Source organism: Muntiacus reevesi, chromosome 3 (assembly GCF_963930625.1).
Source record: "Muntiacus reevesi chromosome 3, mMunRee1.1, whole genome shotgun sequence".
NCBI classification, from domain to species: Eukaryota; Metazoa; Chordata; class Mammalia; order Artiodactyla; family Cervidae; genus Muntiacus; species Muntiacus reevesi.
This window is the reverse complement of record NC_089251.1, coordinates 265,661,281-265,733,369: the sequence shown is the minus strand read 5'-3', so window position 1 is coordinate 265,733,369 and position 72,089 is coordinate 265,661,281. Positions and strand designations below refer to the sequence as shown.

At 40.0% G+C, this 72,089-nt stretch overlaps 1 pseudogene; it reads left to right on the top strand.

The window, feature by feature from the left end:
• The first annotated feature begins 30,741 nt into the window (after positions 1–30,741).
• Positions 30,742–58,274, top strand: LOC136164250 (THAP domain-containing protein 5 pseudogene; annotated as a pseudogene).
• Positions 58,275–72,089: the final 13,815 nt, after the last annotated feature.

Below are 72,089 nucleotides of genomic sequence, written 5' to 3'. Positions count from 1 at the left end.
TCAGCTCTTCACATCAGGTGGCCAAAGTATTGGAGTTTCGGCTTCAGCAACAGTCCTTCCATTGAATATTCAGGACTGATTTCCTTTAGGATTGACTTGGTTTGATCTCCTTGCAGTCCAAGGAATTCTCAAGAATCTTCTCCAACTCCACAGTTCAAAAGTATCAATTCTTTAGCACTCAACTTTCTTTATGGTCCAACTCTCACATCCATACATGACCACTGGAAAAACCATACCTTTGACTAGATAGACCACTGTCAGCAAAGTAATGTCTCTGCTTTTTAATACACTCTCTAGGTTGGTCATGGGTTTCCCTGAAAGCTCAGCTGATAAAGAATCTGCCTGCAATGTGGGAGACCTTGGTTCAATTCCTGGGTCAGGAAGATCCATTGGAGAAGGATTAGGATACCCACTCCAGTATTCTTGGGCTTCCCTTGTGACTCAGCTGGTAGAGAATCCACCTGCAATGTCGGACACCCAGGTTCGATACCTGGGTTGAGAAGATCCCCTGGGGAATGGAAAGGCTACCCACTCCAGGATTCTGGCTTGGAGAATTCCATGGACTATACAGTCCATAAAGTTGCACCAGGACGCGGAGACTGCACAGAGACTGAGCCAGACCTATGTTTGAGTCTCCTGAGGAGATGCAGGTCAGTAGTGGCCTGCTGCAGGGGCAGAGACTCTGGGTGAACCTACCTGAGTTACACAGCCTGTGGCATAAGTGCTCTTGGAGAAGGTTGCTATGAATCCCACCATAGAGCCACCAAGCAGATGAGCCACAAACTGCAGAAAAATTATACCAAAGAAATTCTCACACTGTTAAGAAAGTTCTAGGACGAACAACAGATTTCCCAACCTGGGGAATCTGGAAAAGGCATTGAGAGCCACAAGAGACTTTGACTTTGGAGAGCAGTGGGATTTGATTATAGAGCCTACACTGTACTGGGAAACAGACTCCTGGAGGGCACAAGCAAAATCTTGTGTGCACCAGGACCCAGGAGAAAGGAGCAGTGGCCCCAGGAGAAGCTGACCCAGACATTCCTGTGAGTGTTCAAGAGTCTCTGACAGAGGCGTGGGTCAGCAGTGGCCTGCTGCAGAGTCGGGGGCTCTGACTGCAGCAGTGATGTACGGGACCTTTTGAGGAGGTCACCATTATCTTCATTACCTCCACCATAATTTGGTCTCATATCAAACAACAGGGAGGGAACACAGCCCCGTTCATCAACAAAAAATGAATTAAAGATTTACTGAGCATGGCCCCGCCCATCACAACAAGACCAAGCTTCCCCCACAGTCAGTCTCTCCCAACAGGAAACTTCCATAGAGAACCTCTTATATTTATCTATCAGAGGGCAGTTAGTCAGTCGGTTCAGTCACTCAGTCATGTCTAACTTTTTGCAAACCCATGGACTGCAGCACACCAGGCCTCGCTGTCCATCACCAACTCCTGGAGTATACACAAACTCATGTCCATTGAGTCGGTAATGCCATCCAACCATCTCATCCTCTGTCATCCCTTCCTCTTCTCACATTCAATGCTTCCCAGCATGGGGGTCTTTTCAAATGAGTCCATTCTTCTCATCAGGTGGCCAAAGTATTGGAGTTTCAGCTTCAGCATCAGTCCTTCCAATGAATATTCAGGACTGATTTCCTTTAGGATGAACTGGTTGGATTGCCATGCAGTTCAAGGGAATCTCAAGTCTCTTCTCCAATACCACAGTTCAAAAGCGTCAATTCTTCAAAACTCAGCTTTCTTTATAGTCCAACTCTCACATCCATACACGACCACTGGAAAAACCATAGCCTTGACTAGATGGAACTTTGTTGGAAAAGTAATGTCTCTGGTTTTTAATATGCTATCTAGGTGATCATAACTTTTCTTCCAAGGAGCAAATGTCTTTTAATTTCATGGCTGCAGTCACTATCTGCAGTGATTTTGGAACACAAAAAAATAAACTCTGACACTGTTTCCACTGTTTCCCCATTTACTTGCCAGAAATGATGGGACCAGATGCCATGATCTTTGTTTACTGAATGTTGAATTTTAAGTCAACTTTTTCACTCTCTTCTTTCACTTTCATCAAGTTCACTTTCATTTAGTTCTTCTTTGCTTTCTGCCATAAGGGTGGTGTCATCTGCATCTGAGGTTATTGATATTTCTCCTGGCAATCTTGATTCTAGCTTGTGCTTCATCCAGTCCAGCATTTCTCATGATGTGCTCTAAATAAAAGTTAAATAAGCAGTGTGACAATATACAGCCTTGACGTACTCCTTTCCCAATTTGGAACCAGTCTGTTTTTCCATGTCCAGTTCTAACTTTTGCTTCTTGACATGCATACAGATTTCTCAGGAGGCAGATCAGGTGGTTGGGTATTCCCATCTCTTTCAGAATTTTCCGCAGTTTATTGTGATTCAGTATACTCATAATGTGATACAGTATTACTAACTATAGTATAGATTTTTTCAAATTTCACAAAGTTTTATGCCAGTCTGTTAATTGTTTGCATACTTTATTCAATATTCCACATTGTATTTAGTTTCATTGAGCATCTTCAGCTGCATGCAGCAAATTGTTAAACTCTCTTGTCATTTTTATTATGCAAAAATATTAGTTTTTTGTTGTTATGGCTTTTTAGATATACTCATCATTTAAAACTGGGCATTTAATTTATAAATACATGGGATTTTTAAAGTATCTTTGATATTGATTTCTTATTTTGACATTAATTTCTCATTTAAATGCATTCTTCTCTGAAAACACCCTCTGTGCTTTTTTAGTGTTTTAACTATTAAAGCTTTCAGTGGCTATGTCAAAGATCTCTCTTGGTAAATGGCACATTGTACTTGAAAATATAAAGAGTATTTTCAAATATCTTTTGATATCGGTTTCTAACATTTTTCCACAGTGATAAGCAGACAGATTTTGTGTGATTTCAATACCTTTAGACCATAAAATTTTTGTACCTCATGTTAGGTCCCTGAATACGTTCCAGTGTCTCCTAGGTTATAGTCCATGGGAACTTGAATAGATTTTTAATCCAGATGTTGTGTGATAATTGTACATATCTTAATAATGTTGAATTGGTTCATAGTTCTTTCCAGGCCTACTATATATTCTTCTGTTTTCTGTCTATTCATTATGTTGCTTTTCTTGAGTTTGGTATTGAAACTCCAACTAAAAATCTTAATTTACCTACTTAAAAGGAATAATTGAAATATACAGTGGAATTATAGGTACATTTATTCTGTATTTTCCAAGTCTCCTGAAAATGTATTATCATACTTTTGTAATTTAAAAAAGGGGGAAAAAACCTCTAAAAACTGGACAAATTATTTGAATAGACTATTAGACTATGTTCTATTTGAATAGAAGATATATTGTAGACAGAAAATAAGCATATAAAAAAGACACTCAAAATTTTTTGGCATTAGATAATTTCATATTGAAATGAACTACCATTACACACTTATTTAATTCAGTTCAGTCGCTCAGTTGTGTCCGACTGTTTGCGACCCCATGAATCGCAGCACGCCAGGCCTCCCTGTCCATCACCAACTTCCAGAGTTTACTCAAACTCATGTCCATAGAGGCAGTGATACCATCCAGCCATATCATCCTCTGTCGTCCGCTTCTCCTCCTGCCCCCAATCCCTCCCAGCATAAGGGTCTCTTCCAATGAGTCAACTCTTCGCATGAGGTGGGCAGAGTATTGGAGTTTCAGCTTCATCATCAGTCCTTCCAGTGAACACCCAGGACTGATCTCCTTTAGGATGGACTGGTTGGATCTCCTTGCAGTCCAAGGGACTCTCAAGAGTCTTCTCCAACACCACAGTCAAAAGCATCAATTCTTCGGCACTCAGCTTTCTTCACAGTCCAACTTTCACATCCATACATGACCACTGGAAAAGCCATAGCCTTGACTAGATGGACCTTTGTTGGCAAAGTAATGTCTCTGCTTTTGAATATGCTATCTAGGTTGGTCATAACTTTCCTTCCAAGGAGTAAGCGTCTTTTAATTTCATGGCTGCAGTTACCATCCACAGTGATTTTGGAGCTCCCCAAAATAAAGTCTGACACTGTTTCCACTGTCTTCCCATCTATTTCCCATGAAGTGATGGGACCAGATGCCATGATCTATGTTTTCTGAATGTTGAGATTTAAGTCAACTTTTTCACTCTCCTCTTTCACTTTCATCAAGAGGCTTTTAATTAGGATGATTAAAATCCCCAAAATGGAAATTCTGAATAGCTCAGTTATTAATTGGGAAATTAAAGATGGTACAGGTACTTTGAAATATATTTTGGCATTTTCTTACAGTGCTATGCATAGTTTCAAACCAGTTAACTGTAAAGGAAATCAACCTTGAATATTCATTGAAAGGACTGATGCTGAAGCTGAAGCTCCAGTATTTTCACCACATGATGCAAAGTGCCAACTCATTGGAAAAGACCGTGATGCTGGGTAAAGTTGAAGGCAGGAGGAGAAGGGGATGACAGAGAGTGAGATGGTTCAGTGGCATCACTGACTCAATGAACATGAACTTGAGAAAATTCTGGGAGTTGTGAATGACAGGGAATCCTGGCGTGCTGCAGTCCATGGGGTCACAAAGTGTCGGACATGGCTTAGTGCCTGATCAACAATAAATTCATAGTTTTACCATATCTTACAAGAACCATGCCCCTAGGTAATAACCCAGTTGATTTGAGAACTTATGTCCACATAAATACCTGCATATGTTTGGCTTTATAGCAACTTTATTCTTAATTGCCAAAAACTGAAAACACGAAGATAATCTTCAGTGAGTAAATGAATAAGCAAACTGTGGTGTATTCATCAAATGGATAAGAAGAATTGGCACTTAAAATACATACGTCTTCAAACAATGGAAATACATAGATGAATCTTATATACATATCATTAACTGAAAGCAGTCAGTCTGTAAAGATTACATATAATGTGATTTCATGATATGACATTCCAGAAATGGCAAAACTACAGAGACAATAAAAATCAGTAGTTGCTAGGCAATTAGATTTAGGAGGCAGTGGAATGTATGAAGCATATGGGATTTTTTAAGATGATTTTGTATGATACTGTATTAGTACATACTATGAGCTGAATTGTATCTCCACAAAATTCATATATTGAAGTTCTATACCTCAGACAGTGAATATATTTGGAGAAAGAATTGTAGTCAATTAAATTAAAATGACAACTTTAGGGTGAGGTCTAATGCAATATGACTGGTCTCATATAAGAAGAAAAAATTAGGAACAGAGGTACATAGAAAGAAGATTCTGTAAAGACACAAGGATAAGAAGACCATTTCCAAGTCAAACAGAAGGATCTCAGAAGAAACCATTCCTGCTGATACCTTAATCTTGGACTTCTAGCCTCCATAACTGTGAGGAAATAAATTTCTGTTGGTTAAATCTCTCATTTTGTGGTCCTTTTGTTATGGCCACAAAGGCCATGACAAACCAATACAGTGAATTCATGATGCTATTCCTTTTTCAAAACCTGCAGAACTTTACCACACAAAGAGTAAACCTGAATATTAGCAAAATTTAAAAAAATTTAAGAGGTTGGATGACTGGTATGAAATGTGGAAAGTGACCAAGAATCTAACTCTATTGCAAATGTATGCAACAGCCTCACTGACAGAAGTGGACAGAAAGCTGTTGACCTAAGTAATTTGGGGAATGTATGCAAAAGAAAATGCATATAGCACGGAACTCTTAATGGTAATTTTTTCCCCACAGGGATGACCAAGACAACCATCAAGTTTCCCTCAGCTTGACCCAAGTTTAGACAAGCTTCCTTCTGCCTGTGGGTCCCTGATCTCCCTTTCTTACAACATTTATTTTAAAAAAACTTGTAACTGTAAACTTTTGCTCTGTCCCTTTTAAAATGTACATAAGTTTTCTCCCAGGATTTTGTTAGTTCTAAAACCAGGGAAATGTCTTTCTAAGAACCTGGGAGCCATCCCTTTAAAATGCAGTCATCGAGGAAGACAGTGCTCCTTTCTCTGTGGGAGAGAAGGAGCCTAACTTTGATGCCAGTTAACAAACACAAGTGGCCTAATCACAAAGAAAAACATTCGCAAACCCATACATAAATCAATGTTTTCCACACAACTCATTGATCAACCATCCCCCCCCAACCTCATCCAGTACTTTTCTATTGGTTCACCAGCAGTGGGACACCCCCCACCTTATGTTTCAGGGGAGTTGAGTTAAGCCCTTTGCCCCTATTACAATAATCTTGAATAAAGTCTTCTCTAGCTTGTCTGACTGTGCCCAGTGCATTTTTACTTGACAAGGGTTCAGTTCAGTCATTCAGTCATGTCCAACTCTTTGCAACCCCATGCACTGTAGCACGCCAGGCTTCCCTGTCCATCAACAGCTTCCGGAGCTGGCTTAAAGTCATGTCCATCGAGTCAGTGATGCCATCCAACCATCTCATCCTCTGTCACCCTCTTCTCCTCCTGCCTTCAGTCTTTCCCAGCGTCAGGGTCCTTTCCAATGAGTCAGTTCCTCACACCAGGTGGTCAAACTATTGGAGCTTGATCTTCAGCATCAGTCCTTTCAATGAATATTCAGGACCGATTTCCTTTAGGACTGACTGGTTTGAAACTATTCATAGCACTGTAAGAAAATGCCAAAATATATTTCAAAGTGCCTGTACCATTTTTAACTTCCACATCAATAAATGAGTATTTGCCCCATATTCTTATTAGTATTTGACATTTTCAGTTTGGGGTTTTTTACAATTCTGATGTTATTCATAAACTGACTAATTAAGTACATAAATAAATAAATGGTGGATGGTGGGAGCCAGGTACCTCACTGTCAGAGTGAAAGTTTACAGATAATCATAGAATGATCCATGAAGTAAATGGATTAGGGTAATAGAGATTGCTGTGAACTCATATTTAGCACAATATACACTTAGGTAGTTGTGTAGAAATATATATGTGTGTGCTGCTACTGCTAAGTCGCTTCAGTCATGTCTAACCCTGTGCGACCCCATAGACGGCAGCCCACCAGGCTCCCCCATCCCTGGGATTCTCCAGGCAAGAACACTGGAGTGAGTTGCCATTTCCTTCTGCAATATATGTGTGTATATACATGTAAATATTTCATTGCTCTATTACATGAGAGGGACTAAAAGCATTGAAATATTTATAGCAACGAGCATGCCTAGCTCTAGACCTTGGTTCCTAATACCATTCCTAACACCTGCTTATAAAAATAATCAGGACTCCTCAGAGAAATGACTGATTCTAGAACTAGGGCAAGAAATCTATGAAATGAACCTGGAGCATGTTGTAGTACCAGAAAGTGAGAAAGTGCTAAAAACAAACAAACAAACAAAAAGATCCACCATGGTGAGGAATATTTCAAAGGAACATAAAGCTTTGAGTGCCAAAACAAAACACAAAAAAATAGGCAAAAATAAGTAAGGGAGTATTGGATTATAGCCCAAAGTAGAGCATACATATCCATGGGTCCTTACTGATAGACATACATAAGTGATAGAATAAATAAATAAGTGGAAGAGAAGAGAAAAATCTACTGAGTTACAGAATTCCAAATAATTTATGTAACTACTGTGCCTCAGAGAACTAAAACACAACTCTTAACTGGCCACTATGTAGTGACATTGTTTTCAAAGAGCTCAATAAGAAAGCAGAGATAAAAACAATAATTTTATAGTAAAGAAGGCAGACAAACACTTGTCAGCCAGATGTTCAAGGTTAACATCAACAGTAAGTCATTTAATATGATGTGATGAAATTATTTTATCTTTGAAGTCTTTTTCCCAATAACATATGACCTCAATCTAATCATGAGAAAAACATCAGACAAATTCTAATTCATGGTACATGGGAATTATCTATACTATCTTTACAATATTTTTGTAAATGTAAAATGTCCTAAAATAAAATGTTTATATTTTTATCATCCCATTAATATTTTTGTCAAAATTTCTAATCTAATTTGAAAACTTTGCCTTGAAAGAAAATGTGCTAAAAGAGCACAATAATTTTGAAAATAAAAAAAAGTGGATGAGCTTACCCTCTCTGACAATGTGACATGTGCTCAGTCATGTTTGACTCTTTGTGATCACATGGACTGTAGCCTACCAGGCTCCTCTGTCAAAGGAATTTTCCAAGCAAGAACACTAGAGTGGGTTGCCATTTCCTCCTCCAGGGTACTTTCCCTACCCAGGTATCAAATCTGAATCTTCTGTGTCTCCTGCATTGCAGATGCATTCTTAACTCATTGAGCCATCGGGGAAGCCCTCTAAGCTATCTTAATCAAGATTGTAGTACTGGAGAACTGATACACTCATATATTAGTAGAATAGAATAGAGTTTAGAAATAGAGGCACGAAATACAGTCAATTAGGTTTTAATAAATATTCAAAGGCAATTGAGTAAAGAAAAGAATTTTTTTTCCAATGATGATCTTGGAATAATTATGTACCCTTAAAAAAAGCCTTGATCTATGTGTCACTTTGTGCAAAAATAACTTAAAATGGATTGTAGGTCTAAAGTTAAAAGGCAAAACTACAAAACTTCTGAGAAAAAAACACTCAAGAAAATTTTTGTTGTGTATTTGAATTACTGAAGATTTTTATATACATCACCAAAAACATTAACCTAAAAAAAAATCTTAATAGGTCTTCATCAAAATGTTAAAAAATTTTGTTCTATAGAAGACATTGTTCAAAGGATGGAAAACACCTTATATACTAAGAGCATATATTTGTAAATCACAAATCTGACAAAGGACTTGTATTCAAAGCATTCAAAGTACTCTCAAAACTGAACAATAAGGAAATAACCCATTAAATAATGGTTAAAAGATTTGAACAAACACTTTATCAAAGAAGAAACATAAATGGTTACTAAGTGCTGAAGGGTGCAGACTATTTTGAAATCTCATACTTCTTGGAATGCAAAGTGCTAATGCTTCTATGAAAATTAGCTTCACTGTTTCTTATAGTTCAAATATACACTTATCACTGTGGTCCAGCAATCTATTAGGGATTCATCCGAGAGAAATAATAACATGTTAACCAAACACCCTGAATTTTAATGTTAATAAGAGCATTAGTCATAATTGTCAAGAACTGAAACAATTCAAATATTTCATCAGTTGAATGAATAAACAGATTGTGGTATATCCTCACAATGCAACATTATGCAGCATTCAGTGTAATTAGCAATTGATATATCCATCAATGAAAAATCTCAAATGCTCTATTGCAAGAGAATGAAGTAAAATTCTAAAGCTCACATTGTATGTGATTCCATTTATATGGCATTCTAGAAAAGCCAAAATTATAAGGAGAATGGCTAGATCGCTGGGTGCCAGAGCTTATAGATAGCAGAATTTATTTACAAGAGGGTAGAAAAAAGGAATATTTGGGGATGAGGGAACTTTTCCTTATCCTGATTGTAGTTATGCCTTTAAGACTCAACACATTTGTCAAAATTCATAAGACTATTCTTTAAAAAACTATGAATTTTACTACATGTAAATTTTTTTCATTTATTTTTATTGGTTGGAGACTAATTACTTTACAATATTGTAGTGGTTTTTGCCACACATTGACATGAATCAGCCATGGATTTACATGTGTTCCCCATCCCATCCCTCTGGGTCTTCCCAGTGCACAAGCCCTGAGCATTTGTCTCATGCATCCAACCTGGGCTGGTGATTAAAAAGCTTAATAGTAAAAAGAAAATTTTAACAGTAGCTTACCCTGGTAGTAGTACAAATGGTTTTATTTTCTTCACTCTACTTTTTTTTTTTTTTCCATCTAAATACTTAACCAGTGTATGTATGATATTTACAGTTTTAAAAAATATATTAATTAAAGATATAGCCTAAACAGAAAACTAAACTAAAAACTAAACAAAAAAGTTATAGACTAGGGAAGGAAGAGATCAAATCATCCTTACATTGAGATTTTATGATAGCCTATATAAAACATCAAAAAGGAGCTACTGATAAAATCAAAACTAAAGAGTGACCCAAAGGCCCTATTCTAAATCACAGGCCTTAACTTGCCCACAGGTCAGCCCCATCCTAAGACACCAGGGTATGGCAGACCCCAGTGAAACAGACACTCATGTTGCATACGGCAGAAATGACCCCCCAGAATCCAGGGCAAATGCCAGTCATCTCTTTAGCCAAAGCTGTTTTGTGCAGTCAGCACAAAACAATATTTAAAGGTGACTGTAGCTCAGATCATCAACACCTCATTGTAAAAACCAAGCTTAAATTGAAGAAAGTTGGGGAAACCACCAGGTCATTTGACCTAAATAAAATCCCTTATGATTATACAGTGGAGATGATGAATGGATTCAAGGGATTAGATCTGGTAGACAGAATGCCTGAAGAATTATGGACAGTGGTTCATAACATTGTATAGGAGGTGGTGACCAAACCCATCCCAAGGGGGGGGGGTGGGAACATGCAAGAATGCAAAGTGGTTCTCTGAAGAGACTTTACCAATAGCTGAGGAAAGAACAGAAGTGAAAGGCAAAGAAGAAAGGAAAAGATATATCCAGCTGAATGCAGAGTTTCAGAGAATCACAAGGAGAGATAAGGTTTCTTCAGTGAACAAGGCAAAGAAATATAGGAAATAATAGAATGGTAAAAACTAGAGATCCCTCCAAGAAAACTGGAGATATCAAGAAAACATTTCATGCAAGGATGAGAACAATAAAGGACAGAAATGGTAAGGACCTAAGAGAAGCAGAAGAGATTAAGAAGAGGTGGCAAGGATACACAGAAGAACTGTACAAAAAAGGTCTTAATGACTCAGATAACCATGATGGTGTGGTCACTCATCTAGAGCCACACATCCTGGAGTGTGAAGTCAAGTGGGCCTTAGGAAGCATTACTATGAACAAAGTTAGTGGAGAAGATGGAATTCCAGCTGAGTTTTTCAAATCCTAAAAGATGATGCTGTTAAGGTGCTGAACTCTATATGACAGCAAATTTGGAAAACTCAGCAGTGACCACAGGACTGGAAAAGGTCAGTTTCCATTCCAATCCCAAAAAGAACCATTACAAAAGAATGTTCAAACTACCATACAATTGCACCCATTTCACATGTTAGCAAGGTAATGCTCATAACTCTTCCAAGTTAGGCTTCAGCAATACATGAACTGAGAATAAACTGGATTTAGAACTGAGAACAAGCTGAATTTAGCAATACATGAACTGAGATGTACAAGCTGAATTTTAAAAAGACAGAAGAACCAGAGATCAAATTGCCAGCATTCACTGGATCATAGAGAAACAAAAGGAATTTCAGAAAAATATCTACTTCTGTTTCATTGACTACACTAAAACCTTTGATTGTGTGGATCAAAAAAAAATAGTGGAAAATTCCTAAGGACATGGAAATACCAGACTACCTTATCTGTCTCCTGAGAAGCACATACATGTCAAGAGACAACAGAGCTGGACATGGAACAACGGACTGATTCCAAATTGGGAGAGGAATATGTCAAAACTGTGTATTGTCACCTTGTTTAATTAACTTACATGCAGAGTACATCATGCAAGATGCCAGGCTGGATGAATCACAAGCTGGAGTCAAAATTGCTGGGGAGAATATCAATAACCTCAGATATATGGATGATACCACTCTAATGGAAGAAAGTGAAGAACTAAAGAGACTCTTGATTAAGGTGAAAGAAGAGAATGAAAAAGCCAGCTTAAAATTCAACATTCAAGAAACTAAAATCATGGCTTCTGGTCCTATCATTTCATGGCAAATAGAAGGGGAAAAAATGGAAACAGTGACATACTTTATTTTCTTGGACTCCAAAATCAGTTCAGATGGTAACTGTAGCCATGAACTTAAAAGATACTTGCTCCTTGGAAGAAAAGCTATGAAAAATCTAGACAGTATATTAAGAAGCAAAGACATAATTATGCCAAAAAATGTGTGTATAGTCAAAGCTATTTTCCAGTGGTAATTTTCAGATACAAGAATTGGACCATAAATAAGGCTGAACACCAAAGAACTAATGCTTTCAAATTGTGGTGCTGGAGAATACTGTCGAAGAGACTCTTTGGACTGCAAGATCAAACCAGTTAATCCTAATGGAAATCAACCCTGCATATCCATTGGCAGGACTGATGCTAAAGTTTCATTACTTTGGCCACCTTATGAGAAGAGCTGACTCATTGGAAAAGACCCTGATGCTGGGAAAGATTGAAGAAAGAAGGAGAAATGAGTTATAGAGGATGAGATGGCTATGTGGCATCACTGACTCAATGGACATGAGTTTGAGCAGTCTAGGAGATAGTGAAGGACAGGGAATCCTTGCAGGCTGCAGTCCATGGGATCTCAAAGAGTCAAATAAAACTTAGTGACTGAACAACAGCAAAGTCATGCCTATAATGTCTAGACAGAATAAAAAATCAAAACATAAGATCCTTGTAAAATTCTTATATCATAAAGCAAATGTTCCAATAAAATATCACAGCTAGAGAGAGAGATCATCAAACTTGCTAGATATAAGAATATAAAACAAAAAATAGTATATGTATATATCAGTAATTACCAAATCTAATATATAATGAAAACAAATTGAGAATGGTTACAAAAACTACTAACAGTCATAGAAATAAGTACACGAAAGACTGTTGCTGGGAAATTCTAAAATCATGACTGAAAGTCATTGCCGATAGCCTATATATATATATGAAGAGATATGATATATCCATAGATTTAAAGGTTCAAAACCATTAAAATGTCAGTCATTCTAAAATTTATAAACTCAATGTCATTCTAATAAAAATTACATAAATATTTTCATGAATTTTTACACAATCCTTTATTTTCTAAAGGGGCCAAAGGGACAAAGAGAACCCAGACAGTTGTGAAGAAGAATGTGGTACCTGACTATAGCAGGACATACAATGAAATTAAGACAGTGGAATACTGATGTAAGGTCAGATGTAGACTCAATGTGAGAACAGAAAACCCATACCCAAAATCATGCACACATTCTATGTGACAAGTCAGTGCAGAATGCATAGGCCATTCAATACATGGAACGAAGTCGATTAGTTCTTTAAATATTCAAGAAGAAAACATAGGGAGATATTTTTCTGACATTGTAGGGAAGTGTTCCTTAAGAAGTTTCCAAAGCAACAATCCACTAAATTGAAGATATATCAGGAAGATTGATCATTATGGGGACAGAGCAAATTAGCCAAGATGGTGTGTTCAGGCTCTCTCACCCCACCTTTTGTAAATAATGACTAAGTAACAGCTGAGATCATTTATAACACTGCACAGTCGCGTCACAAGGAACTTGCTTCGTCATGGACTGTTTTGTGCTATACAGATATATGAGCTCTACCTAGAAAGCAGAGTCATTACTGCTGTGTCATGGCTGTGTCCATTGGGTCAGCCATGAGTGGAAAGAGGTTGTGCTGTGTTAAGTTATGTTATGGCTGCTGCATTAGCCAAGAAAGAGGCTGTGTTATGGCTGCCGTGCCAGCCAGGAGAGAATAAACGTGTCTGTAGTTCCTATGGCTCCTCAAGTTTCCTTCCAGTCTCTTAACTCGCACCTTGCCTACACTGGGTTCAATGATCCATGCAGACAGTATGATCAGTGAGACATTTGTCATCAGGAACAGGATGACTAGTGATACAACTGACATAGCTGGCAGGATACCCAGCAGGTAGGGGAGCCTGAGGCTCCACAGAAGAGTTGGCAGGATACTCAGTGGGTAGGGGAGCCTGAGGCTCCATTGTATGGAGGAAGTCAGCGGCCACCATATAACATGTGGTACTGTGTGACCGTAAGCCTGAAAGGTTGTTACTAAATCACGAAAGACACTGGGATTCTTGGCCTCCGGAGGAGAGGAATTCAATCTGGGGCCAGTGACGAGGCTTGATCATTCACAGTTTTTGTGTGATAAAGTTTTATTAAAGCATAAAAGAGATAGAGAAAGCTTCTGACATAGACATTGGAAGGGGGAAGAAAGTGTGTCCCCCTGCTAGTCTTTAGCCAGATGTTATATAGCTATAAGCAGTATGCTAATTAGAGAAAGGATATGACTCAAAACTCAGAGAATGACACCAGGCCCCTCACCCACAACATGCATTGAGATAACATTGGCACCAGGTGAGTCATCCTGGGCCATAAAACGATTGACATGAATCTTGAAGAAAGGCAGATTTCCAAGCAAATATATAGTTTCAGTAACATAGATTAGAACAATGTATGATTAAAACATATTGGTTTGTTAAGTTGGTCCTGAGTCTTTAGGCAGAACTGACTCGAAAACAGAGTCTAGGGTAAATACATAGCACATAAACATCAGTAAGTTCAGTTCAGTCGCTCAGTTGTATCTGACTCTTTGCGAACCCATGAATTGCAGCACGCCAAGCTTCCCTGTCCATCACCAACTCCCAGAGTCCACCTAAACCCATGTCCATTAAGTCAGTGATGCCATCCAACCATCTCATCCTCTGCCATCCCCTTCTCCTCCTGCCCTCAATCTTTCCCAGCATCAGGCTCTTTTCCAATGAGTCGGTTCTTCTCATCAGGTGGCCACAGTATTGGAGCTTAAGCTTCAACATCAGTTCTTCCAATGAACACCCAGGACTGATCTCCTTTCGGATGGACTGGTTGGATCTCCTTGCAGTCCAAGAGACTCTCAAGAGCCTTCTCCAACACCACAGTTCAAAAGCATCAATTCTTCGGAGCTCAGCTTTCTTTATAGTCCAACTCTTACATCCATACATGACCACGGGAAAAACCATAGCCTTGACTAGATGGGCCTTTGTTGGAAAAGTAATGTCTCTGCTTTTTAATATGCTGTCTAGGTTGGTCATAACTTTCCTTCCAAGGAGTAAGCGTCTTTCAAATTCATGGCTGCAATCACCATCTGCAGTGATTTTGGAGGTCCCCAAAATAAAGTCTGACACTGTTTCCACTGTTTCCCTATCTATTTGCCATGAAGTGATGGGATTGGATGTGACAATCTTAGTTTTCTGAATGTTGCGCTTTAAGTCAATTTTTTCACTCTCCTCTTTCTCAAATCTTGAGCTAACCAGTGCATTTTTCTTATGGAAATGTTTGTCTTAAACATAGCTTAGGACAAACATTTCCATAAGAAAAATGCATTGGTTAGCTCAAGGTTTGAGAAAAGTTAAGTTCAGGTGGAACCAAGTGTCATTATGGCAACACAAAATTTTAAGAGAAACCTCTTTTTATATTTGTATAGAGAAGGGGAAAAAAATCTAACACTAGTTTCTTTCCTCCTGCTGCTTAAGAGAGAGATAACAAATGTGATACTTGCAGTCTATTTCCTCGTTTGGAAACCCCTGGCCTTCCTGCCTGTTACCTTCTCAATCCTCTTGGCATGGACTCTGGTGGAAAATTGGAAGGCAGTGGAGGATTCACTGGATAGCACTGAAAAGGCATTATGGGTGATGGGTTTCCAAATAAGGCAGCATGAACAGCCACTGGCACTGTGGGGTGGATTTTCCTGACTGCCCTGAAGGCAAAGATCGATAGTTCTCTCTGTGATGCCACATCAGTGCACAATGTGCGGGAACTCTGGGAAGTTCTAGAGCAACGTACATGGAGTTAAAGAAGAATCCTGAGGCCCTGAGGAAACCAGCATCTGTGGCAGCGAGGCAGTAAGTGACTGCGATGATGAACACTATGAGACTGCAGGTCCCCGGTTGGCAGTGAGACCTGTTGTGCAGCAGAAAGTGAGGCATGAGCAGCCTGTGGCCCAAGGTGGACATCCTCAAGGGGCTCCCAGCGTGACTGAGTTCACAATGTATCAACCATATATACTCAGGCAGAGTTGGTCAACTTGGGTAAGCATTTTCAGCAAACGCAAGAGGAAACCTTGGCAGCTTGACTTTTGTGACTCTGGGACACAAGGGTGGGCCCTGTATCTATAGAGTGTTTGTGGGTCCTTACTGAGAGAAGTAGAGGAATAGCATGTGAGATGCCATTTTGAAAGTGTGAAGACACTGAAGAGGGTCCAAGCTGGCAGGAGTCCTATCCAGGTTACACAGGGGCAAACGTGGGCTGATTCATGTGGAGTAAAGTGTAAGGGCTTTGTCCTCTGATGAGGGTAGTGTAAGAATTAGAACACTGTAGGTATGTCAATTTATAACTGTATACTGTAGAGGCTGTGTCCTCAGATTTACAAGAGTGTGACCATGTGGGTGTGTGGTGAACACCACAAAAACCCCCTCCCTGAAGGGGTGGGCCCAGCGCCTGTGGAGGGGGTTTATGGGTCTTTCATAAAAGCCACACGAGGTGAAGTTGCCCCTGTGAAGGCTTTCCTGCAATTTCACAAGAACACACAGTGGACTGGACTTGGCCATGGAAGATAAATGCACCCCACATATGGTGATTGGCTCTTCTAGCCCCATGAGGGCAAGGACTGCAACATGGGTTCCAGGTGATACCTGACATTGGGTTTTATGTATTTAGGATGTAACTGTTTGTTGTTGTAGTTACTGCAGTTGCAAGATATAAGTCCAAGGGTCAGTGTTACTCACCAAGGGAACATCACAGAAGATGGACTACACATAGAGTGTGAGGCGAGAGACCCTGAAGTGGGGTGGAGTGTGGGGAGAGAACAAATTAGCCAAGATGGCATGTTCAGGCTCTCTAACCCCATGTGTTATAAATAATGACTGTGTGACAGCTGAGATCGTTTGTAGCATGGCACATGCATATTACAAGGTACTTGCTTGGTCATAGGATGTTTTGTGCTTTACAGATATACTACCTACACCTCGAAAGAGGGGGCATTGTTGCTGTATCACAGCTGAGTCCGTTGGGTCAGGCACAAGAGGAAAGAGATCGTGCTGCGTCTGCTAGCTGTGCCTAGCTGTGCCTGCTGCTAGGGCTGCTGCGTCGGAGCCAGGAGAGAATAAATATATCTGTAGTTCTACAGCTCCTCCAGTCTCCTTCCAGCCTTTCAGCCCACACCTTGCCTGCTCTGGGTTCAGTGAACCATGTGGACGGTGTAAACAACGAGACAGCTGGTGTCATGAACAGGATGAACGGTGACACAATCATTTCTGACATGTTAAAATAAAAACTTATACAAAAGACATAATAAACAATGTGAAATGACAAGATAGAAAAGGAGAAGATAAGTGATACATGTAACTGTAAAGGAATTCATGTCAAATGTAAATGCCCAATAAATCAAAAGGGAAAAAGCAAACAATTCACTCAGCAAATGAACAAAAGATATGAATAGAAAATTTGAATGGGCAATAAATATGGCAAAATGCTCAGCCTGTACCACTAATCAATGAAGGGCAAATTAAACCACAATGAGGTACAATTTCTTACCCAACAGATTGGTTAAAAAAAATCTGGAGGAAGAGTATTAAAACTGACAAGACCACTTTGAAAATGAATCTGGAGCTATCTGGCAAATTGAAAGGTCCATATACCATGCGATCAGCAAATCATTCTATGTAGTTAACTAGCATCTTGGTTTCCAAATTCTTCTTACCTGGTTCCATGTAGAAACCCCATTTATTTACATTTTGGGTCAACATAAGAAGCATATAGGTGTGTATGATATATATATATAAAATCTGATTTATGTGTATATCTGTGAGTGTGCCTCCATGAAAAATACATATCCTTCTCCCATAAGATGTACTGTTATTTTTCTTTTTATTCCATCATGCCATCTTCTTTGAAATGCTGACCTTAACTACTTGATTTTATGATTCACTAATAGGCCAAGACTTGCTATTTGAAAGACTTTTTACCTCCAAAGCTCTTATTCACACATACTAGGAGACATGTACAAAATTTTTTACCATAATTCTTTCTGTAATAAACATTTGGAAACATCTTACATGTCTTCAACAGAATAGATATCAGGTTATTACTGTACATACACATCTGCAGATTTAAAAAAAATAACATGTAGTAAAGGTTTGAAAACATGTTTGGGAATGCAGAAACAGCCAAAGTTGGACTTCTGGTGGCCAGGGAGGGAAAAGGTACTCATAAGAGCTTCAAATGTATATCTACAAAGTTAGGGCTTATAGAGACTACACAAAAAATATGCCAATCATTAGCAAAGTATATTTTTCTGTACATTTTCTATTTTTATAATTTTAATAGAAGCAAGAATACTCATGAGCTTAGTTGCAAATATGGAAGAGAGGCTTGGGGTAGTTGGAATAGGACAAATACCACGAAACTTTTTTTTATACTGTTCTGCTTTGTTCTTGTCTGGAAGGCCTGACCCTTGCCCCCCAACCCATGTGCTAGTCATTTCCCATTTATTCTATCTATTTAAGTTCTTACAGTGATCATGACTGATGAGGATTATCACTCCCATCTCACAGATGAGGAAACTGAAGCTCAAAAAGTTGAGTATAATAACTTGCCTCTGGGCTTGGAACTCACAGTGGTGGAGCTAGTGTGCAAGCTCAGGGCCCTAGAATGGCTTTCTCTTTACATATCACTTTCCCTAGATGTCAGAAAGAAGACTGGAACTCAGTGTAGGTCTCAGCATTGAGGTCACACCGGAGTGTACCAGCATGCTCCTATTCCTAAAACACAAAAACACAGAAACATTGTCTTCTTCAGCTCACAGGAAAATTCAAGTTTTCCCAAGTTGATCCTTGGTATCAAAGGATGCAGGGAAACCTCAGGCCTCATTGCCTTAGGGCCCAGGTGTTCCTAGTGAAGAGTCTCCCCGGAGTGGGACTCAGAAAGTCAACTTGACCATCAAATCCAGTGGCTAAGAGGAGGACCTATGACAGAAGGGACTTGAGCCTGGGTCAGCAACCCAAGGATCTAGGGATCCATTGGCCTCCTGAGACTTGTTTTCTCCTATGTAAGAAGGGAGTGATGCTGTGGGTGCTGTCTCCCAAGGAGACTTGACGTGATGAGGCAACAGGTATAAAAACATTCTGTGAACTGTGATACATAATATATTTGTAAGACTGTTTTCTTTCACTATGTTTTGCAGAATTACTCAGTAAGAAAAACAACTAAAAAATGTGAATCTGTGCCCTCTGAGAACCACAATTACTTGGCCCATTGCCACAGTAGCAAAGAGCTTAGTCCCACCAAGCTCCACCCAAGACAGATCTAGCCCATACCAGCCTCCCTGACACAGAGCAGCTCTCTGAATGAACTCTAGTTCCCCCATTGCTCTATACTTCAGAGCACTGGACCATCACTGGTTCCACTTGTTTTGGCTCCAGTCATAAGCCATGTTAAAAGTCTCAGGCAAGAGTAGCTGAGGCTTCCTCCTTCAGGCCCTCTACTCAGAAACAACATGCCTGTCATCTCTGTATATCCCTCTTCCCACTATGTGACTACGGGCACAAGAAATGGAATGTCTAAAAGAGATGAATGTGAATTTACAAACTGCAGACCCCAGTGGCTGGGTCCAAACCTGAAGTGCCAAGGCCACACTCAACAGTGTGAGAATGGTGTGAAATATGCCAGTAGTATTTGCTTATATTTTCCAACAAGGTCAAGCTTCCTCTTGTCCTTTGGAGCCCAAACCATTTTCCTCAAATAACAGGACACATATCAGATACTGACACATGAGCACATCTCCTAAAAAATTTACACTTTCTTCATAGCCTTTCTGCTGCAGGGATCTGCTATTACATGATGCATTCATCTGCAAGGATGGGCCATAACAAAAACTACAGACTGGGAAGCTTAAATGGGTATTGTTTTTGCATGGTTCTGGAGGCTGGTTCTGCAAAGCTTGGCTGGAGGAAGCACAAGCTAGAATCAAGATTGCCAGGAGAAATATCAATAACCTCAGATACACAGATGACACAACCCTTATGGCAGAAAGTGAAGAAGAACTAAATAGCCTCTTGGTGAAAATGAAAGAGGAGAGTGAAAAAGTTGGCTTAAAGTTCAACATTCAGAAAACTAAGATCATGGCATCCAGTCTCATCACTTCATGGCAGATAGATGGGGAAACAGTGGAAACAGTGGCTGACTTTATTTTTGGGGGCTCCAAAATCACTGCATATGGTGATTGCAGCCATGAATTTAAAAGACGCTTACTCATTGTAAGGAAAGTTATGACCAACCTAGACAGCATATTAAAAAGCAGAGACATTACTTTTCCAACAAAGGTCCATTTGGTCAAGGCTATGGTTTTTCCAGTGGTCATGTATGGATGTGAGAGTTGGACTATAAAGAAAGCTGAACCCCGAAGAATTGATGCTTTTGAACTGTGGTATTGAAGAAGACTCTTAAGAGTCCCTTGGACTGCAAGGAGATCCAGCCAGCCCATCCTAAAGGAGATCAGTCCTGGGTGTTCATTGGAAGGACTGATGATGAAGCTGAAACTCCAATACTTTGACCACCTGATGAGAAGAGCTGACTCATTGGAAAAGACCCTGATGCTGGGAAAGATTGAGGGCAGGAGGAGAAGGGGACGACAGAGGATGAGATGGTTGGATGGCATCATCAACTCGATGGACATGGGTTTAGGTGGGCTCTGGGAGTTGGTGATGGACAGGGAGGCATGGTGTGCTGTGGTTATTAGGGTCACAAAGAGTCAGACACGACTGAGTGACTGAACTGAACTGAATCTGAGGCTGGAAGTCTAAGACCAAGCTGTCAGGACACATGGTTTCTTCTGAGGTCTCTGTCTTGGCTTATAGATGGTTAACTTCTCCCTGTGTTTTCACATGGTCTTCATTCTGTGTGTCTGTGTCCTGATCTCTTTTTCTTATAAGGACTCCCATTATATTGGATTTAGGCCCTCACCAATAACCTTATTCTAACTTAATTACTTCTTTAGAGGTTTTAAGTCCAAGTATGATCATATTTTCATGTATTAGGGTTGGGACTTCAATATACAAATTCTATAGGAGATACAATTTAGCCCATGACAGTACAACTCTGCCTGTTGTACTGGGCTAGCTTCCCCCAACTCCCGGCCTTTTGCCTCCTAACACCCTTTTGCCTTCCCATACGGTACCACTTGGAATGTTCTGAAGGCACTCTTGCTTTGTCTGCATCCAGCGTTCCAACAGCCCCCACCCCCTGCCCCAGAACACCAACCACTTGTCAGCAAGTTGCTCTCCTCTACTTGCTGCTCATAAAAGACTGGAACAGCCAGTGTGGTGGTCAGTGTGGAAGGCACTGTTGTATCTGACTGCAGTGTCAACCCTCTCTTCTCACCACCCAGGCAACAAGTGTTGCTTTCTGTCATTGAAATATTACAGCAAGTTTGATCTTTAAAGTCCTGTTCCTAAAATCCCACACCGTATTCTCATTGGGAAAACCCAAGAGAAGCCTGTAGATTTTGACATATCTACCTTTTCATCTCTCTAAGCTCAAATAAAAGTCTGAGAGACTATTTCCTGCTACCTGCTTTTCAAGATCTTTTGTACTTGTCACATTCCCTGAGTCCCTGGATCTCTGACTGATGTCAACGAGGATCAGCTCAAATACCATCTTCCCTGGGATTTTTTCCGAAGCCAAGAATTCTTCCAGCACGCATCCTATATTTGTTAATGAGATATCTAACTCTCAGGAATCTGCAAGCCTCTTGAGGGCAGAAAAACTCTCAGATTTATCTCAGTATGACCAGAAGATGGCATAATTCTCAATTTAATTCAGTTGCTCAGTTATGTCCAACTCTTTGCAACCCCATGGACTGCAGAATGCCAGGATTCCCTGTGCAGCAACAATTCCCAGAGCTTACTCAAACTCATTTCGATCGAGTCAGTGATGCCATCCAACTATCTCATCCTTTGTCATCCACTAATCCTCCTGTCTTCAATCTTTCTCAGCACTAGGGTCTTTTCCAATGAGTCAGTTCTTCATATTAGGTGGCCAAAATATTGGAGCTTCAGCTTCAGCATCAGTCCTTCCAATGAATATTCGGGACTGATTTCTTTCAGGATTGACTGATTTGATCTCCTTGCAGTCCAAGGGACTCTCGAGAGTCTTCTCCAACAGCACAGTTCAAAATCAACAATTCTTCAGTGCTCAGCTTTATTTTTGGTCCAAAGCCTACATCCATACATGACTACTGGAAAAACCATAACTTTGACTATATGGATCTTCATCGGCAAAGAAATGCCTCTGCTTTTTAATATGCTGTCTAGTTTGATCATAGCTTTTCTTCCAAGGAGAAAGAGTCTTTTAATTTCCTGGCTGAAGTCACCACCTGCAGTGGTTTTTGAGCCAAGAAAATAAAATCTCTCACTATTTTCATTGTTTCCCCATCTATTTGCCATGAAGTGATGGGGTCAAATGCCATCATCTTAGTTTTTTGAATGTTGAGCTTTAAGCCAGCTTTATCACTCTCCTCTTTCACTTTCATCAAGATGCTCTTTAGTTACTCTTTGCTTTCTGCCATAAATGTGGTATCATCTGCATATCTGAGGTTACTGATATTTCTCCTGGTAATCTTATTCCAATTTGTGTTTCATTCAACCTGGCATTTTGCATGATGTACTCTGCATATATGTTAAATAAGCAGGGTAACAATATGTAGCCTTGACATACTCCTTTTCCAATTTGGAACCAGTCCATCTTTCCGTGTCTGATTCTAACTGTTCTTGACCTGGATACAGACTTCTCAGGAAGCAGGTTAGGTAGTCTGGTAATCTCATTTCTTGAAGAATTTTCCACTCTTTGCTGTGATCCACATAGTCAAAGGTCTTAGCATAGTCAATGGAGCAAAAGCAGATGTTATTCTGGACTTCTCTTGCTTGTTCTGTGATCCAATTTCGATGTTGGCAGTTTGATCTCTGGTTCCACCGCCCTTTCTAAATCCAGCTGAACATCTGAAAGTTCTTGGTTCACGTAATATTGAAGCCTTGCTTGGAGACTTTTGAGCATAAGTTTGCTAGCGTGTGAGATGATGCAATGGTGCAATGGTTTGAACATTCTTTGTCATTGCTTTCCTTTGGGATTGGAATGAAAACTGACCTTTTCCAGTGGCCACTGCTAAGTTTTCCAAATTTGCTGGCATACTGAGTGCAGCACTTTAATTCCCTCACCTCCACTAGCTTCACTCATAGTGATGCTTCCTAAGGCCCACTTCACTTCACACTCCAGGATGTCTGGCTCCAGGTGATTGATCATACCAACATGATTATCTGGGTCATTAAGATCTTCTTTGTATAGTTTTTCTGTGTATTCTTGCCATATCTTCTTAATATATCTTGTGCTTCTGTTAGGTCCATACCATTTTGGTCCTTTATTTTGCCCATCTTTGCATGAAATGTTTCTTTGGTATCTCCAATTTTTTTGAAGAGATCTCTAGTCTTTCCCATTGTGTTGTTTTTCTCTGGAGATACTAAAAAATTGATTGAATTCCAGCTAAGCAATTTAAATCCTGAAAGATGATGCTGTGAAAGTGCTGCACTCAATATGCCAGCAAATTTGGAAAACTCAGCAGTGTACACAGGACTGGGAAAAGTAAGTTTTCATTCCAATCCCAAAGAAAGGCAAGGCCAAAGAATGTCAAACTACCACAGGGTTGTGCTCATTTCACATGCTAGCAAGGTAATTCTTAAAGTCCTTCAAGCTAGGCGTCAACAGCACATGAACTGAGAACTTCCAGATGTACAAGCTAGATATAGAAAAGGCAAATGAACCAGAGATCAAGTTGCTAACATCCACTGGACCATAGAAAAAGCAAAGGAATTCCAGAAAGTTATCTACTTCTGCTTCATTGACTATGCTAAAGCCTTTGACTGTGTGAATCACAATAAAGATTAAAAATTCTTAAAGAGATGGGAATACCAGATCACCTTACCTGCCTTCTGCCAAACCAGTATGCAGATGAAGAAGCAAGAGAACCAGAGATGGAAAAACAGATTTGTCCCAAATTGGGAAAAGAGTATGTCAAGGCTGTATATTGTCTCTCTGATTATTTAACTTCTATGCAGAGTACCTCATGTGAAATGCCAGGCCAGATGAATCAAAAGATGGAATCACAATTGCTGGGAGAAATATCAACCAACTCATATAGGCAGATGATACCATTCTAATGGCAGAAAGTGAAGAGAAACAAAAGAACCTCTTGATAAGGATGAAAGAAGAGAGTGAAAAAGCTAGCTTAAAACTCAACATTCAAAAAGCTAAGATCATGGCATCTGGTCTCATCACTTCATGACAAATAGATGGGGAAAAAATGGAAACAGTGAGAGACTATTTTCATAGGCTCAAAAATCACTACAGATGGTAACTTCAGCCAGGAAATTAAAAGATGCTTGCTCCTGGGAAGAAAAGCTATGACCAACCTAGACAGCATATTAAAAAGCAGAGACATCACTTTGTCAGCAAAGGTCTGTCTAGTCAAAACTATTATTTTTTTCCAGTAGTCATGTACTGATGTGAGTTTTGGACCTTAAGTAAGGTTGAGCACTGAAGAATTGATGCTTTGAGTGTGGTGCTGGAGAAGACTTGAGAGTCCCTTGGACAGCAACAAGATCAAGCCTAAATCCTAAAGGAAATCAACTCTGAGTTTTCATTGGAAGGACTGTTACTGAAGCTGAAGTTCCAATGCTTTGACCACCTAATGCAAATATTCAACTCATTGGAAAAGACCTTGAGCTGAGAAAGATTGAGGGCAGGAGGAGAAGTGTGGACAGAGAAGAGATGGTTGGATGACATTAAGGACTAGAGGAACAAGAGTTTGAGCAAACTTTGGGAGTTTCTGAAAGACAGGGAAGCCTGGTGTGCTGCAGTTCATGGGGCCACAAAGAGTGAGACATGACTTAGTGACTGAAAAATGAACTACAACAAATGTTGTTTTAGTAGTGAAAGGATAAGTGAGTTTATATATGAAAGAAAAAGCTGGAGCTAAATTTGTCTTCTCTTCTAAGCATGCTCTGTATCTTTCTACCGTATAACTTTATTATCTCCATCTGTCTACCACACCGAGCAACTGAACTGAACTGAACTGAATGAATAAACAGTTACAAAAATGCTAAAATATATTGAAATGTTTTTCTTGATCTAAAACACTGTCTGGTACACATGGGTCTCAGCAGATTGGTAATGAATTGCCTTGTTGTGAAGTAAAATGCTTCCTTAAATCACTGCAGACTTGTCATCTTATCATTACTCCTTTTCTCAGTTACAGTGGGGCATAAAAACATGTATTCATTTTTTATTTATTCATTCATTCAAAACTGTGTCCTCCTTTAATCCTGGGCTACAAGAGATGCAGAAGATGGTGTCTTTTTCTTCAAGTCACTTCCAGGGATTTGAAGATTGTATTGTGTTAATGAACAAAACTGCACCCACAAAAATCCACAGGTGCTCTGGGATCAGTGTCTAAAGAACCAGGAAATACATGGTAAAATTTTCCCAGAGTCAAGAGGGTGGTGGATAACATATTCAGGCCAAAGTCAACCATAAGCTCAACTTTAAAAAGCAGTCTGAGAGGGGTAAGTGATGACTATAAAGGCAGGAGATGTGCCCTCCAGGCATGTCTGAGGGCTCCAGGAATTCAGGATGGCAGGAATATTGAGGGTTAAGGAAAGGTGACAGCAACAAAGGTAGAAAGCAAGCTGTGGTCAAATCATGAGGGGGTTGTGTGTTCTGCTTATGATCCTGCAATTCTGGTCAATGCTGTCTTCATCCAGCTGCTTCAAATGCACAAATGCACTTATCAAATTAGGTCATAGAGGCAGTAAAGAGTTCCACTGAGAAGGCTCCCCCGCCACCCCACAAAAAAGGCCTGCAGAAGAGTAAGCAGAGAGTCATGTTGAAGGTGAGCTGGATCCGAGAAAAGCTAGACTAGGGCAGAAGTGGTCAGAAGGCAGGAATCCAAAGGTCAAAGGACAGATGTGAGGTAGGGCAGAGTGCCCGGTGTGGGAGTATGTGTCCAAGACTCTATGGGAAGGGTGAAGTTTCACAAAGCTTTCTGTAATTTTTCCAAGTGTTTATTCTACTCACAGTACTTATTTGACACTTCCATGTTAATATTTGTAAACTCCTCCCTGTGAGTGGTAAATATTTGGAGGGTAGGTACTGTGTTTTATTCATCTATAATTATCAGCACTCCAGGGATCTCAGTAGAAACATGTTGAATACATGTGTAAATGAGTCAGTGAATAAATAGTATCAAGTTAGAGCTTATTTTCATTCAGTCTCTTCCTAATCTAAGCACCAAGAAGCTCTTGAATTCTACGCAGACTCCCAAATAAGGGGGCAGTTGATACAAACAGGGCCAGAGAAGATTCCCAGCAAGTAGGAGAAAGATTTGAAAGTGAAGCCAAGTTCTGTGAAAAATACCATTGGTAGCTTGGCATGAGACGAGTGCTCGGGCCTGGTGCACTGGGAGGACCCAGAGGAGTCGGGTGGGGGGGGGGTGGGAGGGAGGATCGGGATGGGAATACGTATAACTCTATGGCTGATTCATGTTAATGTATGACAAAACCCACTGAAATGTTGTGAAGTAATTGGCCTCCAACTAATAAAATTAAAAAAATAAATAAATTAAAAAAAAAAAAGAAAGTGAAGCCAAGACAAACAATATTAAACTTTCATTGTGAGCACATAGAGGGCAAAGGTCAGACCTCACTGAGGTGTCTGCCATTTAGCACATTCACTTTTACATAAAAGGAAATTAATACTTGTCTATTGCATGAATGACAAATGCATGAGTCAATGAAAATGATATGTTATAAATAAAGAAAGTGTGACAGATAAGCAGATTTTAGTAACTGTCAAAGTTTTGTGGATATGTTATTGATACATGGTCAACTAAACACAACAGAACATGACTTTCAAAGGTTAAACCTATATGTGTTTCTGATATATAATTTATCTTAATATATTTAAAGTTCTAAGTTCTTGAACACTGGCTCTTGTCTCGGTTACTATCTACGGTGCTATAATTAGTCCCTTGCTAATGGCTTTCCATGCACTACTCCTGGTTCAAGGGAAGGAGTGCTGTGGTTGAAGAGTGATGGCAAACTTTGGCCCATGCAGGAATGGTGGGACACAGGACATAAGATTTTGCCAAAACTGTACTAAGCCTTCTGAGGTGCTAAGAGCTGGGGAATCATTTAGTGTGTCAACTGTTGGCCCAGTCGCTTAATCTAAAGACACAATCTACTCATTATGCCATCGGGAGCAATGAGAAAAAGTATATTAGGCATGAATTCCAACTCTGCTACTCACAAGCTGGATAATCATGCATAAGTTTTCTTTCTCTGAGAAGTGAGAATCCTTATCAATCTGTGAAAGCAGTGTATCTCTGGCACCTAGCAAAGTGTCCATGGACAAGTATACTCATCCGCGCCTTCAACTCTCATTCCATTGATCTGCTCTGGATCCATACACAGCTCCCATAAGAGTGGGTGCTGAAAGGCAGTGACTTCAGGCTACTTCCTTCTGAACAACCCCACACCATCATTCTGTGTGCTAGTCAGAACTCAAAAGGGTCCCGAGGTCTCCTACTTACTCAATCAACACTGATGTAGGTGCTGCTGTGGAGGGATTTTACAGTGAAAGTAAGTTTCCACATTGGTTGAGCTTAAGACAAAAGTTAGCTTTGGTGGGTTTGATCTGATCAGATGAGTCCTTCAAAGATACTGGGCTCTTCCTTGAAAAAGAGGACCATGCCGTGAGAGAAAGTCACCCTGAGAGATATCTTATCTTATTGACTTTGAAGATGTGGGTGGTCTCCAGGACTGAGAGAAGACCCTGATGACTACTAGCAAGAAAATAGCCACAGGACTGAATTTTCACAACCATATGAGCTTAGACCATTCCAAGCTCTAGATGAAACCATAACACTGCCAACACTTTGATTTCATCTTCACAAGATCGAGTATGGAGTTCAGGCATGCTGTGCCCAGACTTTCAATCAACAGAATTGTGAGTTGTATTCTTTTAAGCCACTGCTTGTGGCCATTTGTTATGCGTCAACAAAAACAAATGAATGCTCCCTAGTCCTTTTGCCAGTTTTACTTTCTTAAACTTTAATAGCATTCTCAATTCAAAACTGCCATAAAATTAGGGTTCTTGCAATGTGACACATCAGAACCCAACGATCCTTTAATACTTTACAAAGAATAGGTATAGTGAGGCTCAAGACAATCCCAGCAAGTGAGCTGTGTCCTTCCATCATTTTGTGATGGTCAGCATATTACTTTACTTTTGTGATAGTGTTTATGCTCAGTTTTCTGAGAATTAAAATGAATAATGCTTAGAGAAAAGTTTGAAGACACAGAGAAGCAAAAATAAGAAAACATAAATCATCACCAAGTTCATTCTCAGAAGCAATCCTTGTTAAATGTGTTGAGAACAATCTTACAATCTTTATACAGTTAAAAGTAACAAACATAGGGGAGGATATGGAGAAAGTCAATTATATATATGTATATATATTTTGAATGCTAAAAACATAATACATACTTTTTCTCAGATTCATTTGATTGACTACAACCCAATAACATTTTTTATTATATGAATTATTCCAAAAAAGTTTCACAAAGCAATACATTTCCTTGGTGGTAATGTGACTACATATACATTTCCTTGGTGGTGATGTAACGCATGTGACTCTTTGAGACCACTATGGACTATAGCCCACCAAGCTCCTCTGTCCATGGGATTTTCTAGGTAAGAATACTGGAGTGGGTTGCCATTTCCTTCTCCAGGGGTTCTTTCCAATCCAGGGGTTGAACCTGGGTCCCCTGCATTGCAGTCATATGATTCTTTACCAACAGAGCCACCAGGAAAGTCCACACATTTCCTTACTACCTACAGTAAATTCTGAAAGTTTCTGATCATTCGTTAAAAATATGTCTATTCTTTGAATTCTACTAAAATGATTGCAATACCCATTAATGTGTTGTTTACCTGTACTTTGAAAAACATTGCTATATGCAATTTTGTGTCCTGATTTTCTACTTCTCATCATTTTGCAAAAATTCCCAATACCACTAAAATTATTTAAGCATATTTTCAAACACTTTATGATCTTAAACCTTACTGAGGTATCACTTATTTTATATTTCTGTTCTACTACATTTGAATATTGTTTCCTCAAAATTTAAATGAACATTTTTATTGACTATTCCTTAACATTAATAGCAAGAAGTGAACTCACTAGAAAGTATGCATCTCCCTTCTAAGTAATGTGGATGGAACCAGGCAAGGAAACATAAATCACACAATTAATTCATTTCATGCCCTTTCTCCTTGCACCCACCCCTCCCCTGCACTTATCCAGTTTGCCAGGAAAAATAGAGTCTAGAGAACACTGTAGTTCTCGGGCATCACTGGCCTGAGGGCTAGATGCCTTGGAGGGCGCACCATGCTGTGCTGTCTGGTCTAAGCAAGCAAGACAAGAGGGGCCTCCACCACGAGCACCTGAGCAGTGCCACGGTCACAGCTCACAGCTGCCAGATTGCTCTCATTGCTCGTTAGCTGTTAGCACGGTTAGTTCTAATAAACTGTGATTTTCATTGCTGCTAAAGCAGGCTGGCATCCTCTCCCCCCCAACAGACTGCTCCCCAAGCAACTGACATCCAAAGTAAGTACCCCTGCAGGAGCCAATATGCTCGCTCTACACTCTCATCTGCCTCTCCAAACCTGCCTCCTGCCCTTCAGAGCTTACAGGCAGTGGAAGACCTCACCACTCTCCTCTCTCCCTCGCTCTCTATCTCTCTCTCCCCCATCTCCACCCATCCCTCAATTAATCCAACAGTTAACGCAAAAAACTTACTTCTCTCTGTGTTATCTCAGTATGAGCGTAAATCTCCTGAAATAAGCAGCTGCTGACTTGTTTCTGGGGGAGCGCCTGCCCCTGTGTTTGTCACATGGCGACACCAGCTGGAAGCAGGGCTCTTACACAGTAAAGACCTCCGCAGAAGCCCTACACATTTTCATCCAAGGCTGCAAAGGTGAGGCTCTGACATTAGGGTGCAGGGAGGATGCAGGGAGGGGGGTTAGGCATGCGTGTGTGAGTCCAAGTCAGCACACCTGTCCACTCACAGGAATGTTAAGGGATTACATTGCTTCACCTCTCAGTGCTTGTCACTTTGTGCCATTCTTTCCTTCCTGCTTCAGGCTAATTTCTATTTAGGCTATAAGGCTCAGTCCAGTCGTCTCCCCTGGCAGATTTCCTCTAACCTCTGTCTTCTGGGCTTCAACAGCACCCTCATGCACAACTCAGAAGGGAATGCTGTCACTCCTTAGCTGTTCTCAAGATAGCATCTTAATTTACTTTTGTATCTGAACCGTACATACTCGTGTATCCCCATCATGGGACATTCCTGGTGGTTCAGAACGTAAAGAACCTGCCTGCAATGCAGGAGACTGGGTTCAATCCCTGGGCCAGGAAAGATTTCCTGGAGAAGGGAATGGCCACCTACTCCAGTATCCTTGCCTGGAGAATTCCATGGACAGAGGAGCCTGGCGGGCTACAGTTCATGGGGTCACAAAAAGTCAGACACCAGACTGAGTGACGAACACTTTCACTTTCATCCACAGCATAGTTTCTGTCACATAGGATGTGCTCAGTAGATGTTTACTGCAGTGAATTGGAAAGGTACAGAATTATCTGTTCACAACCTTGAGGTTCCAATAGGAAAATGGACACTGTTGGTATTTCTCCCTTAATATTGACTTTTAGGTGTTAAAGGTGTCATTTGTCATAGTAAGACACAGCAAGATTTGCCGTTAAGAACCCCTGGGCTTGAAACAATAAAGACTGGAAGCTGAGTTTTTACCCATTTCCTCTGCATGACAAGGAAAGACTCGAAAATGGTTAAAGAATATGAAACAAGATTCACGGGTTCCCTCTAAATACCAGTTCCTGTGTAGTGACTCCTGACTCTGTGACATCAGATGGGGTATTTGCTATTTAAAATAATCTGCAATTTCAACAATATTTTCTTGGCCTGAAGACAATCAGGAGAAAGACTCTTAAAAAAAAAAGAAAGTCTCAGAAGAAAAAATTGAAAAGTGAAAAAGAAGTGTGTCTAAAAACCAAATCAGAAGAATCTTTTGCATCAAATGAGCCAAAAAGCATCCAGTTAAGATGTCCTTCCTGAACATGCAGAATTACTTTAATCATCTGCTTTGGTAAAGCCACCAGGTCCAAAACCAGAAAGTGTACAAAATAACATATTAACTCAGTCTGGTTAAATAAGTTACCAGAAAATCAGAATCTACCTTGGAAACATTAGTCAACCATGACATGAATATAGGTGGTTTTCACACATTTTTTGAGAATCTAAATTCTACGACTATTACTTTAACAACTTCAAGTTCAGAGGGTATTCAGAAGCCTTTGGAAACCGAAGAAATGCTTGAAATAACTACCAATTATCTTGCTAACCCACAATTACAAATGATTCTGTGGAAATTAAGTCAGCACAGGAAAATGTATTCATATTCAGCACAATTACTCCAACAGTGAAGAATTAAACAGATAAAGAATCTGTTTTTGCCATTTTTGTACCTACAGAAAATTCCAAACCTACAATTAATTCTTTTATACCTGCCCAAGAAACAGCGGAAATGGACATTAAAGACCTAGACATTGAAGACTCAAATAACGATATAGACTTTGAGACAGATGTTTTACAGATTGAGCATTTTTACTGCTGCTGCTGCTGCTGCTAAGTCGCTTCAGTCGTGTCCGACTCTGTGCAACCCCATGGATGGAAACCCACCAGGCTCCCCTGTCCCTGGGATTCTCCAGGCAAGAACACTGGAGTGGGTTGCCATTTCCTTCTCCAATACATGAAAGTGAAAAGGGAAAGGGAAGTCGCTCAGTTGTGTCCGACTCAGCGACCCCATGGACTACAGCCTACCAGGCTCCTCAATCCATGGGATTTTCCAGGCAAGAGTACTGGAGTGGGGTGCCATTGCCTTCTCCATTTTTACTGCAGACAAATGTAAACAAGGAACATCCTTGGCAGAAAGTCTAAACTACATTCAAAGATAACTCCTTGAGTTACAAGAACAGCAAATTCTAGGGAGATTGAAGTCTTTGGAAGCTCATATAAGGCAGCTAAAACAGGAAAACTGGTTATCTGAAGAAAATTATAGAAAACCATTTCACAACATGTGATTAAAGAGGTTTTAAAGTTTGTGACTTTTACATAAGGTTTTTTTTGGCCAAACCAAATTATATGTGAAGTGAACTTATTCTTGTGTAAAATTCTTACCTTAATGAAGCTAAGAAAGTTCTCCAATATTATGAACTTCATCCTGTTTTTGTTATGCTCATTTTTTAGAAAAACTAGAGAGTTGTTGGGTAGAAGACATTTCATCACTTCTTAACTTTCCAAATTTAAAGTAAAAGTGTAGTGAATAAATAATATGATTAAGTCATAAACTGAGAGAACACAGATACGGTAAACAAGATCCCAGAATAGAAGTCAAGTTCAGGAATCAGTCCTGGTTCTACCATTAAGATGTGTCTTGGACAAGTTACTTATTGACTCTCAGTGTCTAATTTGTAGAAGGAGGGCACATAACTAAATCTCTAACATAGGCTGTTTCTTTATAGTTTCTTCCCTTTCTAGAAGATGCTTTTAATAGAACAAATTTTCTGTATGATAGTCTTATACTTACACAAAAGTAAGTGCTGGCTAGAATTTTATATTATTAACTCATATTCTCAATATTTATTAAATTCTGTGTTGCTTGATGTATCGCTGATCATCCTGCTTGTGATGCCAATTGTCTTGCTGTGTCTTGCTGTGCACACCGCTCATTGAACCCAGGGTAGGCAAGGTGTGAGCTAAGAGGCTGGAAGGAGACTGGAGCCAGGAGCCCCACAGCTGGAAGGAGACTCCTCCCTGAGGAGGAACTGAAGACACGTTTATGCTCTCCTGGCTGGCAGAGCGGCCGTCACTCAGCCTCTCTTTGCTGGGGCAGCAGCCATACCACAGTTCTCTCCTCTTGTGGCGGACCCAATGGACACAGCCCTGAGGCAGCAGCAACTCCCCCTGCTTTATGGGTGGGACTCACCATATGCACACCACACACAACCCATGCCCAAGCCAGTACCTCGTGACATGCATGCACAGTGATGCAAATGATCTCAGCTGTTACACAGTCACTATTCAGGAAACATGGGGTGAGAGGGACTGAACACGTCATTGTGGCTAATTTGCTGTCTCCCCACATTTGATCTTTGGGCTATAATTTTTTGTATCATACAGGTTTCCTGGTGGGTCAAATGGTAAAGAATCCACCTGCAATGCTTGAGACCCAGGTTTGATCCCTGGGTTAGAAGATCCCTTGGAGAAGGGCATGGCAGCCCACTTGAGTATTCTTGCCTGGAGAGTCCAATAGATACAGGAATCTTGCAGGCTCAGAACCCCTACACAGAACCCCGACAGTCCGTGGGGTTGCAAAGAGTCGGACACAACTGAGCGACCTATACTCTGTCATAGTAAAGAGTACTGAAAAGTTCTGCTTTGTCTTATACATTTTCTTCTTTGGTTTAAACAGTAGAAATTTACTGTCTTGCAGTTCCAGAGGCTCCAAGTATGAAATCAGGGTGTGGGCTCAGTGGGTTTCTTCTGAAGCCTTTGAAGGAAAAATCAGTTCCAGACCTCTGTCCTTGACTTGCAGGTGGCTGTGTCCTCCTCTACCTCTTCACAGTGTCTTCCCTCTATGTGTATCCATCTCTGTCCAAAATCCCCCTTTAAATTAGGACCCCAGTCATATTTTATTAGGAACCTGTCTAATGAACTTGGACTCAGTTTCCAGAACCTGAGTAATAACACAATGTTCCTAATTACATGACTTTATTGCACATGTTTAATAACCACATTTGCAATGACCCTATTATGAAATAAAGTCACATTTCAAGGTCCTGGAGTTAGGACTTAAACACAGATTTTTAGGGGAAAAACATATTCCAAATCATGACAAAGCAAAATTATTCTACTGGTCCTCAACTCTAAATCCAGTCCAGTCAAGTGCTTACTGCACAGACAGTAGATTAATAGCAGCACAATAGAAGGAACACTTATTTCTCTGCTTTTGAGGATCTGCAGGTGGGATAACAGAATAATAGCTCCTGGCACACAGGGGCATACTATAAATACTTAAAGAATGTTGGTCTTGCTATGGGAGTCAAGATCCTTAGATTTTAAACTACTGGTTTTGCCACTTATTTGCTGTATAGCATTGGGAATCCACTTCCAGCCTCTGGGGACCTGTCTTGTAATATAGATCAAACAAGAAAAATATGATTACAGTAGGATACACTTCAACTGAAACAACCCCATGCCTAAGGAAAGAGCACTCTCTCCTGTGACATTATTCAGTTTGTGGGTCATGTTTGCTCAACAGATTCTAATTTCCTTCTGCCAAATCAAGTGAGAATTACTGTTTTTATCATGATTTTTAGGAAGCAGCATTTCTATGATTTCCCTTAAGCTATGTTCTTGGTTAGAGGCATCTTTATATGTTTAGCCTGAAGAATAATGTGTCAAATAATGTCCAAGGATCAAAAGTCCATGGAGCTCATTCAGTACATGGAAAAACTGAGGCCACTGGTCTCACAGGCGATGTCATGATTTGACCTTCTAGTGGTACTGGAAGCCCCACTCATCAATACAACTTACCAACACTTTTCTTGTTTTGTCTCCCCTATCGTCCCTGCCACATACAACTAAGCCATCAGGCAAAAGCACTTCCAAACAGGGATTTCACGTGTGGTGGAAGGGAAAGAGAAGATCACTCCAAATGTAACTAAGAAAGACTTTCAACTCTGGTTAGCATGTACACATTCACATCATATTAATCTCATCATAACAACTAAAAGACAATAAATTAAAACACTGTGTTAGAGAGGCATTGCTGTAAAGAAGCCTAAAAGTACTATACTCTAAAGAGGGATAAGCTCTTCCTGGGGAGTAGAGGCCACTTAGTTGTGGTGGCATCTCTTGAGTGAGTGCATGGATATGCAGAGGATTTGTCTTGGTTCAGGAAAAACAGTGGATGGATTGGAATCTGTAAGAGCCCAGGATGAGAATGATTTCCCCCGTAACACAATTGCTGAGTATAGTGTATAAGTTCCATGATGGAAGGCTGGATACTGAGCAGATAAATGAGAGAAAAGTATTGAAATTTTTAAGGTACTCAAAGTTTCTGCAAGGAAGAGTCTATAATACACATAGGCCAGAACTCACTGTCAAGAAATTTAAGCAGGATAAACTAAAATTAACTAAATATGTATTCCAGACCTGAAACAGCTCACTCCTGATTGACCAATATGATCAGCTTCCTGACAAAGGAAGATTAGTTTATTCTGGAGGAAAATAATGCTTATTCTTATATCCAAAGATCTTTTTAACAATTCAAATGGGACATCTTTGACATACAAAAATTATATGTATTTAAGGTATAATACTTGGTTTTTTGCTATATGTATACATTATGAAAGGATCACCACAATCAAGCTAAATAAGTTATCCATTACTTTTATATACTTACCATTGTGTGTGTGTGTGTGTGTGTGTGTGTATGTATTAAGAAGATATAATTAAAGATTTATGTTCTTAGAAACTTTCAAGTGCACAATACAGTATTGTTCATTATTGTCCCCATGCTATACATTAGTTCCCCAAAACTTATTGATATTGCCTAAATGAAACTTCAGGCCCTTTGACTGGATCTCCTCAGTGACCTGACAACCACCATTCTACTCTGTGTTTTAAGAATGACTGTTTTAAACTCATCATATTAATGAGATCTTGCACTATTGCCTTTCTGTGTCAGGCTGATTTCACTTAGAATCATATCCTTCAGGTAGATCCATACTGTTAAAGGCCAGAATTCCTTCCTTTTAAAATTCTGCCTAATATTCCATTGTATATACATATAAACCACATTGTCTTTATCCATTCAGCCAACTTTTTGCTTCTTCATACTGCTCATGAGGTTCTTAAGGCAAGAATATTAAAGTGGTTTGCCATTCCCTTCTCCAGGGGACCATGACATTAACCCTTTATTCATTATGTGATTTGCAAATATTTTCTCTTTTTCCATACATTCACTGTGTTCACAGTTTCTGCCGTGAACAAACTTTTTAACTTGGTGAAGTTTCACCTACCCATTTTCCCTTTGTTGTCTGTGCTTTTGGTGTTATGACCAAAAAATGTGAAGAAAAATGTCAGAAACATTTTCTCTATTTCCTTCTAGTAGTTTTACAGTTTCAGGTCTTACATTTAAGTCTTTAATCCATGTTGAGTTGGGTTTTGTATATGGTGTGAAATAAGGGCCGAATTTCATTCTTCCTGATGTGAATATCAAGTTATCCCTGGGCCATTTAACAAAGAGACTATTCTTTTCACATACTATGTGCTTGGCACCCTTGTTGAAGATCAGTTCAGTTCAGTCACTTAGTTGTGTCTGACCCTTTGCAACCCCATGGACTGCAGCACTCCCGGCTTTCCTGTCCATCACCAACTTCCAGAGCTTGATCAAACTCAAGTTCATCGAGTTGGTGGTGCCATCCAAACACCTTATCTCTGCCATACCCTTCTCCTCCTGCCTCCAATCCCTCCCAGCATCAGGGTCTTTCTAAGGAGTTAGTTCTTCACATCAGGTGGCCAAAGTATTGGAGTTTCAGCCTCAGCATCAGTCCTTCCAATGGACTCAGCCTTATGTATACATGTCTTCACTCTCCCCTAAAATCCCCTCCCATCCAGGCTGCCATATAATTTTGAGAAGAATTCCATGTGCTATATAGTAGGTCCTTGTTGGTTGTCCATTTTAAATATAGCAGTGTGTACAGGCAACCATAAATTTGTTCTCTAAGTCCATGAGTTCCTTTCTGTTTTGTAGTTAAGTTCAGTTGTATCACTTGTTTTTAGATTCCACATATAAGGGAGGTCATACTATGTTTCTCCCTCTCTGTCTGACTTATTTCACTCAGTACGACAATCTATAGGTCCATCATGGTTGCTGCAAATAGGATTATATCATTCTTTTTAATGGCCGAGTAATACTCCATTGTATAAATGCACCACATCTCCTTTATTCATTTCTCTGTTGATGGCTATTTAGCTTACTTTCATGTCTTGGCTATTGTAAATAGTGCTTCAGTGAACATCAGGGTGCATGTATCCTTTTGGATCATGTTTTTTCTCCAGATATATGCTCAGGATTGGGATTGAGGGTCATATGGTAGCTCTAGTTTTAGTTTATTCAGGAATCTCTATACTGTTCTCCATAGCAGTTGTACAATTCCCACCAACAGTGTAGGAGGGTTCTCTTCTCTCCAAACCCTCTCCAGCATTTATTGTTTGTGGTTTTTTTGATGACAGCCAGTCTGGCTGGTGTGAGGTGATATCTCACTGTAGTGTTGGTTTGCATTTCTCAAATAATTAGTGATGTTGAACATCTTTTCATGTGCCTCTTGGCCATCTGTATGTCTTCTTTGCAGAAATGTTTATTTAGATCTTCTGCCCATTTTTTGAGTGGGTTGTCTGTTTTGGTGCTGTTAATTATCATGAGCTGTTTATAAATTCTGGAAACTAATCTCTCATTGGTCACATCATCTGCAAAAATTTTCTCCCAATCTGTGGGTTGTCTTTTTATTTTGTTTACTGCTTCCTTTGCTGTGCAAAACTTTTGAGTTTAAATATATCCCATTTGTTTATTTTTGTTTTAATTTCCATTATTCTGGGAGATAGATGGAAAAAGATATTGCTGCAATTTATGTCATAGAGTTTTTTGCCTATGTTTTCCTCTAGGAGTTTTATAGTGTCTAGTCTCACATTTAGGTATTTAATCCACTTAGAGCTTATTTTGTTGTATGGTGTTAAAAAAAAATCTAATTTTATTTTCAACGTGTAGCTGTTCAGTTTTCCCAAAACATTTGTTGAAGAAACTGTCTTTCAGTGTTGTGTGGTCTTGCCTCCTTTGTCTTACCTTAATTGGCCATAGGTACATAGGTTTATTTATGGATTTCCTATCCTGTTCAATTAATCTATATTTCTATTTTTGTGCCAGTACCATACTCTTTTGATGACTGTCACTCTGTAGTCTACTCTGAAATCAGGGAGCTTGATTACTTTAGTTCTATTTTTCCTTTTTAATACTGCTTTGACTACTCAGGGTCCTTTGTGTCTGCATACGTATTTTGAGATGATTTTGTTCTAGTTCTGTGAAAAATGCCATTGGTAATTTGATAAGGATTGTATTGAATCTGTAGTTGCCTTGGGTAGTATAGTCATTTTGACAATATTGACTACTCCAATCCACAAGCATAGTATATCTTTCCATTTTATTGTGTTTTCTTTGACTTCTTTAATAACTATCTTATTGTTTGTGGAGTACAAGTCTTTTGTCTCCTTAGGTAGGTTTATTCTTAGGTATTTTATTCTTTTCGATGCAGTGGTGAATGGAATTGTTTCCTGAATTTCTCTTTCTGGTCTTTCATTGTTAGTGTATAGAAGTGTAACAAATTTTGGTGTATTAATTTTGTAATCTGAAACTTTACCATTTTCACTGATGAGTTCTAGTAGTTTTATAGTAGCATCTTTAAGTTCTTCTATGTATAGTATCACATCATCTGCAAACAGTGACAGATTAAGTTCTTCTTTTTCAATTTGGATTCTGTTTACTTCTTTTCCTTCTTTGATTGCTGTAGCTAGGATTTCAAAAACTATGCTGAATAAAAGTGGCAAGAGTGGACATCCTTGTCTTGTTCCTGATCTTAGATGAAAGCTTTCAGCTTTTCACTATTGAATATGATGTTAAATGTAGGTTTGTAATATGTGGAGGTATATTCCCTAAATGCTCACTTTCTGGAAACTTTTATCATAAATGGGTGCTGAATTTTGTCAAAAATTTTTCTACATCTATTGAGATTATCTTAAATTGTTTTTATTCTTCAGTTTGTTGATGAGGTGTATCACATTGTTTGATTTGTGGATATTGAAAAACGCTCGCATCCCTGGGATGAATTCCACTCAATCATGATGTGTGATCTTTTTAATGTATTGTTGGATTCAGATTAGTAGTATTTATTCTGTTGAGGAATTTTACAACTATATTCATCACTGATATTAGCCTGTAACATTCTTTTTTGTGGTACCTTCATCTGGTTTTTGTAACATGGTGACCATGGCCTAATAGAATGAGTTTGGGAGTTTTCCTTTCTCTTGAATTTTTTGGAATAGTTTCAGGATAGGTGTTAACTCTTCTCTAAATGTTTGACAGAATTTGCCTATGGAGCCATCAGGTCCTAAACTCTTGTTTGTTGGAAGTTTTTAAATCAACGTTTCTATTTCAGTGCTTGTGATTGGTCTGCTTATGTTTTCTATTTTTTACTGGTTCAGTCTTAGGAGATTGCATGTTTCTAAGAATTTGTCCATTTTTCGCAGTTATCCATTTTATCAGCATATAGTTCATAGTAGTCTCTTATGGGCTCTTCCATGGAGTCAGTAGAAACTTCTCCTATTTTATATCTAATTTTATTGATTTTAGTCTTCTCCCTTTTTTTCTTGATGAGTCTGGCTACTGGTTTGCCAATTTTGTTTATCTTCTCAAAGAACAAGCTTTTAGTTTTATTGATCCTTGATGTTGATTTTTTTTTTTTTGTTCCTTTTAGTTTATTTCTGCTCTGATCTTTATGATTTACTTCCTTCTACTAATGTTAGGCCTTGTTTATTCTTCTTTCTCTAGTTGTTTTAGGTGTAAGGTTAGGTGCTTTATTTGGGATTTTTCTTGTTTCTTGAGGTAAGATTGAATTGCTATAAACTTTCCTCTAAGAACTGCTTTTTCTGCATCTCAAAGGTTTCATACAATTATGTTTCAACTTTAATTTGTTTCAAAGTATTTTTTATTTCATCTTTGATTTCTTCAGTATCCATTAGTTGTTTAGTAGCATACTGTTTAGCTTCCACATGTTTCTGTTTTTCTATAGATTTTTTAAATTTTTTTGTAATTTCCTTCTAATGTCATAATGTGATAAGAAAAGATGCTTGGTGTGATGTCAATTTTCTTAAATTTTCTAAGGCTCATCTTGTCACCCAGCATGTGGTAAATCCTGAAGAATGTTCCCTGTGAACATGAGAAGAATGTATACTCAGGTGTTTTTGAATGGAATGCTCTATAGATGTCAGTTAAGTCCACATGGTCTAACGGGTCTTTAAAGACTGTGTTTGCAAATTTTCTGTCTGATTAATCTTTCCATTGATGAAAATAACATGATAAAGTCCCCACTATTATTGTGCCACTGTCAATTTCCCCCATTATAGTTGTTGGTATCTGCCTTACCTGTTGAAGTGCTTCTATGTTGAACTGACAAACTGGAATCAAGATTGCTAGGAGAAATATCAATAACCTCAGATATGCAGATGATATTCACCCTCTTGGGAGAAAATGAAGAGGAACTAAAGAGCACCTTTATGAAGGTGAAAGAGGAGAGTGAAAAAGCTGGCTTAAAACTCAGCATTCAAAAAACTAAGATTATGTCATCTAGTCCCATCACTTCATGGCCAATAGAAGTGGGAAAAGTGGAAACAGTGACAGATTTTATTTTCTTGGGCTCCAAAGTCACTGGATGTTGACTACAGCCACGAAATTAAAAGATACTTGCTTCTTGAAAGAAAAGCAGTGAAAAACCTAATGGTATATTAAAAAGAAGAGACATTACTTTGTTGACAAAAGTCCATATAGCCAAAACTATGGTTTTTCTAGCAGTCATGTATGGATGTGAGAGTTGGACCATAAAGAAGGCTAAGGACTGAAGAATTGATACTTTTGAACTGTGGTTTTGAAGAAGACTCTTGAGAATCATTTGGATTACAAGGAGATCAAACCAGTCAATCCTAAAGGAAATCAACCCTCTATATTCATTGGAAGGACTGATGCTGAAACTGAAGCTCCAAAACTTTGGCCACCTGACAGGAAGAGCTGACCCATTGGAAAAGACCCTGATGGTGGGAAAGATTGAAGGCAGGGGGAACAGGGGACAACAGAGGATGAGATGGTTGGAGAGCATCACCAACTCTGTGGAGATAAGTTTGAGTAGGCTCTGAGAGTTGGTGGTGAACAGGGAAACCTTGTATGCTGAAGTCCATTGGGTCGCAAAGAGTCAGGCATGACTGAGTAACTGAATAGCAATAACAATCAATATGTATGATCCTATTATCATTTTCTTAATTGTTTTTGGTTTGCTTTTTGTAGATCTTTCCCTTCTTTTGTGAGTTCTGCCTAGAGTAGCAGCTTTAGCATTTGTTGTAAAGCTGATTTGGTAGTCCTGAAGTCTCTTAACTTTTGTTTGTCTGTAAAACTTTTGATTACTCCATCAAATCTGAATGAGAATCCTGATGGCACAGTATTCTTGGTTATAGGTTCTTCATTTTGTCACTTTAAATACACTGTGTCATTCCCTTCTGACTTGTGTTTCTGTTGAGAAATCAGTTGATAATGCTATGAGAGTTCTCTTGTATGTTATTTGTCATTTTCCCCTTGTTGCTTTTAATATTTTTCTTTAATTTTGTCACTTTGATTACCATGTGTCTTGGGGTGTCCTTCCTTGTGTTTATCCTGTCTAGAACTGTTGTGCTTCCTGGACTTGGCTAACTATTTGCATACCCAATGTTATGGAAGTTTTCAGCTATTATTTCTATAAATATTTTCTTAGGTTCTTTCTCTCTTTTCTCCTTGTGGGGCCCCTATAATGTGAATGTTGGTGAATGTAATGTTATCCCATAGATCTCAGGCTGTCTTTATTTACTGTGTGTGTGTTTTTTGTTTTTGTTTTTTTAATTCTTTCTTCTATATTATGTTTTGTGGCAGTGGTGTCCACCATTTTGTCTTCCAGGTCACTTATTCATTCTTCTGCCTCAGTGATTCTGCTATTGAATCCTTCTAGTGCATTGTTCATCTTTGTTTATTCTTTAGTCTTTCTATGTCTTTGGTAAACATTTCTTGCATATTCTCCATTGTTTTCCTGAGGTCTTGAATCATCTTCACCATCATCTTTCTGAATCCTTTTTCTGGAAAGTTGCCTATCTCCATTTCGTTTGGTTATTTTTCTGGGGTTTTATCTTGTCCCTTCATCTGGGACATAATCCTCTGCATTTTTATTTTTATTAACTTACAGTTATGGTGGTTTTCATTCTGGAGGTTGCAGGATTATACTTTTTGCTTCTTCTGTCTGCCCTCTGGTGGACGAGGCTAAGTGGCTTGTGTGGGCTTCCTGATGGGAGAGACTGATGATGGGAAAAACTGGGTTTTGCTCTGTTGGGAAGGGCTTTCTTACTAAAAGTTTAATCTGATTGTCTGCTGAGAGTAGGGATGCTGTGTTTTTGGCCTAAGGTGACCCATCCCTGGAGTCTACAAGCTCTATGGTAGGGTTAATTGAGACAGCCAAGAAGGCTCATGCCAAGGGGCATGTCCCTGACTGTCTCTGCCAGTGCCAATGTCTCCAGAGTGAGCCACTACCAACTCACACCTTCATAGGAGATCTTCCAACACTAACAGGTAGGCCTGGTTTGATCCCCCACTGGGTCAGTGCTACTTTTCTCTTGGTCCTGGTGTGTACAAGATTTTTTTTTTTGGCATCCAAGGGTTGTAGTGTGCACAAGGTTGTTTTTTTAGCCTCCAAGAGTTGAGTCTGTGCTTCCCCCAGTCCTCTGGAAGTCCTTCAATCCAATTCTGATGGCTTCCAAAGTCAGATTCCCTGGGGTTTCTTAGTCTGTTTGATGAGTCCCCAGGCTGGGAAGCCTGATGTGGGGCTAAGATTCTTCACAACAGTGAAGAAATTATTTGGTATTATTATTCTCCAGTTTGTGGATTGCCCACCTGGCTGGTATAGGATTTGATTTTATTGTGGTTGTGCCCCTCTTACTGTCTTGTTGCTATTTCTCCTTTGTCCCTGGGTATGGGGTGTCTTTTTTTTTGATGGGTTCCAGCATCCTCCTGTCAATGGTTGTTCAACATCTGGTGGCAACTTCGGTGCATTCACAGAAGGGGATGAGAACATGTCCTTCTACTCCACCGTCTTACGTGCGTGTTTATATATGTTATGGCAAAGATAGAGCTCTTTTTCTTCCTTTCTGACTTGCATGTCTCTTAGTTCTTCTTCCTTTTTAACTGCTCCAGCAAGCACTTCTAGTATTACATTGAATAGGAATGGTCAAAGGGGATATCTTTGTCTCATGTCATATTAAAGAAAAGAATCCTTAAATTTTTCCCATTGACTATGATGTTAGCTCTGGTGTTTCTATATACTCTTTATTTTGCTGAAGGTGATTTTTTCTATACCTATTTTGCTGAGAGTTTTTTATTGTTGCTGTTGTTTGTTTGTTTGTTTGTTTACCATGAATGGGTGCAGAATTTTTTTTTTAATTTTGTACCTATTGAGATAACCATATAGATTTTGTCTTTCTTTCTCTTCATGTAGTGTATTGTATCATACTGATCAACTTGTGTAAGTTAAAACATCCTTGTATTCCAAGGATAAATCTCATTTAATCAGAGTGTATAATCCCTTGAATTTGCTGCAGAATTTGGTTTGCTAGTGTTGTACTAAAGATTTTGCATCTGTGGTCATTAGCTATATTGGCATGTATTTTTCTTTCCTTGTGACATCCTTGCCTAGCTTTGGTATTAAGGTGATGCTGGTCTCATAAAATGAGTTTGAAAGTGTCCCCTCTTCATTTTTTCCAATAGTTTAAGAAATATTGGTATTAAATATCCTTTGGATGTTTAGTAAAATTTATCCATGAAACTATCTGATCCTCAGTTTTTCTGTGCAGGGAGGATTTTGATTGTTAGGGTCCTTTAATGGACCAGAACCTGGTGGTCCAGAGTCAACGATGAGAAAGTGAAAGAAGGAAAGAGGCTAATATTCCCTGGGTTATGCAGCCGGCTTTCACGCTCCAGGGAATCAGCCAGAAATAGAGAAAGAGAGAGAGAGAGAGACACGGGGATCCAAGCTCTGATGGAACAAGTGTGCTTTATTGAATTCTGTAAGAGTAGCTTCTTTAGATAAAGATCAAGAGACCATACTTTACAAGTTTACCAAGGAAGCAAAGAGCAATAGAGGCCATAAGGCCAAAAGGTGATCCATATCAAAACAGGGTCGTAAATAGTTACTTTTCACCATAAGGAAAAACTAAGGAAGGAAATGCATGCATTCCTCAGTCCCAGGAAAGGCTTGCCTCTCCTCTTAATTCCTGAATATTCAGGAATTAATAAGGAAGAGAGAATTCATGACAGATCCAAAACAGCACACAGGACGCCTCCTGTTAAATGCTTCCTGACATTTGATTACTGCTTTTTCTGCTTTCATCTCCTTTTCTGTTTTTTGTCTGTTCAGAGTTTTATTTTTATTTAGTTTTTGTAAGTTTTACATATCTAGAAAGTTATCCATTAATTCTAAGGTATCCAATTTGTATATAATTTTTCATAATAGTCTGTTATGATCATTTTTTATTTCTGAAGCATTCATTATTTGGTTTTAATTGGGCTTTTTGAATATGGATCTCTATTTCTTTAACCAGATTTGAGAAGTTTTCAGCCATTATTTTTTTGCAATAAACTTTTTACTTCTTTACACCTTTCTTTGGTTATTTCTGGGGCTCCTGTAATACATATATTGCTTTGCTTGGTGAAGCTCCATAAGTCCTATAAGTTATCTTCACTCTTTTTCTCTCTTCTTTTTTCTCCTCTGGTTGGATGATTTCCAAAGATCTGTCTTTGAATTTGCTGTTTCTTCTTTCTTATTGATTGAGCCTGTTGCTGAATCCCTCTATTAAATTTTAAGTTTAATTATTGTGTTCAGTTCAGTTCAGTCGCTCAGTCATCTCCGACTCTTTGAGACCCCATGAACCGCAGCACACCAGGCCTCCCTGTCCATCACCAACTCCCGGAGTTCACCCAAACCCATGTCCATTGAGTCAGTGATGCCATCCAACTATCTCATCTTCTGTCATCCCCTTCTCCTCCTGCCCTCAATCTTTCCCAGCATCAGGGTCTTTTCCAGTGAGTCAGCTCTTCGCATCAGGTGGCCAAAGTATTGGAGTTTCAGCTTCAACATCAGTCCTTCCAATGAACACCCAGGACTGATTTCCTTTAGGATGGACTGGTTGGGTCTCCTTGCAGTTCAAGGGACTCTCAAGAGTCTTCTCCATCCCCACAGTTCTGTTACTTTTTAAAACATTTTATTTTTTAGGGAAGTGAAGTGAAGTGAAAATGTCTCAGTCATGTCCAACTCTTTGAGACCCCATGGACTATACAGTTGATGGAATTCTCCAGTCCAGAATACTGGAGTGGGTAGCCTTCCCCTTCTCCAGGGGATCTTCCCCACCCAGGGATCAAACCTATGTCTCCTGCATTGCAGGTGGATTCTTTACCAGCTGAAACCCAAGAGTTGGGCTATAGCCAATTAAAAGTGTTGTGATAGTTTCAGGTAAACAGCAAAGGGATTCAGCCATACATGTACATTATCCATTCCCCCCCAAACTCCTCTCCCATCCAGGCTGCCTCATAACATTGTTAGCTCTATTGTTTTTATTTGGTACATTTTTATATTGTCTGCCTGTTGAAATTCTAAATTTACTCATGTACTTTCCTGACCTTTGTGAATATCTTTATAATCATTATTTTGAATCCTCTGTCCAGTAAATTATATTACATTTCATTCATGTTGATTTCTGGAGATTTTTCTTATTCTTTTATTGGGAACATAGCTTTCTATTTCTCTACTTGCCTTGACTTTCTATATTGGTTTTTGCACATTAAATAAAACAGCTACCTCTCCCTGTCTTTACATACTGGCCTTTTATAGATTGATCTCACCAATCAACCTGACCAGAGTCTGACTGCCTCGTAAATTTTTGTGCCCAGTCAAACCACTGTCTTTGTTCTTAGTGGCTTCCAGAGTACTATAGTATACCAAGTACTGTCAGTACCCTGAGATGGGAAAGATAGAAGCAAGTCCCCCATGCAACAGCCAGTAAACTTGGAACACTAGATCCAATTTCTTCTCTCCTCAGGGAGAAGATGGGAACTGGAGTTTATCACTCACTCACTCACTTTGCACTGACCCAGGAATAGGAACTGCAGCATACATCGTTTCAAAACATACTGTCTTTCAGATTGTTGTTTTGCTCCCTGTCATTCTGAGTGGCCTAAGAAAAGCTGGAATTCGTCAAAACTCAGATACAGGCCCTTGGGCAACAATTGGAAAAGTCAGTACCAGGTGTACAGTATGACTTCAAAGTGGAAACTGGAATCTTGGTTTTATCATTGGAGCAAGCTGGTGGGGGCAGCTCTGGGAAGTGCCCATACACCTGTTTAAGTTCCTGAAGGACCCTGTCAACTTCCAGATGCCAGGTAGTTAGAAGTCAAACTATGGGCACCAGCTGGAGAAATCAAGGTACTAGATGTGAAATCAACCCCCTTCCAGGAAGCAACTGAGAGCTAGGCTTCATTTCCTGCTCTATCTGTGCTGATCCAATGGAGAACCATAAGAAGTACCCACAGCATGCCCATTTAAAGTTGCTGTTTGTCCTCTATGGCCTCAGAGGCTAACAAATGTCATGCCCTGTGAGCTCACAGAGGTAGAGAAATTAGGAGCTGGCCCCTCAGGTGGCAGTCACAAAAGTTTTGGTGCTCAGGGATAAACTATGTTTTAAACAAAAAGTTTTATCACTGGTGTGAGCAGGGGAGAGATGCCTCAGGAAGTACTGACACACCCATTCAAGTTCTCAAAGGACTGTGTTAGCTGGCAGGTGCAGTCTAGTTAGAAGCCAGAATCTTTGACAAAAGTGAGACAAGTCCTAAGAGTTGGGCTTGAGATTTGTTGTCTAATTCCTTCCAAGGAGAAGCTGGGAGTTGGGTTTCACTCACTCATTCTGCAAATGCACTTCCTTGTGCATTTCTTGAAGTTGACAGAACCTAGTGAAAGGTTGCTGCTGCGAACCCTGTTCTATGTTGGAAGGGGATAACAGCCAGAAGGAAGAGCCATGGGAAGCCATTTAATATCATCTCTTTGTTCCCTGGAGTCTCAGGGGACCAGTGAATGCTGGTGAGAGGGTAACAGGTAGGAAGACCAGAGGTCCCCAAGTGGCAGGAGGAAATAAACTGCAGTGACAGGCTTTTTTTCATTCTCAACACAAAATTAAGAGAGACTTTTTAAAATTCTGTGTTGATGATACTTGGTTCTGCCTTGAACTAACCAACATTTTCTTATGGAAATGTTTTTCTTAAGCTATGTTAATGAAACTATGTATTTGTTTTGGAATACGTTTTCTTCAAGATGGTTCCACCTAAAATTAACTTTTTTTTTTCTCTCAAGCCTTGGGCTGATAATGGCTCAAATCGAACCTGGGTCTCCCACATTGCAGGCAGACGCTTTAACCTCCAAGCCGCCAGGAAAGCCCTGAAAATGGCTCAACAAACCAGTATTAATGTCAATTATTTTATGACCTGGGATGACATACTTTGTGCCATCCTATCTCAAAAATGCATATAGTGGGAGAGGGGCCTAGTGAAACTCCCTCAACCTCAAGGGGTCTCTCTTATCTGATTAGCAGTTTGCTAAGAGACATAAAACATCTTGCTAAAATCTAGCAAGGGGGCACTCTTTCTGCCCACTTCTGATGTCTATGTCAGAAACTTTGTCTATCTCTCTTATACTTTAATAAAATTTAGTTACACAAAAAGCTCCAGGGGTCAAATTGAGTTTGGCAACGTTGCAGCATACAAGGTTAATATACAAAACTCAGCTGTATTTCTACACATTAGCAATTAATTATTCTAAAATAAAATTATATTTAAAAAATTCCATTTGCTATAATAGCATAAAAGAGGAAATGAAAAGTGAAGTTGCTCAGTCATGTCTCACTCTTTGCGACCCCATGGACTGTAGCCTACCGGGCTCCTCAATCCATGGAATTTTCCAGGCAAGAGTACTGGAGTGGGCTGCCATTTCCTTCTCCAGGGGATCTTCCCAACCCAGGGACTGAACCCCGGTCTCCCACATTGCAGGCAGGTGCTTTATTGTCTGAGCCACCAGGGAAGCCCTCAGTTCAGTTCAGTTCATTCACTCAGTCGTGTCTGACTCTTTGCGACCCCATGAATTGCAGCACGCCAGGCCTCCCTGTCCATCACCAGCTCCCGAAGTTCACCCAAACTCATGTTCATCGAGTCGGTGATGCCATCCAACCACCTCATCCTCTGTCGTCCCCTTCTCCTCTTGCCCGCAATCTTTTCCAGCATCAGGGTCTTTTCCAATGAGTCAGATCTTCAGGTGGCCAAAGTATTGGAGTTTCAGCTTCAGCATCAGTCCCTCCAATGAACACCCAGGACTTATCTCCTTTAGGATGGACTGGTTGGATCTTCTTGCAGTCCAAGGGGTTCTCAAGAGTCTTCTCCAACACCACAGTTCAAAAGCATCAATTCTTTGGTGCTCAGCTTTCTATAAAGAAAGCTGAAAACTTTCTATAAATAAAGTTATAGTCCAACTGTCACATCCATACATGACCACAGAAAAAACCATAGCCTTGACTAGATGGACCTTTGTTGACAAAGTAATGTCTCTGCTTTTTAATATGCTGTCTAGGTTGGTCATAATTTCCCTTTCAAGGAGTAAGCATCTTTTAATTTCATGGCTGCAGTCACCATCTGCAGTGATTTTGGAGCCCAGAAAAATAAAGTCAGCCACTGTTTCCACTGTTTCCCCATCTATTTGCTATGAATGGTGTCATAAAAGAGGAAATACTTAAGAATAAATTTTACAGAATAAATGTACGATGTATAACAAAAACTACAAAGTTTTTTGAAACAAAGTAAAGAAAATCTAAATAAGTGGAAAGACAACCCACATTCATGAATCAAAGTGAAATTCCTATCAGAATCCAACCTTGCTTTTTTTTTTTTGGCTTATACTGGAAAACTGTTCCTAAAATTCATATGGAAAGACAAAGGGCCAATAATAACTAAAAATATTGAATAGGATGGACAAAGTTGGAAGATTCATACTTCTCGATTTCAAGCTTACTACAAAGGTATTACTATATAACCAGCACTGCATGGTACTAGCATAAGGATAGAGATATAGATAAATGGAATAGAAATCTGAGTCCAGAAATAAATTCATATCTCTGTGATCTATTGAGTTTTGGCAGAGGGTACAAGTCAATGAGGGAAAAAGTTTTTATCAAATGGTGCTGGGACAACTGAATTTCCACTTGCGAAATATTAAATGTAAACCCATTATGTGCACCATACAGAAAAAGTAATTTAAAATAGATGACAGAGTTTAAAGTATAAGCTAAAAATTATAAAACAATGAGAAGAAAATATACAAGTAAATCTTCCTCATCTTGGTTTAGCAAATTATTTTTAGATATGAGATCACAAGCACAGTCAACAAAAGAAAATATGTGCGAATTTGAAGACATTGAACTTCCCTATTGGTCAAGAGGTTAAGAATCACCCGCCAATGCAGGGGACATGGGTTCAACCTTGGTCCAGGAAGATTCCACATGCTGTGGGGCAACTAATCCCATGTACAACTACTGAGCCTGTGCTCTAGAGCCCGAGAGCCGCGACTACTGAGCCTGTACGTGGTAACTACTGAAGTCCGTGCACCCTAGAGCCCGAGAGCCGCGACTACTGAGCCTGTACGCCGCAACTACTGAAGTCAGTGCACCCTAGAGCCCGAGAGCCGCGACTACTGAGCCTGTACGCTGTAACTACTGAAGTCCGTGCACCCTAGAGCTCAAGAGCCGCGACTACTGAGCCTGTACGTGGTAACTACTGAAGTCCGTGCACCCTAGAGCCCGAGAGCCGCGACTACTGAGCCTGTACGCTGTAACTACTGAAGTCCGTGCACCCTAGAGCCCGAGAGCCGCGACTACTGAGCCTGTACGCCGCAACTACTGAAGTCCGTGCACCCTAGAGCCCGAGAGCCGCGACTACTGAGCCTGTACGCCGCAACTACTGAAGTCCGTGCACCCTAGAGCCCGAGAGCCGCGACTACTGAGCCTGTACGCCGCAACTACTGAAGTCCGTGCACCCTAGAGCCCGAGAGCCGCGACTGCTGAGCCTGTACGCTGTAACTACTGAAGTCCGTGCACCCTAGAGCTCAAGAGCCGCGACTACTGAGCCTGTACGCTGTAACTACTGAAGTCCGTGCACCCTAGAGCTCGAGAGCCGCGACTACTGAGCCTGTACGCTGTAACTACTGAAGTCCGTGCACCCTAGAGCCCGAGAGCCGCGACTACTGAGCCTGTACGCTGTAACTACTGAAGTCCGTGCACCCTAGAGCCCGAGAGCCGCGACTACTGAGCCTGTACGCTGTAACTACTGAAGTCCGTGCACCCTAGAGCTCAAGAGCCGCGACTACTGAGCCTGTACGCTGTAACTACTGAAGTCCGTGCACCCTAGAGCTCAAGAGCCGCGACTACTGAGCCTGTACGCCGCAACTACTGAAGTCCGTGCACCCTAGAGCCCGAGAGCCGCGACTACTGAGCCTGTACGCTGTAACTACTGAAGTCCGTGCACCCTAGAGCCCGAGAGCCGCGACTACTGAGCCTGTACGCCGCAACTACTGAAGTCCGTGCACCCTAGAGCCCGTGCTCCGCAACAAGGGAGCCCACTACAACTAGAGAGTAGCGCCCACTGTCTGCAGCCAGAGAAAGCCTGCACACAGCAAGAGAGACCCAGAGCAGCCAGCCAAAAATAAGTAATTTTTGAAGATATGAAAACTTATAACTTTTCTACTGAAATAATAACACCAAGAAAGTGAAGAAAAATAACCCACAGAATGGGTAAACGGGTTTACAAATTCTATATCTGATAAAGGAATTTGTCCAAGTACCTTTCAACTTAATAAGAAAAATGCAATAGCCCAATTTTTCAAATGACAGTGGATCTCAATAGACATTCCTCCAAATAACGCATGAAAATAGTAAACATGTTAACAATGTTACCATATTACCCAGCAAACATGTACCTTGGTATATATTCAAGATAAATGAAAGTTTATGCCCAAAAATACTTACACAAAAATGTTCACAATAGAATTATTCATAATAGCCACAAAATGAAAATAACAGATGGCCATCAAATTGTAAATGAATAAAAAATATGATATATCCTCACATGATGAATTACTATTCAGCAATTGGAAGAAGTACTGACAAGTGTTAAGACACAAATGGAGTTTGAAAACATTAAGCTAAATGAAATAATTCATCATAAATGAACACATATTGTATAATTTCAGTTACATAAATGTTCAAAATCAACTTATCAATGGAGACTGAAATTTTATTACATATTGTCTAGGTTTGGGGCAAGAGGAAAGGGAACCAACTGCTGACAGAAGAGGTTTCTCTTGAGGATGGTGAAAATTTTACTTAGGTTATGGCAGTGGTTGAACAACTCTGTGAATATACTGAAAACCAATGGATTATATACTTTTAAAAGATTAATTTTATGTTATATAAATTATATCTCAATTTGTTTTAAACAAATTAATGATAATTTGATAATTATTTTGTTAATCCTCTAGATAAAACAGACAAGTTAAAAAAAAAAAAACACACAATTTAACCAAAAATGTCATAAGAAGAAATAGAAAATCTGAATTAAAAATATGAAAATACAAATGACTGTTAAGAAATTAAATTTCTAATTAAAATATTTCTATGAAGAGAACTCCAGGCACAACAGTTTCACTGACAAATTCAAATAAAAAAGAAATAAAAGCAATACTCCACAAACTCTTTTAAAGAAAAGAGAAAGTGGGAACAATTCCTGATTCATTTTTATGATTCCTGCAAACCCTTTTACAAAGATCTTTCCAAGATTCTTTTAAAAAGAAAGTGTGTGTGTTAATCGCTTAGTCATGTCCAATTCTTTGTGATCCCGTGAACTGTAGCCCGCCAGGCTCCTCTGTCCATGGAATTCTTCAAGTAAGAATATTGGAGTGGGTGACCATTTCCTTCTCTAGTGGATCTTCCCAACCCAGGAATAGAACCTGAGTCTCCCACACTGCAGTCAGAGTCCTTAGCATCTGAGTCAGAAATTAGAGATCAGTGTTATTCATGAAAACAGAATAAAAACCCTGATAAAAATATCAGCAAACTTGCTTGAACAATATTTTTAAAGTATTGTATTTTAAATTATAATGATAATAAAAGTTTTTAAGTGTAAAAAGAAATCTTACTATCAAAATAAAGAAGATAAAATATAATTATATCAAGATATTTGAGAAAAACACTTGCTAAAATCCAATGCCCCTTCATCTTTAAATGAGTAAGAAAGCTTTTAGCAATTTACGAACTTTCCCAATCTGTGTACCTAAAATAAAAAGATAAATAAATGATATATATATATAGTTAATAACCAAATACACATCTGCCACAGAATGCTGTCACAATTTTTCTATGACCAGGTATAGCTGTGTCTAGCACTTAATCTCTTGGAGGGTTTGTTAGTCCACTGGTTACTGAGTCATATCTCCAAGGTTTCTGATGTACTGTATCTAAGGCAGGACTTGAGAATTTGCATTTCTGCTGGTCTAAGGACTGCACTTTGAAAATAGCTATGATTTAGTGAAAAACAGCACTAGAATTATATGTGATGTAAAGATTAGGTAAACTGCTGTAAAATATCTCTTTATATAGTGTGGAGAAAAGGGAACTCTCTTATATTGCAGATAGAAATGCAAATTGGTGCAGTCACTGTGGAGAACAGTATGGAATTTCCTTAAAAAGCTAAAAATAGAACTACCATACACTCCTCCTGGGCATATGTCTGGACAAAACTATAATTCAAAAAGCTACATGTACCCTTATGTTCACTGCAGCAGTATTTATTATAGCCAGGACATGGAAGCTCTAAATGTAAACTGACAGATGAATGGATAAAGAAGATATGGTATATATATATATATATGGTAGAATACTACTCAGCCATAAAAAGGATGAATTAATGTCATTTGTGGTAGCATGGATGGACCTAGAGATATTCATACTAAATGAAGTAAGTCAGACAAGACAAATATCATATGATATCACTTATATGTAGAATCTAAAAATTTAATAAAAATGAACTTATTTACAAAACAGAAATAGACTCTCAGATATAGAGGGAAAAAACTTATGCTTACTGAAGGGGAAAGGGGGAAGGTATAAATTAAGAGTTTGGGATTAACAGATACAAACTACTAGATATAAAATAAACAGCAAGGACCCATTGTATACCACAGGAACCTATAGTCAATGCCTTGTAATAATCTATAATGGAAAAGAATCTGGAAAAGAGATATATATATGTATAACTAAATCACTTTGTTGTACATGTGAGATGTAAATCAACTATACTTCAATAAAAATAAATAAAATATCTCCTCATATAGTCCCTGTTTAATGATATCTTGCTAGCTATCTTTCCAATATCCTGATTGATAACTTCCCGTTTTCAAAATTTCTATTTCTTTTGAAATTTTGATGTTCTGTATTTTCTAGGAAATTATCCATTTTCTCTTTTTTGTCAGTTATGCAAAATAGTCTTTTAATTTTGTTTTTCTATATTCGTGATTTTATTTTTTTTCTTAATCTTAGTTTTTTCCTGAACTGATCTTGTGAGAATTGTCTATTTTGCTGTTCTTTAAGAACAAGCAAGAACAGACCTCGTTCTTACCACTGTTTTTAAAGTTTCATGTCAACTGATTTATTTCAAAATTAATTCCTTGCTTTTTCTCTATTTTACTTTAATTTTTAATGTGGGTTCATAGTTCCTTTATTATCAGTCTTTCTTTAATAATGAACTCAAATATAAGTTTATAGCTAAGCATAGTATTATCAATATCTGTGGCTCCTGGTATACATTTCCTTTATTTACCGATTTCTAGATATTTGGTCTTTTCTGTTTTATTTGTTCTTTGAATCCTTGAGCCTTCACAAATGTCTTTCTTCTAGCTAGATAGGAGAATAGTGCCAGAATTTGTTGGAGGGTTTCTGGATTTTGATCTTTTTCCTGAACTGATCTTGTGAGATCACTGTCTTTAAGCATACACTATTGTAGATGAGAAAAAAATTCATTTTCCTCTGCTAATAAATTGCTTTTGCAGTCTGAATGAATGTGAATTTTCTTTTGTCCTTGGACTTCAGAAATTTGTTGGGAAAGATATTTATCTTTCCTAGAATGCAGGTTTTTAAATCAGTAAAAAGTTTTTCTGTAGATCAATGAAATTACTCTCTACTAGTTATTTAGCCATTGCCCCATTTCCATCTGTTCTTTCTTCTCCTCCTGGATCTCTTAGTATCAATTTTCTAGGCCTCCTAGATTTGCCCTCTGCTCTTTTGGTTTCACATGAGTCAAGTGCTCAGGGCTGGTGCACTGGGAATACCCAGAGGGATCGGGTGGGGAGGGAGGTGGGAGGGGGGATCAGGATGGGGTATACATGTAAACCCATAGCTGATTCAAGTCAATGTATGGAAAAACCACTACAATATTGTAAAGTAATTAGCCTCCAATTAATAAAAATAAATGGAAAAAATAAATTTAAAAAATTACCACAAAAGCAATGATTTCCAACATGAAAAAAAAAAAAAAAAAAAAGAAAAGAAAAGACCCTGATGCTGGGAAAGATTGAAGGTAGGAGGAGAAGGGGACCACAGAGGATGAGATCATTGGATGGCATCACCGACTCAATGGACATGAGTTTGAGTAAACTCTGGGAGTTGGTGATGGACAGGGAGACCTGGTGTGCTGTGGTTCATGGGGTCACAAAGAGTCAGACATGACTGAGCGGCTGAACTGAACTGAACTGAACTTTTGGTTTCTTCCTCATAATTTCCATGCCTTTGTATCTTTCCCCTGAGATTAGAAACACTCCTTATCCCTGGTCTCCCAGGTCACCGATTTGGCTTTCTTCACTTTGTACCAGTGAACATGATCCCAGAAGTGAAATGGCGAACAATACAGGTGCCCCAGCAGGCCTCCAGAGCCAGGAACCACTAACAGTTCTTCTAAATATGCAATCATGCATTCACGCACTCACATATGAAACACACCAAACTCATACAGTCAGATGCATACACTTTTCACCCTTTACAAGCACAATCTGAGTCTCTGAAAGGCCAGTTCTATCTCTGGTACCCTAGTCCTCATCCCAGACTTTGTTGCTAGTACCAAAGCTATTCTCAGGGACACAATCCTCACAATGTTCTCCCCATGTGGATGCTGCAAGAACCCTTAGCCCAGAGTACACCTTCTCAGTCTGGCTGGCACAGATAGCCATGTGTCCAAGAAAGGGGGACAAAAGACCCCCTCTCACTGAAGCTTAATCTTTTGCAAGCTCAAGTGGCCTCTGCAATCACAACCAGTTGTACGGCAAGCCGTGGTGGGCCTGCTGGTAATACTCTGACCTCCACTAACAAAGTACTAGTGTTAGGGGCTTCCCTGATGGCTCAGATGGTAAAGAATTCACCTGTAATGCAGGAGACCCAGGTTCTATCTCTGGGTTGAGAAGATCCTCTGGAGAAGGGAATGGCTACCAATTTCAGTATTCTTGCCTGGAGTGTTCTGTGGATAGAGGCACCTGATGGGCTACAGTCCATATTCTGAGCTCCTTTAACCAGATACTGACAGCCAATTTCCCAGGAAGTCACTCTGGAGACAGAGTCGAAAAAATATTAATTCCCCAGAGAGACACTTCAATTGGCCCTTTTAGCTGAAGGGAGAATGCAAAATTGGGCAGTCAGAAAATGCAGATGAAGTTAAAAAGATGTGCCCTTGGCCATCTGAACCAAAGAGGTCATGATTGCTCTGTTTACAGCTCACAACTGAACCACATCTATCCCATGCCTATTACTTGGGCACTTTGTACATCTTATCTCACTTGGTCTTTTACAGGATTAAACTACTATTGCTTCCACTTTGTAGGTGAGTCCGGAGGAGGCAACATAGTCTCCAAAGACCAACTGACTCAACCTTCTTCCTGTAGACAATGCTGAAATAGAACTGGACACAAGAAAGTTAGGACATAGTTTATGGACAGAGCAGATGCTCAGGAGCCCAGATATGTGGCAAGCAGGGTAAGCATTTGTTAATGGCTCTTTCATTCCTAATGCTTTTCTCTAAGGTGCATGATATTCATCAGTCTTTGGAGTTACACTCTTCCCAACCTCCTTAAGTTTCCACGTGCTAATTTGCCTCAGTCATGTCTAACTCTCTGTGACCTTATGGACCATTGCCTGGGATTCTCCAGGCAAGAATACTGGAGTGGGTTGCCATGCCATTCTCCAGGGGATCTTCCTGAACCACAGATCCAACCCATATTTTTTCACCTCCTGCATTGGCAAGTGAGTTCTTTAGCACTAGCTCTAATAGTCATCATTTCCTCAGGTCTTCTGCAACGTCTCTGACCCAAGAAGATAACGTATTGCCCATTTAATTTGTCCATAGGAGGACTGTGAACTGAGAGAGTAAGAGTATTTATGCAAACTCTCACAGTTAGGGGACAACATCCCTGAGGCAGGAGCTACAAGTGCCCAGCCACAGCCACAACCTTACGTCCTCTAGTTTACACCCACTGGCACAGGGCCAGCAAGTGTTGAGGGCACCTCCTGGGCCATGTCAGCCCACCTGACATTCAAAACTAATGTTGTTCATGCTTCTAAGAGTTTCTCTTTAATTCTCAGATCAGCAACTGATCTTTAGACTTCTTGGAATATTCGTCACATGCCCTCCAAATACTTGCTCTGAAGATAAGAAGCCTAACCTGGCTGGTATTAGATCACTAAGCACATAATCTCAAGGTAAGACATCAAGAGGTGTGCCCAGATTCAAAGAACTTCCAATCCAGCCTTCATTATGGCATCTACTCATTTTATCCCTTTCTTTCAAAGATAACCAAGCAGGCAAAGGTGAAATTTGGCTACTTCTGTTTGATATTTCAGTTACAAATCAGTGAAAATGAGACAGTCAGAAAAACAAATAGGGATCTCCTAATGAACCATTGTCCATCAAAGATTGAAATTGCATTAATGTCTTTTAACATATGAATATAGTCACTGGGGTGAACCCCCCTCCCCCCAGTGAAATGGCATGGGAGCCTTTCTGTATCTCTTATAGCAAGACAAATATGGTATATATACTGCAAATATGATAAATATGTATGGTTTATAGATGCTAACAGCCGTCTGAGCTATGATAGTGTCTTGTTAGAAATAATACTGTGGAGGAGTCAAGATGGCGGAGGAGTAGGACGGAGAGACCACTTTCTCTCCTAGAAATTCTTCAAAAAAAATAACTGAACGCAGAGTAAACTTCACAAAACAACTTCTGATCGCTAGCTGAGGTCATCAGGCGCCCAGAAAAGCAGCCCATTGTCTTCGAAAGGAGGTAGGACAAAATATAAAAGATAAAAAGCGAGACAAAAGAGCTAAGGAGGGAGATCCGTCCCGGGGAAGGGACTTAATAGAGGACGTTCCCAGACACCGGGAAACCCTCGCACTGGCGGGCCTGGGGGAAGTGTTGGAATCTCAAGAGTTTGAATCTGACTGGGAGGGATACAATAAATAAAACCCACAGATTACGAGCCTAAAAGCAACTCCCAGCAGAAAAGTACCCCAGACGCCTGCATCCGCCACCAGCAAGTGGGGGCGGAACGGAGAGGAGCGGGCGGCATTACTTGGGGCAGGGTCCGGGCCTGAGCGCCCTGAGGACAATCGGAGGGAGCTTTTGTGAGTTGCCAACTTGAACTGTGGGAGAGCAAAGAGAGAGAAAATTAACCGGCCCGAACACACTGCCGGCCGTTCGCAGAACAAAGGGACCGAGATTCTGGGCGACCGAAGTCCGCCGGGAGGGTCGTGGCGAGACGGAGGGCGCGGGCGCCCGACCAGCGCGGGCGGGAACTGCGGCTGGGGACGCGGAGGGCAGAGGGCGCGCGCGCCCGACTGGCGCCGGCGGGGACTGAGACTGGGACCGCGCAGGGCAGAAGACGCGCCGCACCCGGGGAGAGAGCGCCCGTCAGGCGCCTGGCTGCCTGGGCCGCTCAGGCGGCGTGAGGACGGAGCGCAGACCCGGCTTTGTGTGCCGCGCTTTTGTGAATCGCCCGAGGACTGGAGCCGCGCGCAGCTTGGCGCGCGCTTCAGACAGAGCAGCCCGGAGCCTGAGCAGCGCAGACCGAGAAAAGAGCGCAAGCCTCTTCCGGGAGTGCCGGCCCCTCCCCGCACAGCCCCTCCCCGCACAGCCCCTCCCCGCAGCGCGACGGAACTAGCTACCTGAATAAGAATCCACCTCCGCCCCCTGTGTCAGGGCGGAAATTAGGCGCAGAAGAGACCCGCAACAGAACCCAAATAAACAAAGGGAACCGCTTCAGAAGGGACCGGTGCAACAGATTAAAATCCCTGAAGAAACCACCGACTGACTACACCGGAAGGGCCTGTAGATATCGAGAAGTGTAAGCTGGAACGAGGAGCTATCTGAAGGTGAGCCGAACCCACACTGACCGCAACAGCTCCAGAGAAATTCCTAGATATATTTTTTCTTTTTCTTTTCTTTTTTTTTTTTTTCTTTTTTTTAAGTAAGGAAAAAAAAAATTTTTTTTTCTTTTTTCTTGGTTCTCTTTTATTTTCCTTTAAAAATTCCCTATTACTCCCCCATTACTCCTTAACTTTCATTTTCATAGATTTTTACGATTTTTTTTAATTAGGCAAAACAATTTTTTTCTCTTTCTTTTTTCTTTTTTTTCTTTTTCTTCTTCTTTTTTTTTCTTTTCTTTTTTCTTCTTCTCTTCTATTTTCTCTTTTTCTTTTTCTCTGATTTCTTTTAAAGCCCTCTAGCACTCCTTTTACTACGCCTTAATCTTCATTTTCAATACACTATAACCTTGCAGAAGAAAGAGAAAAAAAAAAAAAGAAGAGAAGCCCTATTTTTATACCAAACTTCATATATATTTCTAAAATTTCTTTTGTGTGTTTGGGTTTTTGTTTTTAATATAGTATTTTTAAGAGTCTAACCTATACTCTAGATTTTTAATTTTTGTTTTTCAGTATATGATATAAATTGTGAACATTTAAGAATCCAATATTCAGCTCCCATTTTTATTTAGGAGTGTGTTGATTACTCTCTCCCAATCTTGACTCTGTTTTCTACCTCAGAACACCTCTATTTCCTCCTTTCCCCTTCTCTTCCCAATCCAATTCTGTGAATCTTTGTGGGTGTCTGGGCTACGGAGAACACTCTGGGATCAGACAACTTCGTAGATCTGTCTCTCTCCTCTTGAGTCCCCCTCTTTCTCCTCCTGCCCATCTCTATCTCCCTCCTCCCTCTCCTCTTCTCCATGTAACTCGGTGAACCTCTCTGGGTCTCCCTAACGGGGGAGAAACTTTCCACCATTAACCTAGAAGTTTTATTATCAGTGCTGTATAGTTGGAGAAGTCCTGAGACTACAGGAAGAATAAAACTGAAATCCAGAAGCAGGAGACTTAGGCCCAAAACCTGAGAACACCAGAAAACTCCTGACTACATGGATCTTTAAGTAATAAGTGACCGTACAAAAGCCTCCATACCTGCACCGAAACCAACCACCACCCAAGAGCCAATAAGTTTTAGAGCACGACATACCACGCAAATTCTCCAGCAACGCAGGAACATTGCCCTGAACGTCAACATACAGACTGCCCAAGGTCACACCTAACACATAGATCCATCTCAAAACACATTACTGGGCACTCCATTGCTATCCAAAGAGAAGAAATCAAGATTCGCACACCAGAACACTGACGCAAGCTTCGCTAATCAGGAAACCTTGACAAGCCAATCGTCTAACCCCACCCACTGGGTCAAACCTCCACAATAAAAAGGAACCACAGACCTGCAGAATACAGAAAGCCCACTCCAGACACAGCAATCTAAACAAGATGAAAAGGCAGAGAAATACCCAACAGGTAAAGGAACATGAAAAAAGCCCACCAAGTCAAACAAAAGAGGAGGAGATAGGGAATCTACCTGAAAAAGAATTCAGAATAATGATAATAAAAATGATCCAAAATCCTGAAAGCAAAATGGAGGTACAGATAAATAGCCTGGAGACAAAGATTGAAAAGATGCAAGAAATGTTTAATAAAGATCTAGAAGAAATAAAAAAGAGTCAATTAAAAATGAATAATGCAATGAATGAGATCAAAAACACTCTGGAGGGAACCAAGAGTAGAATAACGGAGACAGAAGATAGGATAAGTGAGGTAGAAGATAAAATGGTGGAAATAAATGAAGCAGAGAGGAAAAAAGAAAAAAGGATCAAAAGAAATGAGGACAACCTCAGGGACCTCTGGGACAATGTGAAACGCCCCAACATTCGAATCATAGGAGTCCCAGAAGAAGAAGACAAAAAGAAAGGCCATGAGAAAATACTCGAGGAGATAATAGCTGAAAACTTCCCTAAAATGGGGAAGGAAATAGCCACCCAAGTCCAAGAAACCCAGAGAGTCCCAAACAGGATAAATCCAAGGCAAGACACCCCAAGACACATATTAATCAAATTAACAAAGATCAAACACAAAGAACAAATACTAAAAGCAGCAAGGGAGAAACAACAAATAACACACAAAGGGATTCCTATAAGGATAACAGCTGATCTATCAATAGAAACCCTCCAGGCCAGAAGGGAATGGCAGGACATACTGAAAGTAATGAAAGAGAATAACCTACAACCTAGATTACTGTACCCAGCAAGGATCTCATTCAGATATGAAGGAGAATTCAAAAGCTTTACAGACAAGCAAAAGCTGAGAGAATTCAGCACCACCAAACCAGCTCTTCAACAAATGCTAAAGGATCTTCTCTAGACAGGAAATGCAGAAAGGTTGTATAAACGTGAACACAAAACAACAAAGTAAATGACAACGGGACCACACCTATCAATAATTACCTTAAATGTAAATGGGTTGAATGCCCCAACCAAAAGACAAAGATTGGCTGAATGGATACAAAAACAAGACCCCTATATATGCTGTCTACAAGAGACCCACCTCAAAACCAGAGACACATACAGATTGAAAGTGAAGGGCTGGAAAAAAATATTTCACGCAAACAGAGACGAAAAGAAAGCAGGAGTCGCAATACTCATATCAGATAAAATAGACTTTCAAATAAAGGATGTGAAAAGAGACAAGGAAGGACACTACATAATGATCAAAGGATCAATCCAAGAAGAAGATATAACAATTATAAATATATATGCACCCAACATAGGAGCACCGCAATATGTACGGCAAACACTAACGAGTATGAAAGAGGAAATTAATAGTAACACAATAATAGTGGGAGACTTTAATACCCCACTCACAACTATGGATAGATCAACTAAACAGAAAATCAACAAGGAAACACAAACCTTAAATGATACAATGGACCAGCTAGACCTAATTGATATCTATAGGACATTTCACCCCAAAACAATCAATTTCACCTTTTTCTCAAGTGCACACGGAAGCTTCTCCAGAATAGATCACATCCTGGGCCATAAATCTGGTCTTGGAAAATTCAAAAAAATTGAAATCATTCCAGTCATCTTTTCTGACCACAGTGCAGTGAGATTAGATCTCAATTACAGGAAAAAAATTATTAAAAATTCCAACATATGGAGGCTAAATAACACGCTTCTGAATAACCAACAAATCATAGAAGAAATCAAAAAAGAAATCAAAGTATGTATAGAAATAAACGAAAATGAAAACACAACAACCCAAAACCTATGGGACACTGTAAAAGCAGTGCTAAGGGGAAGGTTCATAGCATTACAGGCGCACATCAAGAAACAAGAAAAAAGCCAAATAAATAACCTAACTCTACACCTAAAGCAATTAGAGAAGGAAGAAATGAAGAACCCCAGGGTTAGCAGAAGGAAAGAAATCTTAAAAATTAGGGCAGAAATAAATGCAAAAGAAACTAAAGAGACCATAGCCAAAATCAACAAAGCTAAAAGCTGGTTTTTTGAAAAAATAAACAAAATTGACAAACCATTAGCAAGACTCATTAAGAAACAAAGAGAGAAGAACCAAATTAACAAAATAAGAAATGAAAAGGGTGAGATCACAACAGACAACACTGAAATACAAACGATCATAAGAGACTACTACCAGCAGCTCTATGCCAATAAAATGGACAACTTGGATGAAATGGACAAATTCTTAGAAAAGTATAACTTTCCAAAACTGAACCAGGAAGAAATAGAAGATCTTAACAGAGCCATCACAAGCAAGGAAATCGAAACTGTAATCAGAAATCTTCCAGCAAACAAAAGCCCAGGACCAGATGGCTTCACAGCTGAATTCTACCAAAAATTTAGAGAAGACCTAACACCTATCTTACTCAAACTCTTCCAGAAAATTGCAGAAGAAGGTAAACTTCCAAACTCATTCTATGAGGCCACCATCACCCTAATTCCAAAACCAGACAAAGATGCCACAAAAAAAGAAAACTACAGGCCAATATCACTGATGAACATAGATGCAAAAATCCTTAACAAAATTCTAGCAAACAGAATCCAACAACATATTAAAAAAATCATACGCCATGACCAAGTGGGCTTTATCCCAGGATTGCAAGGATTCTTTAATATCCACAAATCAATCAACATAATACACCACATTAACAAATTGAAAGATAAAAACCATATGATTATCTCAATAGATGCAGAGAAAGCCTTTGACAAAATTCAACACTCATTTATGATTAAAACTCTCCAGAAAGCAGGAATAAAAGGAACATACCTCAACATAATAAAAGCTATATATGACAAACCCACAGCAAGCATCACCCTCAATGGTGAAAAATTGAAAGCATTTCCTCTGAAATCAGGAACAAGACAAGCATGCCCACTCTCACCACTACTATTCAACATAGTGTTGGAAGTTTTGGCCACAGCAATCAGAGCAGAAAAAGACATAAAAGGAATCCAGATAGGAAAAGAAGAAGTGAAACTCTTGCTGTTTGCAGATGACATGATCCTCTACATAGAAAACCCTAAAGACTCTTCCAGAAAATTACTAGAGCTAATTAATGAATATAGTAAAGTTGCAGGATATAAAATTAACACACAGAAATCCCTTGCATTCCTATACACTAACAATGAAAAAACAGAAAGAGAAATTAAGGAAACAATACCATTCACCATTGCAACAAAAAGAATAAAATACTTAGGAGTATATCTACCTAAAGAAACAAAAGACCTATACATAGAAAACTATAAAACACTGATGAAAGAAATCAAAGAGGACACAAACAGATGGAGAAACATACCGTGTTCATGGATTGGAAGAATCAATATTGTCAAAATGGCTATTCTACCCAAAGCAATCTATAGATTCAATGCAATCCCTATCAAGCTACCAACGGTATTTTTCACAGAACTAGAACAAATAATTTCACAATTTGTATGGAAATACAAAAAACCTCGAATAGCCAAAGTAATCTTGAGAAAGAAGAATGGAACTGGAGGAATCAACCTGCCTGACTTCAGACTCTACTACAAAGCCACAGTCATCAAGACAGTATGGTACTGGCACAAAGACAGAAATATAGATCAATGGAACAGAATAGAAAGCCCAGAGATAAATCCACGAACCTATGGACACCTCATCTTTGACAAAGGAGGCAAGGATATACAATGGAAAAAAGACAATCTCTTTAACAAGTGGTGCTGGGAAAACTGGTCAACCACTTGTAAAAGAATGAAACTAGAACACTTCCTAACACCATACACAAAAATAAACTCAAAATGGATTAAAGATCTAAATGTAAGACCAGAAACTATAAAACTCCTAGAGGAGAACATAGGCAAAACACTCTCCGACATAAATCACAGCAAGATCTTCTATGACCCACCTCCCAGAATATTGGAAATAAAAGCAAAAATAAACAAATGGGACCTAATGAAAATTAAAAGCTTTTGCACAACAAAGGAAACTATAAGTAAGGTGAAAAGACAGCCCTCAGATTGGGAGAAAATAATAACAAATGAGGAAACAGACAAAGGATTAATCTCAAAAATATACAAGCAACTCCTGAAGCTCAATTCCAGAAAAATAAATGACCCAATCAAAAAATGGGCCAAAGAACTAAACAGACATTTCTCCGAAGAAGACATACAGATGGCTAACAAACACATGAAAAGATGCTCAACATCACTCATCATCAGAGAAATGCAAATCAAAACCACAATGAGGTACCATTACACGCCAGTCAGGATGGCTGCTATCCAAAAGTCTACAAGCAATAAATGCTGGAGAGGGTGTGGAGAAAAGGGAACCCTCTTACACTGTTGGTGGGAATGCAAACTAGTACAGCCACTATGGAAAACAGTGTGGAGATTTCTTAAAAAACTGGAAATAGAACTGCCATATGACCCAGCAATACCACTTCTAGGCAGACACACTGAGGAATCCAGATCTGAAAGAGACACGTGCACCCCAATGTTCATCGCAGCACTGTTTATAATAGCCAGGACATGGAAGCAACCCAGATGCCCATCAGTAGATGAATGGATAAGGAAGCTGTGGTACATATACACCATGGAATATTATTCAGCCGTTAAAAAGAATTCATTTGAATCAGTTCTAGTGAGATGGATGAAACTGGAGCCCATTATACAGAGTGAAGTAAGCCAGAAAGATAAAGAACATTACAGTATACTAAAACATATATACGGAATTTAGATAGATGGTAGCGATAACCCTATATGCAAAACAGAAAAAGAGACGCAGAAGTACAGAACAGACTTTTGAACTCTGGGGGAGAAGGTGAGGGTGGGATGTTTTGAAAGAACAGCATGTATATTATCTATGGTGAAACAGACCACCAGCCCAGGTGGGATGCATGAGTCAAGTGCTCGGGCCTGGTGCACTGAGAGGACACTGAGGAGTCGGGTGGAGAGGGAGGTGGGAGGGGGGATCGGGATGGGGAATACGTGTAACTATATGGCTGATTCATGTCAATGTATGACAAAACCCACTGAAATGTTGTGAAGTGATTGGCCTCCAACTAATAAAATAATATTTAAAAAAAAAAAAAGAAATAATACTGTATATAGATATAGATATACACACACATCATATACATAAATGCACATACACCATAAAATCGACTCTCAACTAGCAGGCCTCCAACTCTGTGCTTACTGCATACATATTATTTATCCAGTATTTAAGGTTTCTGAGTAACAGTTAATACAGATGGGTGCATCTCTAAGATGTATTCCCCTTTTGGAAGGATACAGCAAGATCATTTATTAGGGAGATATTAACATAAAGGAAATGAAGAAATATACATGTTTTGCTAATTGATATGAGAGATGCACCAAAAAATGAATTATGAGCTGCTTTTTTCACAGGCGCTTTGGAGCCTCAGTTTTGCACATGCTCTCTGGTTTTTCCTTGAAAACATGTGCTGATGATGCACGGCAGGGCTTTGGATTCAATTATCAACACTAGGAAGTAAATTGGCTTTTTAACAAAGGCAATAAATAATCTCTACATGGTTTAATATAAAGCAACGAGTATCTCACTCTTAGCCAAAAAATGTGTCCTTTCAAGAAAACACTTATACAAACACACCAGAGCAGTCTCTATGGCAGGTTATTTTTGAGAATTTTTATATTTTTTCTAAAGAGGTTGGAGGAGAAACCACTCAAGCAAGGCACAGTGCAGTGGGTGCCCTGGTGGTGAATCACACCTCTAATGAAGGCACTAGGCTAACAGACCATCTGTGAAACAGTGTTAAGATTCAAATGAAAATGGTTTCCCTGGCACTTTGTGCAAATGTGCTTGTTTCTCCTGCTTGGGGCCAACTACCCTACTGTGTTTGCTTTTTTTGGAGCAGCTAACATGTATGATTGCAAACTCCTTGAACACAAAGTCATTTTTAGAACCACATGAATTAAAGCTGTTTATATCCTTCATTAAAGAAAATCATGTATCCAGTTCTTTCTCTTAATGAAGGCACTAATGATGTTGACAGATGATATAAGCTGTCCTAAGAAACAGGCAGGACCAGTTACATGAGGATTGATTTGCCCATGGTCCCTTCTTTGACTGTGGCCAAGATCTAACAAGGACAGTCAAATCTCCAGGGCAAGGGAGATAGGAGCATTGGTAACTGCAATTACATGGGAAGGCATCCTCTTATTGATAAAAGAAATGACTGGGAAAGCCCCAAGCCGGGGAACACTGAGTGGGGATCACTTGTTCCTACGCTCCACTGTAGATTAAGGTGCCTTGCACGGCTGCATTGGAGAGAGTGTGGCTGCCATTCCTGGCAGCTATCCTGGCATGCTCTTCCTTCTGGTTATAAGTACCAATCCCATGATCACAGCAGTGGCCTAGTGGCCCAGTTCGTGACACATTATAATACTCCACTTTCTTGGACACAGTGATAGGTCCAGGTACATATAGGCAACCTAGGCAGAGAAATAATCTTTGACAGAATTAGAAAATATTGGGGAAAATAAATCTGAGGAAACAAGCAGCTATCTTCTCCCACTACCCAAAAGAGTTCATCAGCAGAGTGAGAAGGAAAACAGCACAGAAACAGAAGAACAAGGAAGTAGAGAAATACAGGGTGAAAAGGAAACTTGATGGCAGATGGCATTATGTAGGGTTCCTGGATGGAGCTGTGCCTGAAGCTAAACCTCTCTGTGGACTTCTTCATAACATAGTATCACTGCTTTGTTCATACATTTTTTTTTTTAACTTTTTATTTTGCATTGGAGTATAGCCAATTAACAATTTCAGATGTGACAGTTTCAGGTGGACAGCAAAGAGACTCAGTCATATATAAACATGTATACATTCTCTGCCATATTCCCCTCTCATCCAGGCAGCTACACAGCAATGAACAGAGTTCTCTGTGCTATACTGTAGGTCTTTGTTTTGGTTATCCATTCTAAATATAGCAATATTTATATGCCAATACCAAACTTCCAAACTTCCCTTTCCCCCTGATAACCATAAGTTCACTCTCTAAGTCTGTGAATCTGTTTCCCTTTTGTAAGTAAGTTCATTTGCTTCATTTCTTTTTAGATTCTGAATGCAAGAGATACAATTTGATATTTCTATTTTTATGTCTGACTTACTTCACACAGTATGACAGCCTCTAGGTCCATCCATATTGATGCAAATTACATTATTTCATTCTTTTTAATGGATGAGTAATATTCCATTGTGCAGTTTGGTGTTGGGTTTTCTTCAAGAATGCACCTGCCAATAAGGAGACACAAGAGATTCAGGTTCAATCCCTGGGTCAGGAAAATCCTCTGGGGAAAGAAATGACACCCCTCTCCAGATTTCTTGCCTAGAAAATTCCATGGGCAGAGGAGCCTGGCAGGCAACAGTTCATGGGACCAATAAAAAGCCAGAGACGACTGAGCGACTATAAACACACACACGTATGAAAAGAGCTCTAACTAATCAAATTATAGCTTTTGAATGCAGAGAGCAGGAAGGAGGACCTCTCGGGGCCTCTCTTTTAGACAGTACACACTGCAACACTTATCCAGGTTTTTAAACAAAAGTTGGCACAAGCCCCTAACTGATCAAAACAAATTTACCACTCCCAGCCCTCTACCCCTAAGTCTATTCTATAACATTAAAAGTGGAGTACAACAAAGAAAGCAATAAGACCAACCCACAAACTTCAGAATTAGGTTATAAACCCAGTTCCCCAAAACTTTACTTATCATTTGGCTTCATTATGTTGTGAAAAGGAGCAGTTTCCCAGGACGACAGCTACTGACCAAGAACCAGAGAAGAATAGGAAGGGCAGACAGGAGGCAGAAGCCAGGATAACAAATCAGGTTTAGGATCAAGGAAGGTAGTCTGGATAAGTCTCCAAAGATCAAAGACTAAGAGAGAGAAAATCAAAACCAGAAATTCACAGAAAGGAACTAGAGTGAAAAGCACATCAAGAAAAAAACACAGCTGGCTTTGGATGATTGACTAAATGGTGCTCCCTGCTCCTAGGCTTTGCAAACCTTCAGCTGATGGTACTACACTTACAGGGTGAGAAGAGAAGGCAGGGTAAAATGGGCACATGCCAGTAGAGTCTTGGAACAAAGACATTAAGCAATGCCCTTGGTAGATCAGATGAAGCACAGTAACCCCTAAAGAGCACAGACGTCTTGAAATAGACTTTGGTGATTTAAGAAGGAGCACGATGCAGAGAAATCACTGGTCCATATCCCAGGTTCTTCTGAGATGCCTGCACCAAGGACAACAATCAATTCTCATGAGGGCAATAAACTTGATCTGATGGACATGTATCCTGCAGTGTTAAAGAGAGTTTCATGGTACAATTGTGATTATACTGAGCATAAAGCTCACTGCAGCATGATGAAGCTCTGGCCAGGAATACATGGCCTCAGACAGCCAGCAGATCCTCCTTCCTCTGCAATCAGTAGAGAAGAAGGCTACAGGGAATACAGGGAATTTCAGACAGTAGAATCTCTCTGTAATCCACCATGTCACACCTGGAGAGTGATCATAGGATGGGCATCTGTGTCCCTTGTAGGACAGTAGACAACATCCCAGAAGAAAGGACTGCATGATTGTTCTATGCCAGAAGAGAAGGACAGAATGGAAACAAGTTTCTGAGGGCAAGCTCTTCATGGCTGTGGGCTCATGCCTCCCCTGGACAAGCTGTTCAACAGCACCAGAAAAGGAAGGACATCACAAGCCACCTAAGCACTTCCTGGACAACAGAGTGATAATCAAGAGTGATATGCATGACTTTTTGAACAGCTTTCCTAGCCATGGAGGAATTTTTGGAAATTATAAAGTAGTGCATAGGTGAGTAATCAAACAGGATAACCAAACAGTTAGGTAGGATTGCTAGGGGTTCAGGGTGGAAGAAGAGGAATAAGTATAGCCCTGAGCACTCCCATGTTTGCTCAGCAAGTCACCAGCCTCTCTGAGCCCTCCTCTCCTTAACTGGAATCTAGACAGAGAACGACTGTCTCACACTCAGTGAGGACCTGTGTCTCTTCTTATTCAGATGGCTCTTACCATCAGAATACTAAGTCTCTGTGGTGAAGGGCCACACCTGCCTGCTCTGGTCTGTCTTACATTGAGGCACGATGCTCTCACAAACTGGGTGTGCACACACTGCCCTGCTCAGAACCTGCAGAGGGAAGTAGACTAAGCAATTACAAGGTCTAAGGATTCTGACAGTTCTGGAGAGTTTCCTGCTGACCCTCAAAATACTTCTGTCCTTTGCTGATGCCAGAAATTCCATCATCAAGCCATAGACCTGAAATCAGGTTGGCCTGGGTTTCCAAGAGGCTGTATCACTATCAGCTCTGGTCACTTGGGCAAGTACTCTTTATAAACCTCAGATTGCATTTCTGAAAATGGGTAATAATATCCAAAGGAGTCCTGAATATGGAAGTTTTGTAAACCATAAAGCATAAAACAAATGCTATCACTAAAGTTACTATTCAAAGACAATAAAATAAAGACCTAATAGGATGAACATTGCTGAGGCAGGAGCAATATAAGCTTATCAATTATTTATTCACAAAATTACAAAATATTAGATCCAGACATAACCTGTGAAGTGTTTCCAGTTCAACTCTTTAACTTCATAAAAAATGAAACTAAAGCCCAAAAGAGGTCAAGTGACCAAGATTACAGGTCAAACAATAACCACTTAACCCCCTGAAGTCCCAGAGCATGGTCTCCACATAGGCTTTTTGCTAACTGGGAAGCAGCTCCCTTAGATTGTTGAATGTGAGAGAATCATAAGTGAGAGAGAAGAGTCGTTCAGCCAAGCCAGAGATGGCAGATCTCATTGTTCCGTGTGTAGACTGGGAATGATCACTGGGAGGCACCATCACAGCACTGAGGCAGGCTTTCAGTCATAGTGGGCCAGGCTTCAGACCATGGACTCTGTCATCACAGGTTTATGTATTTGATGCTGGCAATCATGATGGTTTGATGGAGTTGTGCTTAGTCACTCAGTTGTGTCCAACTCTTTGTGACCTCATGGACTGTAGCCCATCTGGCTCCTCTGTCCATGGGGATTCTCCAGGCAAGGATACTGGAGTGGGTTGCCATGCCCTCCTCCAGGGGATCTTCCAAACCCAAGGACCGAACCCAGATCTTCCACACTGCAGGTGGATTCTTTATCCCCTGAGCCACCAGGGAAGCCAGATGGGGTTGTGGTGAGGGTTAAATTAAATGAGGAGGTTGACCATGGAGTTTAGGTGATTTTGTATTCTAATTACAGGAGCCCTCTGGAGACTACTAGGGCAGTTGTTCAGCAGAGAGCTGGAGGCTGAGCCTGGCTGACAGTCACACACAACTGGGTCAGGAGTGACTCTTAGGCCACTGCTCCCAACCCCTCCTGGACACCCAGGCCCCACTGCACTCTATACCCACCCATGCCAGCAGATACCAGATATAAGAAAATCAGGCACTTACATAGACAAAGCTGAGAAGCAGTGGCAGCTGGGCTCCTACGAGGATAGAAGGGGATTCCAGTCTGTCTACATACAGCTTCTGGGCCCAGATAAAACCCCAGAAGAATCTAGAAGAGGCCTTCGCTTTTCAGGGAGGCAGAAGAGTGTAACCTCAGCAGGACCATCTCAAGGAAAGCTTCCAAGGCCTTGGAGAAAACTTGGCTATGTCTAGACCACTGACAGAGGCCCACGGGCTGGGCCTACATTGACTCCAAGACTGTCACTCCTGCCCCGGGGGGCTCTCCTAGACTGACCCCAGCCAGTCCAAGCAGGCCTTAACAAGTGGAAATGACAAGAGGAGCACTATGCAGAAGAGGGAAAAAGAACACTATTAAATGAAGTGTTACCTCACCAAATTGCAGACAGCAGCAGCCAGATTCAGTCTTTGGGGTCTCTGGGGACTGTGCCAGTCTCTGTCTGTGCCTACAGTCTGCACAGGCCCTAAGCCAGCCACTGCCAATTACTCATTTCAGAGCCACCCCATAAATGACGGTTCTAACATATATACACTGGCCAGGAGAGTGGTTTGCTTACTTTCGAATGATGCTGCTGAAAACTACCCTCTCTCCAAACGTGTTCCAGGAGACATCATTTCCTTGCGATGCTACAAGGATACTCCTAGTAGACTAAGGGAAACGGTGCTGGATGTGCCACGCGCGTGTGTGTATTCATCGCTCAGTCGTGTCCGACTCTTTGCGACCCCATGGACTATAGCCCACCAGGCCCCTCTGTCCGGGGGGTTCTCCAGGCAGGAATAGTGGAGTGGGTTGCCATTCCTTTCAGGGGATCTTCCCGACTCAGAGATTGAACCCAGGTCTCCTGCGTTGCAGGCGAATTCTTTACCAACTGAGTCCCCAGAGAAGACCCAGAGTGTAAGAATACCACTGAGCTCCTGGTGACTGTGCTTTCTGTGAGGACTTACAAAGACGGGGGTTCACTCAGCTGTTGCATAAGCACTAAGGGTTACAAAAGGAAGTGGGTTGGGGTAAAAGCATCATCTCTCTAGTCAGGGTTTCATTCATATTTCAGATATGCCTGTCAGTAGCTCTGTGACCTTGTACATGTATTTAATCTCTGATTCTCACTCTGCTACTCTATAAAATGTGGATAAGAAAGCCTACCTATTAGGCCATCATGAGAATTAGAAAATTTATATAAAATACACATTTTACCTTCTGCTGCATAATGTTCAGTAAATGATATCTTCAATAGTAATTACTTCTCCTCCTCCCTTCCCCCTTTTTTGTGATTCTCCTCTTCTTTTTCCCCCTCCTCTTCTTCCTCTTCTTTTTCTTCCTTCTTTTCTTCCTCCTCTTTTACCTTCCCCTCCACTTCCTCCTTATGAAAAGCCAAATGTGGCCTGAAATGTTCTGTCCATTTGCCCCAGTTCTGCCTTCCAAGACCCCACAATAGCAGCAAAGGTCATGGGAAAAACAGCCGGCCAAACCTAGGTTTAAGTTCTGGCAATTATGCCTACTTGCTAATTGTCTTAAAGGATAAAGGTAAGCAAATATATTCTCTTTTTAAAAACAAACAAAAAAAAAAAACTGACAAAAAAAAGGGAAAACACTCTGATTT